This window comes from Oryx dammah, unplaced genomic scaffold (assembly GCF_014754425.2).
Source record: "Oryx dammah isolate SB20612 unplaced genomic scaffold, SCBI_Odam_1.1 HiC_scaffold_11032, whole genome shotgun sequence".
Classification (NCBI taxonomy): domain Eukaryota; kingdom Metazoa; phylum Chordata; class Mammalia; order Artiodactyla; family Bovidae; genus Oryx; species Oryx dammah.
In genome coordinates this window covers 724,521-792,311 of record NW_024080426.1, presented here as the reverse complement: position 1 = coordinate 792,311, position 67,791 = coordinate 724,521, and the positions used below count along the sequence as shown (strand labels likewise).

The window sequence follows — 67,791 nt, the reverse complement described above, 5'->3', positions numbered from 1 at the left end:
CTGGAGTAGGTAGCCAGTCCCTTCTCCAGGGGATCTTCCCAACCCAGAGATCAAACCTGGGTCTCTGCCATTGCAGGCGGATTCTTTACCACTGAGCCACGTGGGAAGCCCAAGATAATCTCTAGGTCCATCCACACTGCTGCGTTGTTTCATTCTATTTTTTATGGCTGGGTGGTATTCCATTAAATAGGCATCATGTCATGTTTGTCCATTCACCTCTCGCTGGACTTTAGGTTGTTTCCATGTCTTGGTTCTTGTGTACAGTACTGCTGGCTGCATGTATCTTTTTGAATTACAGTTTTGTTTGGGTGTGTTCCCAGGAGTGGAATGCTAGATCATATAGTAATTCTGCATTTAGTTTTTTGAGAAACCTCTTTACTGTTCTCCATAGTGGCTGCACAAATTTACATTTCCACCAACAGGGTTGGAGGATACGATTTTCTCCACATCCTCTCCAGCATTTTTAACTATGTCTTTTAGAAATCAGCTTTCTACTTAGCAATACTAGGAAGTTTTTTCTTCTTTATTCTTCCTAATGTGGAATTGTGTTATGTCCCATTGTAAGTTTATAGAATGGTTTACTGTACATATTCTCTGCCTTGGTTTTCTTCTTCCCATTTGTCCCCATTGTAAGTTCAGTTACAAAGCTCATTGGGTATGTGTGTTTCACTGACATGTTTATAATTTTATTGGGATAAATTTGTTACTGAAAAGTTGTACACAGGATTCCAGTGGCATTTAGACTTATATGTAGTCCTCACTACAATAAGTCATGGCTCATTGACATGATGTCTCATTTCTTACAGAAGTCCCATCTGAAGCTCTCCCCTATCTTAGCAGCTACCTTTTCTAGTCTGTATCGTCATACTCCCGTGGACCATCTGTGATCCAAGACTCAACAGGAAGGGCGTGTTTCCTGTGAACTAAGGGTATGTTTCCTAATGTGTTTCTTGTCGTTGGTCTGGCTTGACTCAGTCTCCCCGATGTGGGCACCACTGCTGCTAATACCTCCGTGTATAGGTTGCCATCGTTTTAAGAAAAAACGTCATTAACTCCAGGTGAGATGGGTTAGGTACCATGTCTGGGGGACAAGAGAAAGGGATGAGGGGACATGCCTGAAGCAGTCACACAGATCTTAAAATTGAACTGTTAGGGTCTTTGGAGGAAATGTACTCCCCTCTGGCAGAGGGCCGGGAGACACAGGGGAGACCAGGTGAAGAGGGCATGCCACCATCAGCAACAGAGATGCCGCCATGGTGTCCGTGACCTAGGAACTGAGAATGCTTGAGGTGTGTACGGTGGATGCAGAATGCGGTGACTGCAAGGCCTGGAGAGAGCCTTGGCCTTACAGGCCAGACTAACTCACAGGGGGGCCAAAAGCTCAGGAGCAGAGAGCAGAGTGTGTAAGTGGGGGACATCTGCCCATAGGGAGGGGCTGCCCTTTGAACTAGCCACCCTCCTCACCAAATGCTTATTCCCTTGGAGTCTGGTTAGTAGGTGCTCTGGCTTCATTATTGTGTATGTTTTGGTGTGGTAAAATAGACAAGAGATACATATTTTTAACATCTATAAGCATACTGTTCTATGGTGTTAAGGATATTAACACTTGTGCAACCATATCACCAGCAATCTTCAGAACTTTTTCATCTCCTCAGACTGAAACTCACCATTGAACGAGTTCCCACCCTACCCCCAGCCCTGGTCACTGCTCTTTTATTTTGTCTGTGAATTGGACTAGTCTCAGTCCTATGAAAGTGAAATCGTTCAGTATTTGTCTCTCTCTTACTGGCTTATTTCCCTCAGCATAATTAGTCCTCAAGGTTCATCCTTTTTTTAACATGTGTCCAAGTTTCCTTCCATTGGAAAACTGAGAAATGCCCTGTTATTTAGATCGACCACATGCTGTCTATCCATTCATCTGTGGGTGCAGAATTGGGTCACTTGCACATCTTAGCTATTGTGAATAATGCTATTAAAACATGAGTATACCACTATCTGAACCCCTCCTTTTACTTTGGGGTATGCTGTAAAGATTGGAGGCAAAAGGAAAAGGGGGTGACAGAGGATGAGATGGTTCAATAGCATCAATAACTCAATGCACATGAGTTTAAGTAAACTCAGGGAGGTAGAAAATGATAAAGGAGCCTGATGTGCTGCAGTCTGTGGAATCCCAAGGAGTCAGACTTGACTTACTGACTGAACAACAACAAATATGTCTATCCAGAAAGTAAACTCCTGAATCACCTAGTGGGACTCTGTTTTAAGGAATCAATGTGCTTTTTTTTTTTAATAGCAGTTGTACCAGCTTCTAGTCCTATCGGAAAAGCACAAAGGTTCTGGTTTCTCCACATTGTGGCCAACAGTTGCTGTTTTCTGTTTGTGTAACAGCAATTCTTTTGAGTGTGAAGAAGCATTTCATGGAATGTAAGACCTTTTAAGCAGGTTAAGTTAAGTAATAAGCAGGAGACTGTGATACAGGTATGGCAGATAGAAAGACACATGCAGTAGTTAGCATAACTAGAACCGAACTTGTAAAAAGCATACTTTGTGTCCCTCCTGTTTGACATTTCATTCTACAAATACTGATTAAGCAGCTTCTCTGGCTCAGGCTTGGACTTTGGGGGTGTCTCTTGTCTTTCTGCATCCTTGGATCAGCTTGTTTGAGAAAAACAGAGTCCTCAAAACATTTCTGGGAGCAGACAGATTTCAAGTTATTGATGTATTATTGGACTGAGGAGATTGTGAAGTTGTAATGATCAAAGGAAAAATACAAGTGGAATATTTGTATCCTGTAGATTGTGTGTGATGCATAAAGACTCCAACTTTCTGCTTACCTGCTCACAGTGTCATCCTTCAGTATTGTGCTAATAGCTGACTGATGTCTTGTGAATATGATAGGGACTCAAAGCTGAATCTATAACCAGAGATAAAAGCTTCCACTTCTGTAACTTTGCCACATTCCCATCATGTGACAGTCACCTTGAGAGCTGGCCTTGTTAGTCTCCCAAAAGGAGACACTCACAGCCTGATTACCACTAGTTCTGGTGGCCTTTCCCAGCATGAGCACATCCATCCTAAAGAGTGACCAGGCCATTCTCAGTTTGGCCAATGCCATAGTGAATGGCTCTTTGTCTCCCCATTGCACCCATTGCAAGAGTCTCTGAGAACATCCTTCGCTCCAGCAGAAGGCACCTGAGATCACATTTCTTTTACCGTCACTCTGTTTCTCAAAAGGTCTTTCTTTTGCCTTATTCAGTAGTTCTCACACCCTAGTTGCACACTGGAACCGTCCTGGAGCTTTCAAAATCTCTGCCCTTTTCACTTACCTTGAGCAATGGACTGAATCCATAGTTGGGCAGTGTTGCCCTGATTTCCTCCTCTTCCTGGATTCTTTTCCTTTCCAGGTAGCTCTTTGAGCGTCCTGCCATCTTGCTCCTAAAAGGTGAGGTAGGATGATGTTCTCGGAAGCCACTTCCCATGTAAGTTTAAGCAAGTTATTCAGCCTCTCTCCTGAGTGCTTCTACCTTTAAAATGAGAATAAGAATACTTAGCAGTTCTTTAGGAGGGTAAATGGAGTCAATAAATATAAACCCTACAGAAGTAAAACTTTTCAAGACTATCCAGTGTGTAGGTGGATTCCACAAGAGCAAAACTTTTTTTTTTTAACTAACCATGGTGATACTAAAACATCATTTACCTTGCTCACTCTTACTCTCTCACAAGTATGCAGTGGAGTCTTTCTCATTCTTTTGTTTTTCCTCTGCCTATTTGCACTGATCACTGAGGAAGGCTTTCTTATCTCTCCTTGCTATTCTTTGGAACTCTGCATTCAGATGAATATATCTTTCCTTTTCTCCTCTGCCTTTAGCTTCTCTTCTTTTCTCAGATATTTGTTAGGCCTTCTCAGACAGCCATTTTACCTTTTTGCATTTCTTTTTCTTGGGGATGCTCTTGATCACGACCTCCTGTATAAGAGGTTCCATGAAATTTGATGCTAAAACCAATGCCCTCTAAATTTTGTTTTGGAAAATTGTTAACTCTGTATAAAAATCCTTATGTTAACATGAGGTAGTGTATTATATGAATTAATAATTCTAAATTTGTCAATTTTAATCTCTAATAAATAATAAAAGATTCAACCTGCCTCAACAGAATCTCCTTGAGGTTCTCAATAATATCTTTTCTCTTACTGTGGTAAATATACATAAGCCAAAAAGCTGACCATTTTAACCATTTTTAAGTGTATAGTTCAGTGGCATTAACTACCTTTTTATTTTTTATTTATTTTTATTTATTTTTTATTTTTTTATTTTTTTTTATTTTTTTTATTTTTATTTTTTTATATTGCACAGGAACCTGGAATGTTAGGCCCATTAACTACCTTTTTAATACTGTGCAACCATTACAAAATCCCCCCGCTCTTCCAGCTTCTAATTTAATGGCTCCCTCTTCTTCTGTTTTGCCAGGAATTACCAGTTGACTGCTCAACTCAGAGACCTTGTAACTTTCTGCTGTTCTGTTTCTCTCCCTGTTTGCAATTAATTGATGGATTAGCTTTTCTGTAAGACTTGGAACTCAAACTGGGGTTCTATAATAACCTAGAAGGGTGGGACTGGGCAGTAGGGAGGGGACAAGGGAGGGAGGGGACATATGTACACCCATGGTTAATTCGTGTTAATTCATGTTGATGTATGACAGAAATCAAACATATTATAAACAAGTCATCAGCCAATTAAGAAAAGTAATGGATGTTTCAGAGAAAAATTTAAAATTGCTGAAAAGAAGATGTTCTGTACGATGGGAATATTGAAAACAGAGAGAGAAAAGTATGCACTTGTAAGGAAAGCTATTCAAAACACTTTGCTGAAAAACATATAAGTTGCAGATGTTAGTGTAGAAATGTTCATACTTCTGTGAAAATTAAGAAAGATATTTCCCTTTATATATTTGTAAACAGAATATATATCAAAACTCCAAAGATATTTGCATAGCAAACAGAAGCCCATGACTTACCTTTCATTAATATTCATGTCCTTCTAAGCATTATTCTCGTGAATGTACTGTGGGTGCCAGGTGGGCTTTGGTTGCCTTGGAACAGCAGTCTGAGCCAACTTCTAAGACTAGAAGCTGAGGTGGCATGCCATCTCCTTACCATACTTGAATGTTTTCTGTTTAAAATGTTCAATTACCTGAACATTCAAATCCTTCCTAGCAGCCTGCCTGCTAGGGCAACCAGTAGTGAGTTAAGTGCACCCAGCTCAATTGTCTCAGTTCTTTGGCCATATGCCTCGTGGACAAAATACCCAGAACAGAAGCAGTATTATATTTTAAAAAGGCTTTTGAAAGCAGCACACAATCAAAAAAAGAACAAATCTTAAGTAATTTAAATGGAACATTGGTAGAAATCAAGGGTGACTCAGGAGCAAGGATTCAATGGAGGGCATTGAGGAGGTCCTAGGTGGGAGAGAGGAACAGGGTGAGAAATTCTACCAGAGTGATACCAGCATTCCCATTTTGGGCGGAATGTTCCTCATGGATGTGCATTCATAAAGATCATTCTTTTTTTTTGGAAACCATCTATATATCAAATTGAAGAAACAACTTAAGGAGTTCTGTGGTGGTCCTGTGGTTAGGACTTTGCCTTCCAGTGCAGTACTCCGTGGGTGTGGGCCCCTTCATAACTCATTGAGTTCTACATTAGATTATGTGCCGGGGTCCAGCCCCAGCAGGATCCAGGGATTCCCTCAAGATGAACAGCGTCTGTGTCAGGAAACAGAGGGAAAGAGAGAAAGAAAGAAAAGAGGTCAATATTTCTTGGTTTACACAGAAAGCCAATAAAGCGCCTGCATGGGACTTGCTCCGTTCATGAAGCCCTCAGGCATCCCTTGATGTGGCGAAGGCGCAGAGCACCTTCTCAAGGAGGTCTCAGAAGCCCAGGCAGGAAAGTGAACTCAGAAGACCTCTGTGCTCCAGGGCATCAACCTGAAAAAGAGAGAAAGGGAGGGAGAGAGAGGGAAGAAAAGAATAACACGGGGAGACCAAGCTTCAGTGAACAAGGCCCTCAACTTTATTTTCATAGAGAGCTTTTTATACCTTAAGTTGTACATAGAGAATAATGGAAGATGCAGAGGATGCAGAAGATGTCCTGACCCTTATTGAGACCAGGCTTTCTTTCTGCATACCTATCTGTATACACAGATCTTAGGTGGTTTACATCATCTTCTGGCCAGGAGGCCTGTTAACATTTTATGACCCCATTTTTCTTTCTATTGATAAAGTATAGTCAATCAGAAAACTTCTTTTCCCTTAAAGTGTTTTTTCTGAAACCTGCTTTGTCCTAAGAAAATGATAAAGTTACATTTTTACATAGCAAAGTGAAAAGTGAAGTTGCACAGTCGTGTCCGACTTTTAGCGACCCCATGGACTGCAGCCTACGAGGCTCCTCCATCCATGGGATTTTCCAGGCAAGAGTATTGGAGTAGGGTGCCATTGCCTTCTCCATTACATAGCAAAGGTACAGTGATGTATAACAAAGAAAGAATTCATTAACTCAAACATCTAATATTACTAATATCAAGGGTACTATATTTCTTTTTCTACATACCAACTACATTGATTAATATACTCCCAGGCACCTAAAAAATAAAGGATATGGAGGCCTGGTGGCAATCATTAACTCAACAATAAAACCCTTCACGACTATAATTTTTTATCCTTAGAAAGCCCCTATGTTAACTAGGACTTTCAGAATGTTCTAAACTCTGTGCTTTTTATGGTTGAAAAGTTGTAAACAGTCATGTGTGCTAGTTCACAAGAATATGGACAAACCTGCCACGCAGGCTAGACTGCCAGCAAAGAGGTTTGAGTTGAGACACTTCTTTCATGCCCAGGAGACTTATTAACTAGAGCCCTAAGTTGATTTTCTTCAGAGAAGGGTGGTCGGGGATAGCCCCCCCATTAATGTCAGGAGAGTTGGTGAAAGGCATAAAATAGTAGGGCAGACAGATTTTGGTTTGGGGATAGAAGCTCAAGCAGGTCCAGGGGTCCCTCAAGTCCTGATCTGCCTTGCCCGTCAAGCATTCTCCGCATGACCTTGTCATGAGTGGGATCTCCCATGCTGGCTCCCAGCAATTATGTGCTCCTTCCTACATGTAACTGATTCTTCACAATTCGAATAGCTTTCAGAACGCCTGTCCCCTCTAACTCAGTTAAGGCAACTAAGTATTCGTACATCTTACAACATGGATAAACCTTGAGAAGAGCCAAAATACAAAATATTGCCCCTCATACAAGTCTTGTCTACTCTGAATGCTGCCATATAGGTCTCTTGTATGGAATGTGCATAAATTAATGAAGCCCTCTTGTAGCCTCTGAAATTTTTTCACACTTTTTCAATATTACAGAGAGGCTGTGTTGAGTATTTTTTGACTGAATGTTTGCGATCAATATTAAATTATATCTTTGGACAAATGCTCCAAAGTAGAACTGTTTGAAAGTTTGCACATTTTAAGTCTTTGAGTAAATATTCCCAGATGGCCCTTCAGAAAATTTGCTTGGCCTATGCTCCCCCATATAATGCGTGAGGGTCAAATGTCTCTGGAGAGAAATATTTGTATTTGCATCTCAAATACAGCACTGCTTATCCACAGCAATGTAAAAGTAGGGGAGGAGAATGGAGATAGCAGGTTGAGCATGTTGTTCTAAGCCAAAATTTCCAAACTCATGATGCCCTGTATTTGTTTGTAATTCCCTTGGGTACACATCTACATCCCTTCCTCATCAATAGCACCAATCGCCAAATAGTAGGTTTTGCAGTAGCCACCATTGGATGGATCCTCAGCACCACTGCCATGGGCTTCATGGAGTGACAAGTATAGTATCTAGACAATGCCTCACAATTCTCTGGTCTGGCCTGTTGGGGAATGTGGAGAGTCTATGTCTTCCATCATACCAACATCACCACAGCTACCTCATGCCACAGTTACAACTACCATGATACTTACCTACCTCTTGATATCCATGTTTCTCAAAATCTCCTACTGATGGCTGGCATTCTAGACTCTTGGGGAAAGCCTCTGTTACTTTTGCACTTAAAAATATGTACATGGGAATTCTGGAGAAGAATACTACCCAAAAAGCATTTGTCATTTCAGGAATTCTCAACATAGCTGCTGGTATCTATATCTTAGTTGCTGTCATCGTCACAGAATTACCACTTTATGATGACTGAAGAGGGTATTGTCTTCCCACCATCTTTCAATATACCCTTCAAGCCACATGCTCAGCAAATTTGCAACACTCTTATAGTGGCATGTCTAGCTGCCTTTGTGCTATTCTTAAGTGGGTGGTTTTTTCTCTGTTACAAATCACCCCTGGATAGCCTGGTGCATCCTGAAGTATCAGGAATGTAGATGCCTGTGTGCATTGACCTTACAAATCCAATATTACCAAAAGTTTGTGGGAAATCTTAGCATGATGCTTAATCAAATTTCCAAGGACTCAAGACCATGGCAGTCAAGTTTTTGGCAGAAAGTAGTAAGCTGTTTACTTCAGTTGTAATCTGTGTCTGATTTGATTCATTGATACAGTTAAGGAATTTCACTTAAAAACTCTTTCCAGCCTGCCAGTTCTTCTTTTAGTTATTGCCTAATAACAATACTATAAATCTAGTGTATGAAAATAACAGTTTCTGAGATTCTTACATTGCCTTCCTCAACTATTGCTAAAAATTGATTTATTTTCTATGCCATGGTATTATACATCTGTCATGTAAAAATTCACATTATATGGAGAAGTAGAGATGTTAAAGGACAGGGAAGCCTGGCATGCTGCGGTCCATAGTGTTGCAGCAGGACACAGATGAGCAACAACAACAATGAGAAAATGAGGAATTCATTCCACTATATTACTGGACACCAGAATTTGTGAAATTGTTCTGTGTAAAATTTATGTATCCTTTCTTTTCCCCATTTTAATCTTTTTAAATAGTTATAAAGGAACATCTTTCTCCTCATCCTAACAAAATAATTCCCTTGCTTAAAGAATATTAACAGTTATTCCTTGGTTATCACTGAATACTTAACAATTTTTAAATGCCTCAAAATAAATTCTTCAGATTTGTTTTTTCTATACAAAGTACTCACAATGACAAAAGTCTGAAACTAAAGCATCTCTCCTATCAACGTACCCCATCTGCCCTTTAAGAAAATTTTTAGATTTGTTAAATTTGTTGTTGATGTTGTTTAGTTGCTGAGTTGTGTCCAACTTTTTCTAACCCCATGGGCTGCAGCACACAAGGTTTCCCCGTCCTTCACCATCTCCCAGAGCTTGCTCAAACTCATGTCCATTGACTCGGTGATGCCATACAACCATCCTGTCCCCTGTCATCCCCTTCTCCCACTTTCAATCTTTCTCAGCATCGAGTCTTTTCTAATGAGTCAGCTGTTTGCATCAGGTAGCCAAATTATTGGAGCTTCAGCTTTAGCATCAGTCCTTCTGATGAATATTCAAGACTTGATTGCTTTAGGACTGACTGGTTTGATATCCTTGGAGTCCAAAAGACTCTCAAAGAGTCTTCTCCAACACCACAGTTCAAAAGCTTCAGTTCTTTGGCTTTCAGCTTTCTTTATAGCCCAATTCTCACATTCATTCACGACTATTGGAAGACATTGTTTTGCGAGATGGACCTTTGTCAGCAAAGTAATATCTCTGCTTTTTAATATGCTGTCTAGCTTGATCATAGCTTTTCTTCCAAGGAGCAAGTGTTTCACCATCTGCAGTGATTTAGGAGCCCAAGAAAATAGTCTCTCAATTTTTTCCATTGTTTCCACTTCTATTTGCCATGAAGTGAAGGGACCAGATGCCATAATCTTTATTTTTTGAATGTTGAGTTTTAAGCCAATTTTTCCACTCTTCTCTCTCAATTCTTCAAGAGGCTCTTTAGTTCTTCACTTTCTGCCATAAGGGTGATATCATCTGCATATCTGAGGTTATTGATATTTCTCTCAGCAGTCTTTATTCCAGCTTGTGCATCATCCAGCTTGGCATTTTGCATGATGTACTCTGCAAATAATAAATAAGCAGGGTGACAATATAGAGTTTTGATGTACTCCATTCCCAATTTGGAACCAGTCTGTTCTTCCACATTTGGTTCTAATTGCTGCTTCATGACCTGCATACAGATTTCTCAGGAAGCAGGTAAGGTACTCTGATAGTTCCATCTCTTTAAGAATTTTCCAGTTTGTTGTGATCCACACCGTCAAAGACTTTGGCTGTCCTATTGAAAGGCTGTTGCTGAGCCATGAAAGACTCTGGGATTCTTGGCCTCCAGAGAAGATTAATTCAATTTGGGGCCAGTGACAAGGCTTGATCACTAAGAGCTTTTGTGTAATAAAGTTTTATTAAAGTATAAAAGAGATACAGAAAGCTTCTGATACAGGCCTCAGAAGGGGGCAGAAAGAGTACTCCTCTGCCCGTCTTTAACTGGATGTTATATAGGACTTCCCTGGTGGCTCAGAGGTTAAAGCGTCTGCCTGCAATGCGGGAGACCTGGGTTTGATCAGGAAGATCCCCTAGAGAAGGAAATGGCAACCCACTCCAGTATTCTTGCCTGGAGAATCCCATGGACAGAGGAGCCTTGTGGGCTACAGCCCATGGGATGGCAAAGAGTTGGACACGACTGAGCAACTTAATTTGAACACTATAGAGCTACTCAATCAGTTCAGTCACTCAGTTGTCTCCAACTCTTTGCGACCCCATGAACTGCAATACACCAGGTCTCCCTGTCCATCACTAACTCCCAGAGTCCACCCACACCCATGTCCATTGAGTTGGTGATGCCATCCAACCATCTCATCCTCTGTCGTCCCCTTCTCTTCCTGCTCTCAATCTTTCCCAGCATCAGGGTCTTTTCGAATGATTCAGGTCTTCCCATCAGGTGGCCAGAGTATCGAGTTTCAGTTTCAACATCAGTCCTTCCAGTGAACACTCGGGGCTGATCTCCTTTAGGATGGACTGGTTGGATCTCCTTGTAGTCCAAGGGACTGTCAAGAGTCTTCTCCAGCACCACAGTTGAAAAGCATCAATTCTTCAGTGCTCAGCATTCTTCATAGTCCAACTCTCATATCCATGTATGACCACTGGAAAAACCATAGCCTTGGCTAGACAGACCTTCGCACTCAGGGTTCATGAACTAGTGCACCACACCAGTATCAGTGAGTCAGTTCAGTCGCTCAGTCGTATATGACTTTTTGCAACCCCATGAATCGCAGCACGCCAGGTCTCCCTGTCCATCACCAACTCCCCACAGTTCACTCAGACTCACGTCCATTGAGTCAGTGATACCATCCAGCCATCTCATCCCCTGTTCCTCCTGCCCCGACTCCCTCCCAGCATCAGAGTCTTTTCCAATGAGTCAGCTCTTCACATGAGATGGCCAAAGTACTGGAGCTTCCGCTTTAGCATCATTCCTTCCAAAAAACACCTAGGGCTGTTCTTGTTTACAATGGACTGGTTGGATCCCCTTGCAGTTGAAGGGACTCTCAAGAGTCTTCTCCAACACCACAGTTTAAAAGCATCAATTCTTCAGTGCTCAGCTTCCTTCATAGTCCATCTCTCACATCCATACATGACCACTGGAAAAACCATAGCCTTGACTAGACAGACCTTTGTTGGCAAAGTAATGTCTCTGCTTTTGAATATGCTATCTAGGTTGGTCGTAACTTTCCTTCCAAGGAGTAAGCGTCTTTTAATTTCATGGCTGCAGCCACCATCTGCAGTGATTTTGGAGCTCAAAAAAATAAAGTTTGACACTGTTTCCACTGTTTCCCCATCTATTTCCCATGAAGTGATGGGAACAGATGCCATGATCTTCATTTTCTGAATGTTGAGCTTTAAGCCAACTTTTCACTCTCCTCTTTCACTTTCATCAAGAGGCTTTTTAGTTCCTCTTCACTTTTCGGCACTTTCTGTCATCTGCATATCTGAGGTTATTTATATTTTTCCCGGGAATCTTGATTCCAGCTTGTGCTTCTTCCAGCCCAGCGTTTCTCATGATGTACTCTACATATAAGCTAAATAAGCAGGTGACAATATACAGCCTTGACGTACTCCTTTTCCTATTTGGAACCAGTCTGTTGTTCCATGTCCAGTTCTAACCGTTGCTTCCTGACCTGCAGACAGGTTTCTCAAGAGGCAGGTTAGGTGGTCTGGTATTCCCATCTCTTTCAGAATCTTCCACAGTTTATTGTGATCCACACAGTCAAAGGCTTTGGCATAGTCAATGAAGCAGAAATAGATGTTTTTCTGGACTCTCGTGCTTTTTCGATGATTCAGTTTGATCTCTGGTTCCTCTGCCTTTTCTAAAACCAGCTTGAACACCACTGGTTGGCAATTTGGTCTCTGGTTGCTCTGCCTTTTCTAAAACCAGCTTGAACACCACTAGACCATTCAGGTATGACCTAAATCAAATCCCTTATGATTATACAGTGGAAGTGAAAAATAGATTTAAGGGCCTAGATCTGATAGAGTGCCTGATGAACTATGGGCTGAGGTTCGTGACATTGTACAGGAGACAGGGATCAAGACCATCCCCATGGCAAAGAAATGCAAAAAAGCAAAATGGCTGTCTGGGGAGGCCTTACAAATAGCTGTGGAATGAAGAGAAGTAAAAAGCAAAGGAGAAAATGAAAGATATAAACATCTGAATGCAGATTTCCAAAGAATAGCAAGAAGAGATAAGAAAGCCTTCCTCAGTGATCAGTGCAATGAAATAGAGGAAAACAACAGAATGGGAAAAACTAGAGATCTCTTCAAGAAAATTAGAGATACCAAGGGAATGTTCCATGCTAAGATGGGCTCGATAAAGGACAGAAATGGTAGGGACCTAACGGTAGCAGAAGATATTAAGAAGAGGTGGCAAGAATACACGGAAGAACTGTACAAAAAAAGATCTTCATGACCAAGATAATCACGATGGTATGATCACTCACCTAAGCCAGGCATCATGGACTGTGAAGTCAAGTGGACCTTAGAAAGCATCACTACGAACAAAGCTAGTGGAGGTGATGGAATTCCAGTTGAGCTGTTTCAAATCCTGAAAGATGATGCTGTGAAAGTACTCCACTCAATATGCCAGCAAATTTGGAAACCTCAGCAGTGGCCACAGGACTGGAAAGGTCAGTTTTCATTCCAATCCCAAAGAAAGGCAATTCAAAAGAATGCTCAGATTACTGCATACCAATATAAGTGATAGCAAGAGAGATGGTAAAGGGCTTGCCAGTAAAGAGTGATTTTGTCCTTGAGTTATTAGGCCCAGCCCTTCCAGTTCATTCCCACAGATTCCACAGAAATAGTATCTAAGGAGTTAGGACAAAACCCAGTGGAGAGCCTCCTCTGGTCAACTAAGAGCTAGCATTACCAAAGGAAGAAGTCTGCTGTACTTCCTGAGTAACTTTCATCTGAGTGATGCTGTTGGATCTAGAGCTCCGTCTTGCTTCCAAACTTTTGACTCCTAGAAAGGCTAGGCACTTCCTGACTACCAATCCACGTTTGGCACCACAGTAACAAATCACTGGATAACAAGTCCCTTGAAAGTCTGTGATCAGACAGATTAGGTTATTAGTTCTAATTCCCGAGCAGTTGTGAAATGGTCAAAGGGACTGAAAAGCCTGACTGAGAAAGGAGAGTTCAGTCCACATGTTTTGTCCATTTCTGGCTGCACCCCTCGCAGGGAGTTGGGTCTTTCCTGGCATTGGCAGGTTGCTATAAACCCGTGACAAGACTCCCCTTTAGGGGGCTGCCTTCAGTCATTTTGAGGCACCTGAAAGCAGGGGTCCTCACTTGTTTCATGCAGAGTGTGTTATTCATTCACACAAACATACCATAGAGTACAACAGAAAACATGTTTTCTAGGAAAACAAAGAACTAGAGCTCCAAGTGTCCTTGCCTTGTTGTGAAGAATCCTGGATGTGCCCCCAAGATGAAAGGTTGTTGCTGAGCTGTGAAAGATGCTGGGACTCTTGGCCTCTTGAGGAGAAGAATTCAATCTGGGGCCAGTGATGAGGCTAGATCATTCAGAAGTTTTGTATAATAAAGTTTTACTAAAGTATAAATGAGATAGAGAACAGGGGCATTTGTCATCTGCCTTTGCGAAGATTGAAACCTGTGCTGCTGCAGCTGTTGACCTTTGACACACCTGAGGGAGTTCACTGTAAAGTTAGGCACTCTGTGCTCCAGGGAATCTAGTGGAACATGTCTTTAGATAGTAGGATATTTTCAGGAACTAATTTCACGATCTTGAATTAACAGCAAAAAGTTGTAGTTCAGTCTCTGGAAGCACCAATTTGTAGTTAACACATCCATTATTGCTTATGTGATCAAATTGTGCAGTCCTTGACACTGGAGCCCAGATTCACATTTTTTACATACATTTATTGGTTTTTTATGATTAAAACACTTCATTCAAGACAGTCATAACATACTATTTATATTTATCTCATTCTTCACTTTATCAATAAAATTCATTTCATGAAAACTATTTTCCTAAACAGCAAACAGAGGGTTTTCTTGGTGGCACACTGGTAAAAAATGCCTGCAGTGCAGGAGAATTAGGGTTCTTCACTGGATCAGGAAGATCCTTGGAATGCGAAATGGCAATGCACTCCAGTATTCTTGCCTGGGAAATTCCTTGGACAGAGGAGCCTGGAGGGTTGCAAAAAAGTGGAAATATGACATGGCATCTGGTCCCATCACTTCATGGCAAATAGATGAGGACACAGTGACTGACTTTATTTGGGGGCTCAAAAATCACTACAGATGGTGATTGCAGCCATGAAATTAAAAGACGCTTACTCCTTGGAAGAAAAGTTATGACCAACCTAGACAGCATGTTAAAAAGCAGAGACATTACTTTGTCAAAAAAGGTCTGTCTAGTCAAGGCTATGGTTTTTCCAGTGGTCATGTATGGGTGTGAGAGTTGCACTATAAAGAGGGCTGAGCTCCGAAGGGCTGATGTTTTTGAACTGTGGTGTTGGAGAAGACTCTTGAGAGTCCCTTGGATTGCAAGGAGATCCAACCAGTCCATCCTAAGGGAAATTGGTCCTGGGTATTCACTGGAAGAACTGATGTTAAAGATGAAACTCCAGTATTTTGGCCACCTGATGTGAAGAGTTGACTCATTTGAAAAGACCGTGATGTTGGCAGAGATTGAAGGCAGGAAGAGTAGGGGTCAACAGAGAATAAATGGTTAGATGGCATCACTGACTCAATAGACATGAGTTTTGGTAAACTCCAGGAGTTGGTGATGGACAGGGAGACCTGGCATGCTGTGGTTCATGGGGTTGCAAAGAGTCAGACACGATTGAGCAACTGAACTGAACTGATGACTTAGCCACAAAACAAATATGAAAACAGCCCTTACCAGCAATGTATTTAACACTGTATTTAAAAACATTAGAGAAACATTGCCATTTAAATATTTATTCGCTCTGTATCTACTTACCTTTTAAACAAGTAGTTCTAAAACTTATGGAAATTCTCTTCCAGAACAATCCCCCACTGCCCCTGCCACCAGCACAAACACACAAAATATTGCCTAGGTTTACAACTCTCTTGAAATGTATTCATTAATAAGTGAGTTCTGAAAATTGATGTATTCATTTTGGAAACTTTCCCTTCTAATTTTCAGCTTTTTTTTTTTTAATTCACAAATTTAAAACTTAACTAGACTATTAAGTACAGATGATATAGACAAGGTAAAGGGACAAAGTGGTGACTTCCCTGGTGATACAGTGGGTAAGAATTTGCCTTCCAGTGCAAGGAAAGCAGGTTTAATCCCTGGTCTTAATTTACATGCCACAAAGCAGCTAAGCCCATGAAGCTCTGAGGCTCATGAACCACAACTAGAAAAGAAGCCTGCATGGCTCAGCAAAGACCCAACTCGGCAAAATTTTAAAAATGTTTTTAAAGGGACAAAGTGGGTGACCTAATATTAATTGGGAATTAATTAGCAAATTATAAGTAGAAAAAAGTATAGAAAACCCCTGTAAGTCAATAATCACTCAAGAAAGCAGGTTTACTTAATCCAAACCAAACAGTCTTAGCAACAAACCTGATTATCTGGATCATGAAAATCTTTTTTGTACTCTTCTTCTGTGTATTATTGCCACCTCTTAATATCTTCTGCTTCTGTTAGGCCTATACCAATTCTGTCCTTTATTGTGTCCATGTTTGCATGAAATGTTCCCTTGTTATCTCTAATTTTCTTGAAAAATCTCTAGTCTTTCCCATTCTATTGTTCTCCTCTATTTCTTTCCATTGATCTCTTAGGAAAGCTTTCTTATCTCTCCTTGCTATTCTTTGGAACTCTGCATTCAGGTGTGTCTATCTTTCCTTTTCTTCTTTACCTTTAGCTTTTCTTCTTCAAGCCTGCCTCAGAAAACCATTTTTTCTTTTCTCATTTCTTTTTCTTGGGGCTGGTCTTAATCACTGCCTCCTGTACGATGTCATGAACCTCCTTGCATAGTTCTTCAGGCACTCTATCAGATCTAATCCCTTGAATTTATTTCTCACTGCCACTGAATAATTAATTGTAAGGGATTTGATTTAGGTCATACCTGAATGGTCTAGTGGTTTTCCCTACTTTCTTCAATTTAAGTCTGAGTTTGACAATAAAGGGTTCATGATCCAAGCCAGTCAGCTCCCAGTCTTGTTTTTGCTGCCTGTATAGAGCTTCCCCATATGATGAGGGCTTTGTATCTCTTATCTTCTAAAATAAACTTTGCCTGTCTGTTAGTAAATTTGCAGAATTCACCCTTAGCTCCATGAACAGAACTCCGATTCACATTTCATGTCCACGGAATTGGGTCATGCCCATTTTTTACCTTTTATGCTTGACCTTAGACCTGTCCTAATGCCCATTAAATATGTCATTTAAATGGTGATTATTACAGTGTGGTATAATGAGGCTGGAGGTCACTGGAAGTCCAGCCTTCTGCCATCTTGGACCTAATCAGTTCTAACCAGTTTATGTTGTGTCCTTGGTCTATGTCATTCTGTCCCTTGCCCCCTCCCTTCCTGTTTCATTTTATAATCATGTTTCTTGAAGAGAAGAAAAATGACTTAACGATTTCTTTTTAATGAAAAATGCCTTCTTGCTTAAGCTTTAGATGTAGGAACCCACACTCACAACTGTTCAATATTGATACTATTACTTTAAGCAGTATTTATCTGTGAAGTTGCAAGGTGGTACTTCAGGGGGTCCGAGGAAAGAGCAGAAAAATGATCTTGGTGCAGAAAGAATTCAGCCAGAGGCAAAATTATAGATAACAGGTGATTTAGGATGCTTTTGAGGCTTCAGTTAAGTTCAGTCGCACAGTCGTATCATACTCTGCAAACACATGGAGTGCAGCAAGCCAAGCTTCCTTGGTCATCATTTTGTCCTGTAGCTTGCACAAACACATGTCCATCAAGTTGGTGATGCCATCCAACCATCTCACCCTCTGTCAGCCCCTTCTCCCCCTGCCATCAGTCTTTCCCAGAATCAGTCTTTTCCACTGAGTCATTTGTTACCATCAGGTGGCCAAAGTATTGGAGCTTTAGCTTCAGCAGCAGTCCTTCCAATGAATATTCAGGACTGATTTCATTTAGGATTGACTGATTTGACCTCCCTGCAGTCCAAGGGACTCTGAAGAATCTTCTCCAACACTGCTGTTCAAAAGCATCAATTCTTCAGTGCTCAGCTTTCTTTATGGTCTGGCTCTCACATCCATACATGACTACTGGAAAAACCCTAGCCTTGACAGACTATTGTCAGCAGAGTGTCTCTGCTATTTAACATGCTGTCTGGTTGGTCACAGCTTTTCTTCCAAGGAGCTTTTCTTCTTTTGATTTCATGGCTTCAGTCACCATCTACAGTGATTTGGGAGCCCCAGAAAATAAAGTATGTCACTGTTTCCATTGTTCCCCCATCTATCTCCCATGAAGTGATGGGACCTGAGGCCATAATCTTAGTTTTTGAATATTTTGAATATTCCCTTTCATCAGGAGGCTTTTTAGTTCTTCCCTTTCTGCTATAAGGGTAGTGTTGAGATTATATTTGTCATTTAGTGTCATAGATTTGTCATATAGTGTCAATAGATTATATTAGTCATAATAGTGTCATATTTGAGATTATTGATATTTGTCCTAGCAACCTTGATTTCAGCTTGTGCTTCATCCAGCCCAGAATTTTTAATGATGTATTCTGTACTCCAGGATGTCTGGCTCTACGTGAGTGATCATACCATAGTAGTTATCTGGGTCATGAAGATGTTTTTTGTATAGTTCTTCTGTGTAGTCTTGCCACCTCTTCTTAATATCTTCTGCTTCTTTTAGGTCCATACGTTTTCTATCCTTTATTGTGCCCATCTTTGCATGAAGTATTCCCTTGGTATCTCTAATTTCTTGAATCGATCTCCAGACTTTGTTATTTCTACTTGTCCTGTTTTACAGAAATTTTGTGTATTTTATTAAAAAGTGTGTGACTGAGCCTGTGATAAAATGATAATATGTTGTTCCAAATAAGATCAATAGTGTAACTCTAGAGATGAGAAGAAACAATAGGACAGAATATTTTTCTGGACCATAAGAGGCTAGTGAGGCTAGTGAGGTCCAGAGCCTTTAGGCACTATTAAAGAGGCAATAGCCTACCATTGAAATCTTCCCCAGACCTGGGAATAAGCATTTTTAGCACTGTTGGACAAAATGGACATGAGTGCCCCCAAAGCATGGTCAAATGCATTGCTGTGAAGGGGCCCTGTCATCTGGAAACTGGCACTTGCCATCCACCTCTACAAAGATTAAATTATGGGCACTGCAGCAGCTGACCTTTATTATCTGCTGGGAGGTGTTCGAGGTGGAGATAAGGAATGAGGCAATCTGTACCCTAGAAAAAAATGGCAGAACAGGCCTTCAGAGAGTTAGATATTTTCAGGAGAAGACTTGAAGAATGTGTCCAATTCTTACATCTTCTCATACCTAGAGAAACGCTAACATCATTAATGGTGACATCTGCTTTGGCTATTAAAGAGAAAATTACAATTAAACGTCAAAACGTGGTAACTATAATTCAAACGTTTAAGGAAATACATAGGTGACACTATGTGCTCGACTTCAAACAAGTCCTTGTATTGCTATGAACCTGAGTTTTCTGAGCTATGTCAGAACTGCATGGCACTGGACATTCTCAAAACAATGTCTGATGGCAGCCTTACTTTTAAAATGTCTCCTCTTGTAACAATTGTCATGGCAGTTTTAGCACAGGTTGGAGAAAAGTTTCCAGACACCGAGCATTTCAGAAGGGAGTGAGTTTATTAATAATGAAGTGCAGAGATACTGTGGCTCTGCAAGCGCATTAGGTCAACCTCCTGACAGGCCAGGGAGAGCCAGCAGGACACTGTTAGAATAGCGGGCTGGCACATGGGAGCCAACATATTTCATGGGTTAGTAGCCAATTTTTATAGCCTAAGACAAAGAAAATGCCTGTTAGAAAGGTGGCATTAGCTGATTAGCTAGAGCAGTATAGGGTGAGTTCCAGAATGGGCATTTTTACCTAATATGAGGCCAAGGAGCTGACTAGTACTGATCACGGAGACTCCTGGCAACAGTTACTATAGGTCTGACAGGTCTAGAGAGACCTTAGTTCTGGGCTTTGTTCTGTGACCTCAGTACAAAGCCTTGCACCTGTGACCTTTATGGCACTCCACAATTAGTACATTTTTAGATGGAATTGCTTTAGATCATACTTTAACAAAAAGAAGAGACATGTATGATGACCAATAGCACCTGCTGTCCATATGTTAATACTACATTAAATGTGAAAAACTACTTAGGTAAAATTATACTACTGGCTACCTGGCTACAGATTTCCCCAAAGTGCAAGATCTAGACTGGGTTTCCAGCTTATTCTTCTGAAAATAAGTGATTTGTCTATTGAAAGTCTAATTGTCACTCATCCGACTCCTCCTAACTGGGTCTGTTACACCAAAATGGCAGAACAAGGGATTGAGGTTTTAATCATACAACTCAGTTCCAGGACTTGGAACTCAAATACTGCCAGTTCAGTGTCTATTCTGCAAATTGAGGCAGCACGCTGTCTCATTTTGACTGGAAGTGGCCAGTCAGAGTTGTCCATTTCCCTAAATTAAACTGAGCAGGAAACTTTAGGGTCTTGAGGTCTTTCTGTGTCCCCCTAGTTCTCCTTTGTAGGATACAGGGTTCATTCAGGCTCCTTGACTGTCCTTAATTCCAAATGTCAGAGTCAAAGAATTGCTAATCAGGGAACAGAGGGGATACAGAAACAGAGGAGGAGCATTCAAGTGGTGGTATAGATTTGGGGTAAGGTCCTGGTTCCTACTCGGTTCAGTTCAGTTCAGTTGCTCAGTCATGGCTGACTCTTTGTGACCCCATGAACTGCAGCATGCCAGGCTTCCCTGTCCATCACCAGCTCCCAGAGTCCACCCAAACCCATGTCCATCAAGTCGGTGATGCCATTCAACCATCTCATCCTCTGTCGTCCCCTTCTCCTCCTGCCTTCAACTTTCCCAGCATCAGGGGTTTTCCCAATGAGTCACCTCTTTGCATCAGGTGGCCAAAAGTATTGAAGCTTCAGCTTCAACATTGGTCCTTCCAGTAAGCACCTTGGACTGATCTCCTTTAGGATGGACTGGTTGGATATCTTTGCAGTCCAAGACTCTCAAGAATCTTGTCCAACACTACAGTTAAAAGGCATCAATTCTTTGGATGCTAAGGTTTCTTTATAGTCAAACTCTCACATCCATACCCATGACCACTGTAAAAACCATAGCCTTGACTAGATGGACCTTTGTTGGCAAAGTAATGTCTCTGCTTTTGAATATGCTGTCTAGGTTGTTCATAACTTTCCTTCCAAGGAGTCTTTTAATTTCATGGCCGCAATCACCATGTGCAGTGATTTTGGTACCAGAAAAATAAAGTCAGCCACTGTTTCCCCATCTATTTCCCATGAAGTGATGGGACCAGATGCCATGATCTTAATTTTCTGAATGTTGAGCTTTTAAGCCAACTTTTTCACTCTTTCACTTTCATCAAGAGGCTCTTTAGTTCTTCACTTTCTGTCATAAGGGTGGTGTCATCTGCATATCTGAGGTTATTGATATTTCTCCTGGCAGTCTTGATTCCAGCTTGTGTTTCTTCCAGCCCAACGTTTCTCATGATGTACTCTGCATATAAGTTAAATAAGCAGGGTGACAATAGACAGCCTTTACATACTCCTTTTCCTATTTGGAACCAGTCTGTTGTTCCATGTCCAGTTCTAACTGTTGCTTCCTGACCTGCAGATAAGTTTCTTAAGAGGCAGGTCAGGTGGTCTGGTATTCCCATCTCTTTCAGAATCTTCCACAGTTTATTGTGATCCACACAGTCAAAGGCTTTGGCATAGTCAATGAAGCAGAAATAGATGTTTTTCTGGAACTCTCATGCTTTTTCAATGATCCAGCGGATGTTGGCCAGTTGATCTCTGGTTCCTCTGCCTTTTCTAAAACCAGCTTGAACATCTGGAACTAACACCCAAAAGAGATGTCTTTTTCATCTGGGGACTGGAATGCAAAAGTAGGAAGTCAAGAAATACCTGGAGTAACAGGCAAATTTGGCCTTGGAGTACAGAATGAATCAGGGCAAAGGCTAATAGAATTCTGCCAAGAGAATGCACTGGTCATAGCAAACACCTTCTTCCAACAACACAAGAGAAGCCTCTACACATAGACATCACTAGATGGTCGACACCAAAATCAGATTAATTATATTCTTTGCAGCCCAAGATGGAGAAGCTCTATGCAGTCAGCATAAAAAAGACTGGGAGCTGACTGTGGCTCAGATCATGAACTCCTTATTGCCAAATTCAGACTGAAATTGAAAAAAGTGGAGAAAACCACTAGACCATTCAGTTATGACCTAAATCAAATCCCTTATGACTATACAGTGGAAGTGAGAAATAGATTTAAGGGACTAGATCTGTGCCTGATGATCTATGGATGGAGGTCCGTGACATTGTACATGAGACAGGAATCAAGACCATCCCCAAGAAAAAGAAATGCAAGAAAGCAAAATGGCTGTCTGTGGAGGCCTTACAAATAGCTGTTAAAAGAAGGGAAGTGAAAAGCAAAGGGGAAAAGAAAAGATATACCCATTTGAATGCAAAGTTCCAACGAACAGCAAGGAGAGATAAGAAATCCTTCCTCAGAGATCAATGCAGAAAAATAGAGGAAAACAATAGAATGAAAAACTAGAGATCTCTTCAAGAAAATTAGAGATACCAAGGGAACATTTTATGCAAAGATGGGCTCGATAAAGGACAGAAATGGTAGGGACCTAACAGAAGCAGAAGATATTAAGAAGAGGTGGCAAGAATACACAAAAGAACTACAAAAAAGATCTTCAGGACCCAGATAATCACAATGGTGTGATCACTCATCTAAAGGCAATCATCCTGTAATATGAAGTCATATGGGCGTTAACAAGCATCACTGTGAACAAAGCTAGTGGAGGTGATAGAATTCCAGTTGAGCTATTTCAAATCCTGAAAGATGACGCTGTGAAAGTGCTGCATTCAATATGCCAGCAAATTTGGAAAACTCAGAAGGGGCCACAGGACTGGAAAAGGTCAGTTTTCACTGCAATCCCAAAGAAAGTAAATGCCAAAGAATGCTCAAACTACCGCTAGTACTCATCTCACGCTAGTAAAGTTATGTGTAAACTTCTCCAAGCCAGGTTCCTACTCAAGGAATATGCATATCAATATCTTTGTGTTCTGCAAAATTGGGGTTCTCTTCCAGGTGAAAGATAATAACTTCAGGCGGAGCAGAAGATTTCTGGAGCACCACACTGTCATCTCAACCTCACCACCAGCCAATCACAAGAAAGTCATACATCCTACCTAATTCATCACAAATTTTGTCTTCCTTTTCTGGACCTGGTGAACACCATCTTGTTTGGCTTCCTTGTTGGTCCCTGTCCATTTTGTTTGTGACAGGGTCCAACAGTTTCAGGCCAAAATCCTTGTTATAGGTTTCAGATTTGCTGGTTTCAGGCACAGAATAACTTGACTGATGTCAGGTAGAGGGAGATTTCTGTTCAGTTAGCCAGGACTATGCCTACACTCAACAGGAAGAGACCTCTGTCCCAGTTCCCAAGAAGTGTCTTGAGTATGAAGTCCTTCAGGGTTTAGCTGTCAGGGGTGACACACTAAAACTGCCCACCCTGGCCGGGCACCATTGTATCCATTTGCGTGAGTTATTTTAAAACAGGAGGTCCTTGTAAGGACCATGGAACTAATAAGCCACCACCAAGTAGAAGAATTCAGGAAAGGTCAAGAGGAGATACCCTGTGTCCTGCCACCTCCTGGAATCCTTCTCACTATACTCCATTTTGATGGGTGATGCACATACCAGTAGGAAGGCCCCGAAGTCTCAGTGATTGGCCAGAGAAAACCCAGAAACTAACCCATCACCATAAAACCCAAGATTGTATGCCACTCATTAGAGCAATTCTCCTGGATTCCCTTACCTTGCTAACTCATTACTGGGGCGCCTCTTATCACTAAAGCATGTTGCCTTGTCATGACATGTGTCTCCTCAACTCATAATGGAGTGTTACACAAGAACCCAGGCTTGAGTCCTGAAAGGGATCCCCCTTCTTGCAACACTGTCACAAAACACTTGCTAGAAAGAAGGCTGATTTAGCTTATACCTACAGATTGACAAAGCAATAAAGCAAATTGTTTCAACAACCTTGAATATTTCCATTTTGAAACAGAAAATCCAGAAAAGTGTTTTTTGTGGCAAATATTTTGTCTACCTAGTTTTTTGAACACTACTAGTAGGAGACCTACCAAATGTTTAACTTTTTGTCTCACAGAGGAATGGAAAATTGTTTTTAGGAAGGAGGTGAGTTGGACTGTGAAGAAAGCTGAGCGCTGAAGAATTGATGCTTTTGAACTGTGGTGTTGGAGAAGACCCTTGAAAGTGTCTTGGACTGCAAGGAGATCCAACTAGTCCATTCTAAACGAGATCAACCCTGGGATTTCTTTGGAAGGAATGATGCTAAAGCTGAAACTCTGGTACTTTGGCCACCTCATGCGAAGAGTTTCATTGGAAAAGACTCTGATGCTGGGAGGGACTGGGGGCAGGAGAAGAAGGGGACGACAGAGGATGAGATGGCTGGATGGCATCATTGACTCGATGGACGTGAATCTGAGTGAACTATGGGAGTTGGTGATGGACAGGGAGGCCTGGCGTGCTGCGGTTCATGGGGTCGCAAAGAGTTGGACACGACTGAGGGACTGAATTGAACTGAACTAAACTGAAAGGTATCCTGAACTCATTCAACATGTTTTCTTCCATATAAAGGCCCTATAGCCCTGCAACTTCTAGGAAACTGGAAGAGGGCCGCAAGAAGCGTTTCCTCCCATGGCAGGAGCACATTTCTTTACGTTTCACACCCATTGCAGAAGCCTGACGGTCACAGCGAGCCTAGATCCAACCACTTAGCTGTTCAGCAGGCTGATTTGGTGCCGCAAACAGACCTAAGTCCGCTGGGTCTGCACAGTATAGAAATCAACCCCCCAGGGCCCTGTGGTTTTGGAGTAGTGCACTACTAGTTGGCACCAGGCCTAGATCCAGTGAAACCTAGACTAGTAAAATAAAATACTTAAAATCAGAATCTGCGCGGTGAGGCAGGGGGTAAACCAGCAATCCGCAAAGATGCGTTATCAACAGGTCATTCAACGTATAATTGTTCAATTGTTACGTCACTGCATGACACGTGAACATTAGAAACTTGAAGGGCTCAGTCGTTGCCAGTAAACTGGACGGGCCTTGGGTTTCTGGCCAAGCCCCCGCAGCCTGGCAGTCTGGACCCTAACACGTGCTGCGGTCTCCCTATCCCTTTCCCTCTTCTCCCCACCCCTGCTTTCCCCCAGTATCTATCCACCCTCCTTTGAGGCCGTCTGCCCGCCTCCTATTTTTTTCGCCTGTTCGTTATCGTTGACCGGTGTATGAAATGACCAACACGCTGGACACCTGCGGTCAAGTGTTCCTCAACCTTCTTGGATTCAGGGATTTTTGATTGTTTCGACATTGTGAAGCTTCCTAAAGGTGGGCGAGGGTATTTGAAACAGAGACATTTTACAGAAATTCAGATTCGTGGAACTAAAAGAAAAGGGCATCGCAGAACTTTAGAAGGAGCTGGGAAACTACGAGGGCGGGGCGAGGGTAAGGAGGATTGAGGTGTACTCGAGTTATGTAAACATCCAACTCCAAGTGGTTGAAAGAGGGAGACTGCCAGTTCTGCAAAATTCCAACACCCGGAAGGCGGGGCGGAAAAGAAGCTCTCGCGAGTTTTGAGAGCGTTTGACGGACGGGATTGACTAAAAGATCCCGCGAGATTATGACTTAGATAACGCGACTTGGCCAGAAAGAAATAACGGTAGATTTAAAGGAATTGGAGCGGGGGTTGGGGTAGAGGGGGTTCCTTCGATCGGAGAGGCAGACGGTTACGTATTGGCGTAAAGCCGTTCAGGAGAGTTTATTTCCGGCAGGCCAAGCTGTGAGCCGATTCCCGCGGGAGTCGTTTCAAATACGGATTAGACAAGACGTTTGAGACAGAGTTCGCGCTTTTCTTCAGGCATGAGTCACGAGGCGGTGAAAAACGTGCAGGAGGTGGATCAGCAGGTGAGTCAAAATGTTCCTATCTTGGCCTTTTTTCGTGGGCGTTTTTCTCAGGATTAATTTGACTTGTGGAGCAGTGTTGACTTGCCACCTTCCTCTTCCCTTTGCTGTTTCCTTTATCTGGCTGTGGTTGGACAGTGAGCAAACCATGGGAAAAACCGACTTAAGGCATTGGTGAGGGGCGGGTGAGGCGGCGTGGAGAAAGAAACTAGTTGGTAGCGTTCTGACTTCGTTTACGTAGTGTATCATGGCCACACACAATGGCGGATTTTGTTTGCGTTTGCGCGATCTGGGAGCGGCGTGTTTGTGCTAGTACCGACTGATTAGTCATGACTGGAGGTACGCGGTATTGGCCCACTTTTTTTCTGTTGAGATTCTTGGCTTTGGCTGTACGGCACTAATTTCAGGCACAGAGGTGTCTGTCGTTTGTATACAGGCGTGCGGAACTAAGTGGGAAGGGGGTTGGGCACTGGGCCTTATTCCGGAGCAATGGCGGCGGCCTTCGTTGTTTTACAGGGCTGCGCTACGCTCACTGAAGCCTTACGCTTGCATGGTCTGTGGTTGTGGGACCCTGGGAGACGATGGTATTTTTAGAAAATAAAACGGCAGTTTTGTTCTTATTGCCCTCCCGGATTTCTTTCCGCTGTACTTTGACTGAGTACCCCAGGTGCTGAGGTACTGTTTGCGGAATGGAAAGCTTTGTGACGCAGAGGACGCGGAAGGGGAATAGTGGGAAGGGGCGGAGGAAACGGTCGCCGCTTGCTTACGTACACTAGTGGATTGGGAAGCTGATGGGAGGTTAGAGATTTACGGTATTCCCTTTACTTAAAAAGTTATTGAATGGCCGTTAACCAGAGGGTGTTAACTTTTGAGTCGTACTGTGTTGAACGTATCCTAAGGTTAAGCGTTTGTCTTTGAGTTTCATCTGAGAGAAAATAACTAGAAAAGAGGCGATTAGCTGGAAAACTACATGTTATTGCTTTCCTGTTCCTAACGTGGAAGACATTTTAATGTCAGTCAAGACGTATTCTCAGTCTGTTGCTTTCCTTTGAGATGTTCGGAATTCGGAAGAGAATAGGTATCTAAGAAGAGTGATTTTACAGACTTGTTTTGCATTTCTGAGAAATCTGTTTCATCCTCGCGTTGTTGCCTTCAGAAAAACTCCAGGGTTTTTAACTCTTAAGTGTGCAGCTTATCTGAACTTTTGTTTTGCTCGTTTAGTGATGGATAGGACATAAACCTTTCACAAGGTATCTGTCTTGTAAGTCGTTAAACAGAGCCTCGTGACACTATTTGCTCCCAAATTGTATTTCTGAGTAGTATATAATTGGTGGGATTTGATTGGTGCTTCTTTGAGGGTATTTTCTCTCTAATGTTACGATTGTATCCATTCATGCAGTATGCTGAGCTGTAATTTAATGGGTTAAAGAGACTGTAGAGGTTGAAAATCTGATACACAAACGTTTGTAGTGTTTCCTGTGTACATGGGAAACTTTTACATTTAACTTTAACTTTTAAAATAAACGATTAACTGTTCATAAACTATCCCTTGGGTTATTATAATTTAGTGGTAACGAAGATTCGGTGTGGAAAAGTAATGTCTTTGTTGATGATTCGTGTTATTTGGTAATATTATTATTAAACTTTTAATGTGTGTATGTATAAACATTATATAGCCCATTTCCTTTAGCAGATAGGTGTTAGTATTGCTCCTTGATTGTTTGTGCTTTTTAAATTTTATTCTGACATGTATGATTTTCCATTATTTTTACTTCTTGGTTAGTTTTTATGAAACTCAGTAAAGTGAAACTTTTCTACACTATTGAAATCCATCAGTATAAAGGGAAAGGTAATGAGATCCAACCAGTCCATTCTGAAGGAGAGAGCTCTGGGTGTTCTTTGGAAGGAATGATGCTAAAGCTGAAACTCCACTACTTTGGCTACCTCATGCGAAGAGTTGACTCATTGGAAAAGACTGATGCTGGGAGGGATTAGGGGCAGGAGGAGAAAGGGACAACAGAGGATGAGATGGCTGGATGGCATCACCGACTCGATGGACGTGAGTGTGTGTGAACTCTGGGAGATGGTGATGGACAGGGAGGCCTGGTGTGCTGCGATTCATGGGGTTGCAAAGAGTCATACACGACTGAGTAACTGAACTGAACTGAATGAAGTGAAATTAAAGGTGCCTCTCTTGTATAAACTTTTAATGTTATTTAGCCAGTCTCTTTGCATTTATCATAAAATGGCAGATGATACTGCAATAAATGTCACATTGCACACCAAGTGATAGGTGATGCTGCTGCTACTTATGAATTTATTTGAATTAAAAAGTTGCACACTGCTGCAATATAAACTTTAAAACATTTTTTAAGGTGCTGTTGCTGATTACAGATTTCTTTGAATTGAAAACTTATACACCATACTCCAATATAAATTTTTCTTTAATTGTTTTTAAGTGATATAGTATTTAGGGAATAAAGAAGTTAAGGAATCTTCAGCTTGCCCAGAAAACAAGTGACTTTGAGACTATAACTTTTAGTGACTGAGGAGATTTTACTGTGAGAATTACTTGGGAAAACATGTTTTGGATGAATGTATTTGAACTATCTGTACTTGTGTATTATTGGCATGCAAGTCCTACTTTTTGTCTTTGGCATAATTTGTAGACTTCTACATGGTGTTAAAAATAAGAGCTTGTAATGATACTGTGTATGACTGGAATTTAGGACTTCTAATTTGTCTTTTATAATGCTGTTTGTGCTTGATTTTCCTTTTTTCAGCATGTGAACTATTAATATCTCTGTTCTTCTAGTTGGCTGATCTAAACCTGAACTCTGATAATAATCAGAGTGGAGGAGGAAGTACAGCTAGCAGTAAGTAAAATTTTTGTTTGTTTAGAATCTGTTAATATCTCATTATACTTACTAATTTTAAATTTAAAAACCATTCTGGGACCATATAAGTTTATAAAGTAATTTGGCATGTTTGGATAATAAAAGACTAATTGGTTCTTTTCCACTGTAAACTCTTAATCATTCCAAAGAAAGTTAATATACACACTTATAGAAAACCTCTTATACCCAGTATGAATCCTTATCAGACATGGAGGTGAGGATATGTTGATCTCTTTTGAATTGACTTGAACTTGAACTGTGTTAAACCTAATAATGGGAACCTGTGCAGTTGTGTGTTATGGCTGTTGCTCATTTCCCGTGAAGAAACTGAACCTTTGTGATGGAACCTAGATTTACTAATTCTTAGGTGGTAATTCGGAGAAGGTAATGGCAACCCACTCCAGTACTCTTGCCTGGAAAACCCCATGGACGGAGGAGCCTGGTAGGCTGCAGTCCGTGGGGTCCTGAAGAGTTGGATACGACTGAGTGACTTCACTTTCACTTTTTACTTTCATGCATTGGGGAAGGAAATGGCAACCCACTCCAGTGCTCTTGCCTGGAGAATCCCAGTGACAGTGGAGCCTGGTAGGCTGCTCTCTATGCGGTCACAGAGTCGGACATGACTGAAGGGACTAAGCAGCAGCAGGTGGTAATTAGAACTTGAAATATTAACCGTATTAAAAGTTTATTTGAAAAGTTAAATCTTGGGAAAAGAGTAGTGTTTCTGCTATGTTTTTATTTGCTATTGGTTAAGTTAAGTTAATGTCACTGCTAAGTGGATAGGGACAGGAATAAGTAGATAGCGACAAAGTTTGTGACAGCATATCTCAGCTTGTACCTTGATTTCCAAGAGAGCAGTTGGTGCACTCTGAAAAGCCTCTTCAAGTCTGGTTAGTTGATATGTTGTTTGTCACTATATGAATTTTAAAAAGATTTAATTATATCACCAGTTTTGAAGTACTTAATCTCAGTTAAAGTTAGAGATTTAGTTTTAATTTGAATTTCCTATCAGTTCCTCCTTAAAATCATCTTTTTTTTTTTTTTTTCCAGTTTTCATTGTTTAAATTGTTTAATGTTTGTTTTGCCAAAATAGAAAACAGCTGAGTTGAAATTGGTTAACAGACTTAGGGCATATATACCATCTTTCCTAGTAGCCTGTTTTATTGTATATAGTAATGGTTATATTTGTTAAAGCTTCCGTTTCATGGGACAATTTTCTGAAAGACTAGTGTCTTTCAAAATAATTATGTACTAGTAGCTGTTAAGGAGAAGGCAATGGCACCCCACTCCAGTACTCTTGCCTGGAAAATCCCATGGATGGAGGAGTCTGGTGGGCTACAGTCAATGGGGTCGCTAAGACTGAGTGACATCACTTTCCCTTTTCACTCTCTTGCATTGGAGAAGGAAATGGCAACCCACTCCAATGTTCTTGCCTTGAGAATCCCAGGGAGAGAGGAGCCTGGTGGGCTGCAGTCTATGGGGTCGCACAGAGTTGGACATGACTGAAGTGACTTAGCAAGTAGCTGGTAAAATATGTTTTGTTTTAGGAGGTTTTTCCTTAATTAAATTCAAAGAATAACTGTTTTAAAAGTGTTTTCTAGGATGAGTTGTTTTTTGTTTTGTTTTTTGTTTGATTTGGGATGCCACAAGGCATGTGAGATCTTGGTTTCCTGACCAGGAAGCTAACCTATGTACAATCTACAGTGGAAACACAGAATCTTGCTTGATCAACAGGAAAATCCCTAGGACCAGCTATATCTGGGGGATCTGATCAATGTTTAATTTTACATTTTCTCTTATAGAAGGGCGCTATATACCTCCTCACTTAAGGAATAGGGAAGCATCTAAAGGTAAGTGGTTATTCAACTTTTTCTGCTTTGAAAATTAAAGCTGCAAGAATGAGGTCACTTTGGGAATGTGTACACATTTTTCTTCTGTGCTTTCTGTTTTCAAAAATTAGTACTTCTTAATTTCAGAAACATTCATGTAATTTTATATCATGTGAATTTCTTATTCCTATTAACCAGCTTTGAGCCCAAACTTTCACTGGCATACTTTCACAGCTGTTATCTTCTCAGAGGTGGTATTCATTCAGTGATTGTTGTTCTTCTGTGAGGTTTTTTTGCTTATTACGGTAGATTTCAGATAGGAAAATTCTGTTTGCTAGTGAAAACACTTCTCAACCTTGATTTTCTTTTCCAGTGTTTTGATAGTAATTTCAGTGCCCTTTGGTGTAAGTCACAAGGATAAGACAAAGAAAAACTCTGTCTTTTAAAAGATAGGAAACTTGTAAAAGTCACCTTTTCTAACTCTTACCTTTTTTGGAAGGATTTTATGGTAAAGACAGTTCAGGGTGGAGCTGTAGTAAAGAAAAGGATGCCTACAGCAGTTTTGGATCTCGAGGTTCAAGAGGAAAACACAGTTACTTCAGTGATCGAGGAAGTGGATCAAGGGGAAGGTAAATTATTGTCATCTTGTAAGTGTGTATAACATAGCATTTCAGGAATCAACTCTTAGTTTGATGTGTTCTCATTCTTTGTACTTTCCATGACATTTAATTATGTTTTTTTTCATTAGCAGACTATTCTTCCATTATAGATTAGTAGGTTTCCCTCCCCTCTGTGCTTTGCCATGCTGCATATTGAGATCTTATCAGGGATGAAACGCATGTCCCCTGCAATGGAAATACAGAATATTAATCTCTGAACCACTAGGGAGGTCACCCTATAGATTAGATTTTAAGCAAAATATTGGTTATTCATTTTTAACTCTGAAAGGTCTTTACTAAAAGGTTTTAGTCTGTTTAACAGGAATTAAAATTAGTAAGAGTATGCTGCTTGATGTATATATATCCAAATATTTCTTAACATTAATGTTATGCCTTTGTTTTTCAATTAAATATGTATAAATTAGATAACCACAGCTAAATTAGATCTTATTTCACAAATGAGTCACCCAGTATTGAGTTACTGGCATCTTTGAAGGTTACTTGGAGAAGGAAATGGCAACCCACTCCAATACTCTTGCCTGGAGAATCCCATGGAGGGAGGAGCCTGGTAGGTTGCAGTCCATGGGGTCGCAAAGAGTCGGACACGACTGAGTGACTTCACTTTCACTCACTTGAAGGTTACTTGTGATGAATAATTGAATTACTAATATACAGCTGTGTTTTTGGAGAGGTGATAATATGATACGGGCTAAATGACATACTCTGTAATCTGTTTGCTTGTGCTGTTTAGGTTTGATGATCGTGGGCGGAATGACTGTGAAGGTATTGGCAGTCGTGACAGAACTGGCTTTGGCAGATACGAGCGTAGTGGACACAGTCGTTGGTATGACAAGTCAGATGATGATGACTGGTCAAAACCACTTCCACCAAGTGAACGCTTGGAGCAGTAAGTTTTTGATATTTATGTTGATAGGAAACTTGCCATGTAGTGTCGTACATATAACATCATTTCATTTCAGGGAGCTCTTTTCTGGAGGAAACACTGGGATTAACTTTGAGAAATATGATGATATACCAGTAGAGGTAACCGGCAATAATTGTCCTCCACACATTGAAAGTGTAAGTATTTTATTTGACTTTTTAACTGTTGTTTACAATTACTGCTGAAAACTTCATTGGTTATGAGAAAGGAGAGACTGGTGACTAATGTCACCATTTTGAGGAATGCTAAAATAGGAAACATGTCAAATATACAGAAAAGCTCAGAACTACTTTGTTGTAGATTAGACTTTCAGAAGTCTATTTTCTTAGAAATAACTGGATACTTTCACCTAAAATCCAAAGCAGCGTACATTTAATCACAAACAGACATTTAGCTAGTTATTCCCATTCTAACATTAATATAAAGCAAATTGCAGCAGAACATTAAGACATTTCTATCTAGTTTGTATATTTATTTGATCGATCTGGTTAAATTTTATTAACAGTTCAGCGATATTGCAATGGGAGAAATTATTATGGGAAACATTGAGCTTACTCGTTACACACGTCCTACTCCAGTGCAAAAACATGCCATTCCCATTATTAAAGAAAAAAGAGACCTGATGGCTTGTGCCCAAACAGGTAAGTTCATTAATGAATACCTGAACTAGCTTTGTAAAAACAGTACATTATATAGAGAGGCCTATGTCCTATATTTAAGTTGATTTTATAGTTAGGTAAATATTAGCTGAGCATATATCTTAAGTCTTTCAATATTTTTGATAAAACTAGTGTTTTCATCAGGGCAAGAGAAGGCTGTAGCAATATTGTCAGCTAGTTGATATTGCTGACTTTCCACTGAGTATACAGCATGGGAAAATTATGGAGTCAGTGAGAGAAAGTTAGCAATATAATTGGGATAGGAAATGTATAGTCAGGGAAGAGCCTGTGATCTTGAGAAAGGAAAAGGTGCTTGTCATCCTTCAGTGTTTTATGAGTTGGGGACTGAGAGGGTTGTAGTACTGTTTTGTCCTGTATTAGAATTTGGCATAGGTAAAAAAGTGCAAATCTTAACTTTGGTTATGTATTGAACTTTTTGTATGGGTATGTGTATGTAAATATTATAAATTTAAATCATTTGTCATTTTTTATACTTTTTTTTAAAGTAGTAGATTACTTCTTTTATGTGTAACTGGCCTTTGGGACAAGACCAACACTTGTTTTTTAAAATAACGCTTTCTTGCAGCAGTTAGTACCCATGGCTTTTGTTTTGCAAAGTGAGAGAATGATCTACAGTGTACTTTGCTAGTAGAGTCTTCATCTTCAGAAAGTTTGCTGACATTCTACCAATTATGGAATAACAAAAAAATTTTGAAGTAGAAGTTGATGCCAGCTTAAAAGAAAAAATAGTTGTGTACTTCTATATATTATTGCAAAGAAGTATATGTTGATCTGTTAAAAATGGATCACAAATCATCCAGCATAATTCACTTAGTTGTATAAATACATTTGTCACATAATTAGGCATTAAATAAAAAAAATTTTTTCTCACTAAATGGGCATTTAGAGTACTTTTTTTTTATTATTCAAACTTAATAAGCCATTATTCTTTTAACAGGGTCTGGGAAAACTGCAGCATTTCTTTTGCCCATCTTGAGTCAGATTTATACAGATGGTCCAGGCGAGGCTTTGAAAGCTGTGAAGGTAGAGATTCACATATAAAACAAAAAGCTTTTGCTTAGAACAATTTTTGCAATCATCTGTTGGAACTTTTCTTTAAGTAAATATACTTTCTTTTTTTAGTCTGTTAACTCAATAAAAGTTCATTTTCAAAGGTAGTTCTTAAATTACAGAGGGGATTTTGTTTTCACAAACTTTAGAAATGAATAGAAAAAGATTTTAATCTTAGAGCTTAATTTATAAATTTTACTTAATTCTTAGGAAATTGGAAGGTATGGACGCCGTAAACAGTATCCAATCTCCTTGGTTTTAGCCCCAACAAGAGAGCTGGCTGTACAGATCTATGAGGAAGCCAGGAAAGTAAGTATGCAATTTGCTGATAATTGACTTTTTAATTGATTCTAGTGTAATTTTTATGACCATCTGATAAATTATTGCTTGTAGTTTTCATACCGGTCTCGAGTTCTTCCTTGTGTGGTATACGGTGGTGCTGATATTGGTCAACAGATTCGAGACTTAGAACGTGGATGTCACTTGTTAGTTGCTACTCCAGGACGCCTGGTGGATATGATGGAAAGAGGAAGGATTGGGTTAGATTTCTGCAAGTAAGTTGATTTTTATATGTGAGGTGTAATTACTTTGTATATTAGTAGTCATCAGTTTTGTAGTATTTTGTAAAGTATAGCTAATTTGCTTGGTTCATTGTCACAAATAACAGCTAATTTGGCTGTGTGATCTGTGTGTGGTTTACATAGTGAAATTTGAAACTCAAATATTATGAATATATTAGCATAATTCAGTATAGATACAACAGTAATTAAGTTTCTCATCAAATTCTACACTGTCTTTTTAATAACAGATACTTGGTGTTGGATGAAGCTGATAGAATGCTGGATATGGGATTTGAACCTCAAATACGTCGTATAGTTGAACAAGACACTATGCCGCCAAAGGGTGTTCGCCATACCATGATGTTTAGTGCTACTTTTCCTAAGGAAATTCAGGTAGTTCCTTTAAAAAAAAAAAAAAAAATTTGTATAAATGTTATCTTCAGTTAATGTTAGTTAAAAGTAGGAAAAAAAACAGACTTTCTTCCCTCTTTCAGATGCTTGCTCGTGACTTCTTGGATGAATATATCTTTCTGGCCGTAGGTAGAGTTGGCTCTACCTCTGAGAACATCACACAAAAAGTAGTTTGGGTGGAAGAGGCAGACAAACGGTCATTTCTGCTTGATATCTTAAATGCAACAGGTAAAATTTTGAGTAATTACATTGCTAGGAAGAAAGAGACTATTAAAATACCTCCAGTCTATACCCTGTGTTCACTCACCCTTCTGACCATGGAAGTAATACAGCTGCTTTTTTCATTAACTCCATGTGCATTCTTTCTGAGTGCAAAGAGAAGTAAGAAACTAATATTTAGATCAAGCAATGATGCAAAGTTACTATTAGTAAAAAAAACCTTTTATCAATAATTTTTCAGGGACGGATTCGTTGACTTTAGTTTTTGTGGAGACCAAAAAAGGAGCTGATTCTTTGGAGGATTTCTTATACCATGAAGGATATGCTTGTACAAGTATCCATGGAGACCGATCACAGAGAGATAGAGAGGAAGCTCTTCATCAATTCCGCTCAGGAAAAAGCCCAATTCTAGTGGCTACTGCTGTGTGTATATTTTCTGCTCTGTTTTTTTGTTTGTTTGTTTTTTGTTTTTCTTTTTTCAGTTACACATCTTTGAATATTGCCTTATTTTAACAAAAATTACTTTTTTAGGTGGCAGCAAGAGGACTAGACATTTCAAATGTGAAACATGTCATCAATTTTGATTTGCCAAGTGATATTGAGGAATATGTACATCGGATTGGCCGTACAGGACGTGTAGGAAACCTTGGTAAAGTGTTTGGTTTAAAGTGATGGTTTGACACAGAATTTTAAATCCTAGAATCTATTTTCAAGGGAAAGTTGACATCGGATGTCAGACAGTTTAATATTGCATATTGTTTACATTTTTGTTTTCTGCTTAATGTTCTAGACCTCATTTACTGTTTTTGGATTCTTATAGGTCTTGCCACCTCATTTTTCAATGAAAGAAATATAAATATCACAAAAGATTTGTTGGATCTTCTTGTTGAAGCCAAACAAGAAGTGCCATCTTGGTTGGAAAACATGGCTTATGAACACCACTATAAGAGTAGCAGTCGTGGCCGTTCTAAGAGGTATGGATTGTTTTAAACCTTTGTTGTTAATATCATTTGGCAAAGAAATTTTGTCCAGGGTTAACTAAAAACTGCTACTGCTGTACAAGTGACATTTCAGAAAGGATAATGTGGAGTAAATGTTAATGTGAAAGTATAATGTAAGTAAATGTTAAAGGATAATGTGGAGGAAGAAGCCACATGAAAATGAGTTGAAGTTGAGGATTGGGAAGTTCACGCATGGAAATTGTTTTTTTTAACTTATGTTCTTAAAAAACCATCATAACTTTTTCCTTGTAATATAGATTCAGTGGAGGCTTTGGTGCCCGTGATTATCGACAAAGTAGCAGTTCTGGCAGCTCCAGCTATAGTAGTGGTCGTGCAAGCAGCAGCCGCAGTGGTGGAGGTGGTCATGGCAGCAGCAGAGGATTTGGTGGAGGTAACAGTATAATTTTCCCCCTTTTATATTTTTGCAAGGGCTTCCTGCCTTTTTCAAAGCATAATTTGAGAAATTTTATTTGTGAAGAACACAACCTAATATAATGTTTCTTATTAGGATTATTAGGCTTTTTTATTAGGCTTTATACTAGAAAAGCCAGAAAAAGAAAATATGGCTGACCTAATTTTTTTTTTTTTAACATTTCTTGATAGGTGGCTATGGAGGCTTCTACAGTAGTGAAGGATATGGAGGAAATTACAGCTCTCAGGGGGTTGACTGGTGGGGCAACTGAATCTGCTTTGCAGCCAAGTCACTTAAAAAAAAGCTACAATGGAAACCACATGTAACTTTGCCAGATTGTTTTTTGTATAAAGATCTTGTAGTGCATTACCCACAGTGCTTCTCCTGAAAATTCAGGGGAGCTTAAAGCCAAAAGAAGGAAAAAGAACAATCAACAACTCCATTGGTTTGAAAACTTAATTGCGCTAGTTTGGATTAACTCTTCTGCTTGTTTCCACCCCAAACTGCATTTATAATTTTGTGATTGAGGACCATTTGTTTGTTAATGTACTATGACTTTTAAGTTTATAGACAGCTTATTATTTTGATGTCCTGTTGGCTCAGTAATGCTCAAGTTTTCAATTGTGTTCATGGAATAAATTCACTAAATTTGGGCTAAGATCACACCTTGGCACACAGGTGTGATACAACTTCTTTAACAATAATTGTTAATTCATAAGTATTACAAAGTAAGAAAACTTGAGCAGTAACTTGCATTGGACTTAATGTTTGGAGATTGGGGAGAAAAATATCTTACAGCCTAATTACCTTATGATGTGGCAAACCATACTAATTTAAATTAGTACTTGCTCATTCTATCTGGATAGGCATTTATAGTCTATAATAAGCCATTCTGGTCATGATAAGATTGCATGTATGAATACATGCATAAGAAGGCATTTTATATTTATATTTTCAAAGCACTCTTGAAGGTTAATGCAAGTAAATATAACAGTTCCTCAGTTCTAAGCTAGGCAAGTCTTGGGTAATATGTTACTGCAGGAAAAGTTTGAAAGTATGATTTTAAAAAAATGTTCAGTGGAAGTTTCATCTAATTAGATTTTTTCATTCCTGCCATAAGTAAAATTGAAATAGAAGGATGGCTGACCATGCCAGTAACCAGTCCTTTTATGAATCTGCTTGGATTTTGGTCTTAAATACATGCTAGTGTTGACATTTTTTGGTCAAGAGGATATGAGCAGGAGGGATTATGCAGCAGGCTTTTATTTGATTGCAGATTTTCTTTACTCTCTTTATGCAGGATTGAAATGTTAAAATGACTTACATTTGTGGACTTTGTCAGTTGGTATAACAACAAACAGAAATCCTTGAGATTGCACCGGTTAGAAATATGTATTAAGTTGCTCATAGTGGTTTTTCTGTATGATACAGTTATATTTTAGTTACATAGGTTTCCATTGTACTTTACAGTTGTTTTCTGCTAAATTTGGCCAAAGATGATTATTCACCAACTGAAATTGTCTCCTCCACATGGAATTGGTACTGATTCTCTGGTTGGAAAATGGTGATCTTCATAATCTTAACAATGGCATAAGAAGGCAAAAATTTCTTAGAAGTGCAATAATAGATTTTCAGGTGTATTGTGCCTTGTTCTAAAACTATTAAGTAGGTGCACTTGACAGTATTAAGGTCATTTGTTACGGTGCTATTTCAATTAGTATAGGTTTAGACTCTTGTACATTTTTCTCATAAATTTTTTACAAAGTACTTATTTTATTTAACATTAAGATAATTTTATATATATATATATATATATATATATATGTTTTGTGTGCATGTTCTTAAACTTCAGATCTTATTTTGTCTCTTGGAGATTGTTGAACACATTTTTTTAGAAGTAGATTCTAAAATTCTATTTGGGACCATAGGATGATAGTTGGGAAGAAAACTCTTTGCACATGACAGATTTTATATACTTTGCTGCTACTGCTTGTCTGCATAGTATTTATTGAAAGATTTTGACAAATATTTATTTTTGTAAGCCTTAAAGTTATTCTTTGAAAGTTTAAAGAAACTTGACCAAAAGACAGTACAAAAACACTGGCACTTGAATGTTGAACATCATCGTATATTACATAATAAATTTCAGGTTAGTGTGAGCTTTAATGTTAAGTCTTACTACACTTTTAGTCAAACTAAGCAGACCCAGCATTGACATTGTAGGTAGCTTTAACTTTATAACAAAATGTAAGACAAAATTCGAAACTTGAAACTATAACATGCCAAGGTTTTGATATGTTATCTTAAAACACTTCTAAACACTTATGAAGTGTCCACATTTTCAGAAATTCTATAGCATTCTATTTAGTTTCATATGTTGTTTGTTTTTCAGAGTTTGGCCTATTTCTCAAACATGTGGTTATCTTTGTATATTGCCAAAATCACTGACTTACCTTAAGTTTTGTCAGCCAGCAATGTTTTCAGTAAATAAGAATGGATTTTAATTTGCCAAATATAGACATTGAATCTCAAGTCACTTTAAGTTTGGTAATTGCTTAAAGTATTAGTTTTATATTCTAGCACTGCATGTGCTGTATTTATTCTGATTTTACTAAAATAAAGAGTTGAACACAATCTTTGCTGTCACTTGTGGTTTAATGAGGGGTAGAAATGAATTTGTGCTCTCCCTATGAAGAGTTTGAAAGTGAGATTTCTTGATTATCTGGAGAACTAATTTGTGAAAGACGTCTTTTGGTTTTAAGTATTTGAATAAATGACAAAGATGGTGTAAGGTAGGTATATGGAGAAACAGAATTTTTATTTTAAATCACAGAAATCTAAATGATCTATATAGCATATATTTGCTTTTATCTATTTAAGAATCAAGAATTGGAATAGGTAACCTATGGCAGAAGTGCCCAGTTTCCAACTTGGTCCTTTCTGATGTCTGATAAATCAGTATTATCTCTCTTATCACACACTGATGCTAGCAGCTGCACCAAATAATGCATTTTGTTAAAAGAACCAAATCAATTTAACATGTTAACATTACAATAGTTCTTTGACACATGGTTGTGGTTTTATTTTTAGAGTCAACTTCAATGTCTTTGTGTCCCCTTGTTAGAATTAATCTCCCTTGTTTCCTAACATTTTACCGTAGACTGGCGTTCATCTGTAAATCAGTTTGTGTTCTTGTACAGTTTCTTGCAGTCAGCATTCTGTCTGTGAGATAAAATATCATCTATAGTTCCAGTCTAACTGCTATGTTGAATTCTGTTGTATGTATGCCGAACTTACCTGAGTTGTTTCCAGGTTGTGGTTATTTTAAATTATTTATGACATCTATTAAAGAGAAGGAAGAAAATGACTTTATTCAAGATGGTCTATATGGGCTCTTGCGGTATGGGAGAAAGACTAGATTCAGCTGCTCTGAATGCATCATGGGCAAATTGAAATTTATAGCCAAGAAGCAAGGTGGAAAGTGGGTGTGAGTGGTTAGAACAATAGAGGAGAAAACCAAGGTGGGAGGGCGGGGTGTATTTTGCTTAACCAGTATAGCAAGTCTCTTTGCTGAAGGTAGATTAGGGTAATAGGTAGCACCTGGTGGGTGGTGGGGAGCTGAGAACTCTTACTGCCATTGAGAATACTAAAATATTGAATGTAGCTTAACTGACCTAGGATTCTTATTAAAATTAGTACAAACAGTGGATGTCAAAAATTTGAGTCCTAGTTGGAAAATACTCAGAGGAGCACAAGTTTGCTCTAGGATAGAACCTCAGCTTTTCTGAAAGATATGTTCATATCTAGTGGATACATTCTAAAGCATTTATTTATTGTTTTATAAAGCATTTATTTATTGTTTTACACTTCCTTCCACAATTTATCCTCACCATTTTTTGACTTATTTTAAAATTTCAGATATTCAAGTACTTGTATATTGAAAATTATTTTAATTGGTGTTTTCTTCTTGACTATTGATTTACATTTGAGCCATTTTGTTGAGGTTAATATAGGAAAAAGTAACATGACCATACCAGTTTAAGAACATACTAACAGGAAAAATAAAATCTGGAATTTGTTTTTCCCACGAAAAGATAAGTGAAGTTGGATTAGCAAGATATTGATAATTGTTAAGATTGGGTAATTGGGAACATAGACGTTCAATTATACATTTGTGTTTTGATGTAAAGAAAGATTATTTTTCATGTTAAAAATTAGTAAATAAACTATGGGGAGATGGGTAAAATACATAAGTAGTCTTTTTTTTTCATGTTAAAATTAGTAATAAGTTGTAGAGAGATGGGTAAAATACATACATGGTCTTAACCCTAACCATCACATTAATGCATATTGTGGGCCAAGGAATAAAAAAACTCCAGGAAGCAAGCAAGAAAGCCTAACATGTTAAGAACTATGTAATGATTCTTGTATATAAATAGCTATTCTCAATTTTTCACATAGATCCAGCCCAAAAAGCAAAAATTGAAATTATTGTACACTGACACCTTTCTTAGATTTTGTCTATCAGGGTGTATATGTTCATGGTGGCCCTGCTTCCTCAATGAAAGGGGATTTAGTAACAAGGCCAGAAAAAGGAAAAGCTGTATGTCTGACCCACCTTGCAAGTAATCCAAAGGAGTAAATAGCCATACCGTAAATATTGTATAGGTTGGTATACACAAAGCTGAAGGAAATAGGATACAACACTGATCAGGAAAAACAGAACCAAAAACACCTTTGTTTTTTTTTTAATTGGAGGCTAATTACTTTACAATATTGTACTGTTTTTTGCCATACATTGACATGAATCAGTCATGGGTCTACATGTGTTCCCCATCTTGAACCCCCTTCCCACCTCCCTCCCCATCCTATCCCTCAGGGTTATCCCATTGCACCAACCCTGAGCACCCTGTCTCGTGCGTTGAACCTGTACTGGCAATGTGTTTCACATATGATACACATATTTAAATGCTATTCTCTCAGATCGTCCCACCTCGCCTTTTCCCACAGAGTTAATAGGTTGTTCTTTACATCTGTGTCTCTTTTGCTGTCTCACATACAAAGTTATCGTTACCATCTTTCTAAATTACATATATATGCGTTAGTATACTGTATTGGTGTTTTTCTTTTTGGCCTACTTCACTCTGTTATAATAGACTCCAGTTTTATCCAGCTTATTAGAACTGATTCAAATTTATTGTTTAATGGCTGAGTAGTATTCATTGTGTACATGTACCACAGCTTCCTTATTCATTCATCTGATGGACATCTAGGTTGCTTCCATGTCCTGGGCAGTATAAAAGTGCTGTGATGAACACTGGGGTATACGTGTCTCTTTCAGTTCTGGTTTCCTTGGTGTGTATGCCCAGCAGTGGGATTGCTGGGTCATATGGCAGTTCTCTTTCCAGTTTTATAAGGAATCTCCACACTGTTCTCCATAGTGGTGTCCTAGGTTGCATTCCCACCAACAATGTAAGAAGGTTCCCTTTTTTCCACACCCTTTCCAGTATACATTGTTTGTAGAATTTTGGATAGCAGCCATTCTGACCAACATGAGATGGTACCTCATTGTAGTTTTGTTACACATTTCTCTGATAATGAGTGATGTTCAGCATCTTTTCATGTGTTTGTTAGCCATCTGTATGTCTTTGCAGGAATGTCTGTTTTGTTCTTTGGCCCATATTTCGACTGGGTTGTTTATTTTTCCAGAATTGAGCTGCAGGAGTTCCTTGTATATTTCTGAATCTCTTTGTCGGTTGTTTCATTTGCTATTCTCTCTGTGCTGCTAAGTCACTTCAGTTGTGTCTGACTCTGCGACCCCATAGACGGCAGCCCACCAGGCTCCCCCGTCCCTGGGGTTCTCCAGGCAAGAACACTGGAGTGGGCTGCTATTTCCTTCTCCAATGCATGAAAGTGAAAAGTGAAAGTGAAGTCGCTCAGTTGTGTCCAATCCTCAGCGACCGCATGGACTGCAGCCTTCCAGGCTCCTCTGTCCATGGGATTTTCCAGGCAAGAGTACTGGAGTGGGGTGCCATAGCCTTCTCTATTTCCTCCCATTCTGAAGACTGTCTTTTCACCTTGCTTATAGTTTCCTTCATTGTGCAAAAGCTTTTAAGTTTAATTAGGTCCCATTTGTTTGTTTTTGTTTTTATTTCCATTACTCTGGGAGGTGAGTCATAGAGGATCCTGCTGTGATTCATGTCGGAGAGTATTTTGCCTGTTTTCCTCTAGGAGTTTTATAGGTTCTGGTCTTAGTTTAGATCTTTAATCCATTTTGAGTTTATTTTTGTGTATGGTCTTAGAATGTGTTCTAGTTTCGTTCTTTCACAAATTGTTGACCAGTTTTCCCAGCACCACTTACTGAAGAGTTTGTCTTTTCACCATTGTATATTCTTGCCTCCTTTGTCAAAGATAAGGTGTCCATAGGTGCATGGATTTACCTCTGGGCTTTCTATTTTGTTCCATTGATATATATTTCCATCTTTGTGCCAGTACCATACTGTCTTGATGACTAGCTTTGTAGGATCACCTTTAGTCAGGCAGGTTGATTCCTCCAGTTCCAGTCTTCTTTCTCAAGATTGCTTTGGCTGTTCAAGGTTTTCTGTATTACACATTGTGAAATTATTTGTTCTAGTCTTGTGAAAAATACTGTTGGTAGCTTGATAGGGATTGCATTGAATCTATAGATTGCTTTGGGTAGTATACTCATTTTCACTATATGAACATGATATATTTCTCCATCTGTGTATTCTCTGATTTCTTTCCTCAGTGTTTTATAATTTTCTATATATAGGTCTTCTGTTTGTTTAGGTAGATTTATGCCTATTTTATTCTTTTTGTTAACAATGGTGAATGGGATTTTTTCCTTAATTTCTCTTTCAATTTTCTCGGTGTATAGGAATGCAAGGGATTTCTGCGTGTTACTTTTATATCCGGCAACTTTACTATATTCACTGATTAGCTCTAGTAATTTTCTGGTGGAGTCTTAAGGGTTTTCTATGCAGAGGACCATGTCATCTGCAAACAGTGAGAGTTTTCCTTCTTTTCCAAACTGGATTGCTTTTATTTCTTTTTCTGCTCTGATTACTGTGGCCAAAACTTACAAAACTATGCTTAATAGTAGTAGTTGCAGTGGGCATCCTTGTTTTGTTCCCATTCACCATTGGAAATGCTTTCAGTTTTTCACCATTGAAAATAATGCTTGCTGTGGGTTTGTCATATATAGTTTTTATTATCTTGAGGTATCTTCCTTCTTTACTGCTTTCTGAAGGGTTTTTATCATAAATGGATGTTAAATTTTATCAAAGGCTTTCTTTGCATCTCTTGAGATAATCATATTGTTTTACCTTTAATTTGTTAATGTGGTGTATTATATTGATTGATTTGCGGATATTGAATCCTTGCATTCCTGGGATAAAGCCCACTTGGTCATGATGTATGATCTTTTAATATGTTGTTGGATACTGTTTGCTAGAATTTTGTTAAGGATTTCTGCATTTATGTTAATCAGTGATACTCACTTCAGTTCATTCGCTCAGTCGTATCCAACTCTTTGCAACCTGATGAATTGCAGCACCCAGGCCTCCCTGTCCATCACCAACTTCCGGAGTTCGCTAAAACTCACGTCCATCGAGTCAGTGATGCCATCCACCATCTCGTTCTCTGTCGTCCCCTTCTCCTGCCCCCAATCCCTCCCAGCATCAGAGTCTTTTCCAGTGAGTCAACTGTTTGCATAAGGTGGCCAAAGTACTGGAATTTCAGCTTTAGCATCATTCCTTCCAAAGAACACCCAGGACTGATCTCTAGAATGGACTGGTTGGCTCTCCTTGCAGTCCAAGGGACTCTTAAGAGTCTTCTCCAACACCACAGTTCAGAAGCATCCATTCTTTGGCACTCAGCTTTCTTCACAGTCCCAACTCTCACATCTGTACGTGGCTACTGGAAAAACATAGCCTTGACTAGACAGACCTTTGTTGGCAAAGTAACGTCTCTGCTTTTGAATATGCTACCTATGTTGGTCATAACTTTCCTTCCAAGGAGTAAAAGCGTCTTAATTTCATGGCTGCAATCACCATGTGCAGTGATTTTGGAATCCAGAAAAATAAACTCTGACACTGTTTCCACTGTATCCCCGTGTATTTCCCATGAAGTGATGGGACCAGATGCCATGATACTCATTTTCTGAATGTTGAGCTTTAAGCCAACTTTTTCATTCTCCTCTTTGGCTTTCATCAAGAGGCTTTTTAGTTCCTCTTCACTTCTGCCATAAGGGTAGTGTCATCTGCATATCTGAGGTTATTGATATTTCTCCTGGCAGTCTTGATTCCAACTTTTGTGTTTTCCAGCCCAGCATTTCTCATGATGTACTCTGCATATAAGTTAAATAAGCAGGGTGACAGTATACAGCCTTGACATACTCCTTTTCCTATTTAGAACCAGTCTCTTGTTTCATGTCCGGTTCTAACTGTTGCTTCCTGACCTGCAGATAGGTTTCTCAAGAGGCAGGTCAGGTGGTCTGATATTCCCATCTCTTGCAGAATTTTCCAGTTTATTGTGATCCACACAGTCAAAGGCTGTGGTATAGTTAATAAAGCAGAAATAGATGTTTTTCTGGAACTCTCTTGCTTTTTCGATGATCCAGCAGATGTTGGCAATTTGATCTCTGGTTCTTCAGGCTTTTCTAAAACCAGCTTGAACGTCTGGAAATTCATGGTTCATGTATTGCTGAATCCTGGCTTGGAGAATTTTGAGCATTATTTTACTAGCATGTGAGATGAGTGCAATTGTGCAGTAGTTTGAGCATTCTTTGGCATTGCCTGCCTTTAGGATTGGAATGAAAACTGATCTTTTCCAGTCCTGTGGCCACTGCTGAGTTTTCCAAATTTGCTGGCATATTGAGTGCAACACTTTCACAGCATCATCTTTCAGGATTTGAAACAGCTCAACTGGAATTCCACTCCACTAGCGTTGTTTGTAGTGATGCTTTCTAAGGCCCACTTGACTTCACATTCCAGGATGTCTGGCTCTAGATGAGGGATCACACCATGGTGTTTTTGTTTTTGTACAGTTCTGTGTATTCTGGCCACCTCTTCTTAATATCTTATGCTTCTGTTAGGTCCATATTATTTCTGTCCTTTATCGAGCCCATCTTTGCATGAAATGTTCCCTTGGTATCTCTAATTTAATTGAAGAGATCTCTAGCCTTTCCCATTCTGTTGTTTTCCTCTATTTCTTTGCATTGATCACTGAGGAAGGTTTTCTTGTCTTTTCTTGCTGTTCTTTGGAACTCTGCATTCACATACTTATATCTTTCCTTTTCTCCTTTCCTTGTCACTTCTCTTCTTTTCACAGCTATTTGTAAGGCCTCCCCAGACAGCCGTTTTGCTTTTTTGCATTTCTTTGTCTTGGATATGGTTGATCCCTCTCTCCTGTACAATGTTATCAACCTCTGCCCATAGTTCATCAGGCGCTCTTATCTATCAGATCTAGTCCCTTAAATCTACTTCTCACTTCCACTGTATAATCATAAAGGATTTGATTTAGGTCGTATCTGAATGGTCTAGTGGTTTTCCGTACTTTCTTCAGTTTAAGTCTGAATTAGGCAATAAGGATTTCATGATCTGAGCCACAGTCACCTCCCAGTCTTGTTTTTGCTAACTGTATAGAACTCCATCTTTGGCTGTAAACAATATAATCAATCTGATTTCAGTGTTGACCATCTGGTGGTGTCCATGTGTAGAGTCTTCTCTTGTGTTGTTGGAAGAGGATGTTTGCTATGAACAGTGCGTTCTCTTGGCAAAGCTCTATTACCGTTTGCCCTTCTTTATTCTGTATTCCAAGGCTGAATTTGCCTGTTACTCCAGGTGTTTCTTGACTTCCTATTTTTGCATTCCAGTCCCCTTTTTTTGGGTGTTAGTTCTAAAAGGTCTTATAGGTCTTCATAGAATCATTCAACTTCAGCTTCTTCAGTGTTACTGGTTGTGGCATAGACTCAGATTACTGTGATACTGAATGGGTTGCCTTGGAAAGGAACAGAGATGATTCTGTCGTTTTTGAGATTGCATCCAAGTACTGCATTTTGGACTCTTGTTGACCATGATGGCTACTCCATTTCTTCTAAGAGATTCCTGCCCGGAGTAGTAGATATAATGGTCGTCTGAGTTAAATTCACCCATTCCAGTCCATTTTCATTTGCTGATTCTTAGAATGTCTACATTCACTCTTTCCATCTCCTGTTTGACCGCTTCCAATTTGCCTTGATTCATGGACCTAACATTCCAGGTTCCTATGCAATATTGCTCTTTACAACATCAGACCTTGCTTCTGTCACCAGTCATGTCCACAGTTGGGTATTGTTTTTGCTTTGGATCCATCCCTTCATTCTTTCTGGACCACTGATCTCCAGTAGCATATTGGGCACCTAATGACCTGGGGAGTTCCTCTTTTGGTATCTTATCATTTTGCCTTTTCATACTGTTCATTGGGTTCTCAAGGCAAAAATACTGAAGTGGTTTGCCATTCCCTTCTCCAGTGGACCACATTTTGTCAGACCTCTCCACCATGACCCGGCCGTCTTGGGTGGTCCCACACAGCATGGCTTAGTTTCATAGAGTTGGACAAGGTTGTGGTCCTTGTGATTAGACTGACTAGTTTTCTGTGATTATAGTTTCAGTGTGTCTGCCCTCCGATGTACTCTTGCAACACCTACTGTCTTACTTGGGTTTCTCTATATTGGCCTGTAGTTTTCTTTCTTTGTGGCATTTTTGTCTGGTTTTGGTATTAGGGTGATGGTGGCCTCATAGAAGTTTGGAAGTTTACCTTCCTCTGCAATTTTCTGGAAGAGTTTTAGTAAGGTTTAGTAAGAGTTTAAGTTAGTTTTAGTAAGGTTTAGTAAGAGTTTAAGTTAGTGCTTCTCTAAGTTTTGTAGAATTCAGCTGTGAAGGCATCTGGTCCTGGGGTTTTGTTTGCTGAAAGATTTCTGATTATAGTTTCAATTTCCATGCTTGTGATGGGTCTGTTAAGACTTTCTATTTCTTCCTGGTACAGTTTTGAAAAGTTACACTTTTCTAAGAATTTGTCCATTTCTTCCCAGTTGTCCATTTTATTGGCACACAGTTACTGATAGTAGTCCCTTATGAGCCTTTGTATTTCTGTGTTGTCTATTGTGATCTCTCCATTTTCATTTCTAATTTTGTTGATTTGATTCTTCACCCTTTGTTTCTTGATGAATCTGGCTAATGGTTTGTCAGTTTTACCTTCTCAAAGAACCAGCTGTGGGCTTTGTTGATTTTTGCTATGGTCTCTTTTGTTTCTTTTACATTTATTTCTACCCTAATTTTTAAGATTTACTTCCTTCTCCTAACCCTGGGGTGCTTCATTTCTTTCTTTTCTAGTTGCTTTAGGTGTAGAGTTAGGTTTTAACTTTTTTCTTGTTTCTTGAGGTAAGCCTGTATTGCTATGAACCCTCCCCTTAGCACTGCTTTTACAGTGTCCCATAGGTTTTGGGTTGTTGTGTTTTCATTTTCATTCATTTCTATACATATTTTGATTTCTTGTTTTATTTCTTCTGTGACTTTCGGTTATTCAAAAGTGTGTTGTTCAGCCTCCATATGCTGGAATTTTTATTAGTTTTTTTTTTTTTTTTTTCCTGTAATTGACATCTAATCTTATTGCACTGTGGTCAGAAAAGATGCTTGGTTTGATTTCAATTTTTTTGAATTTACCAAGCTAGATTTATGGCCCAGGATGTGATCTATCCTGGGGAATGTTCCGTGTGCGCTTGAGAAAAAGGTGAAATTCATTGTTTTGGGGTGGAATGTCCTATGGATATCAGTTAAGTCGTTTTAACTGATCTGTTATATAATCTTTGTGTTTCCTTGTTAATTTTTTGCTTAGTTGATCTATCCATAGGTGTGAATGGGGTATTAAAATCTCCCACTATTATTGTGTTATTGTTAATTTCCCCTTTCATACTTGTTAGCATTTGTCTTACCTATTGCAGTGCTTCTATTTTGGGTGCATATATATTTATAATTGTTAGACCTTCTTGAATTGCTCCTTTGATCATTATGTAGTGTCCTTCTTTGTCTCTTTACACAGCCTTTATTTTAAAATCTATTTTATCTGATATGAATATTGCTGTTTCTGCTTGCTTTTGATCTCTATTTGCGTGGAATATCTTTTTCCAGTCTGTATGTGGAATATCTTCATTTTCAGTCTGTAGGTGTCCTTTGTTTCAAGGTGGGTCTCTTATAGACAGCATATTATAGGGGACTTGTTTTTGTATCCATTCAGCCAGTCTTTGTCTTTTGGTTGGGGCATTCAACCCATTACATTTAAGCTAATTATTGTTAAGTATGAGCCCGTTGCCATTTACTTTGTTGTTTTGGGTTCGAGTTTATACAGCCTTTCTGTGTTTCCTGTCTAAAGAAAATCCTTTAGCATTTGTTGGAGAGCTGGTGTGGTGGTGCTGAAATCTCTCAGCTTTTGCTTGTCTGTAAAGCTTTTAAATTCTCCTTCATATTTGAATGAGATCCTTGCTGGGTACAGTAATCTGGGCTGTAGGTTTTTCTCTTTCATCACTTTAAGTATGTTTTGCTATTCCCGTCTGGCCTGAAGAGTTTCTATTGAAAGATCAGCTGTTAACCTTATGGGAATCCCCTTGTGTGTTATTTGTTGTTTTTCCCTTGTTGCTTTTAATATTTGTTCTTTGTGCTTGATCTTTGTTCATTTGATTAATATGTGTCTTGGGGTCTTTCTTAAAGAGATCTCTAATCTTTCCCATTCTGTTGTTTTCCTCTATTTCTTTGCATTGATCACTGAAGAAGGCTTTCTTATCTCGTCTTGCTATTCTTTGGAACTCTGCATTCAGATGCTTATATCTTTCCTTTTCTCCTTTGCTTTTCTCCTCTCTTCTTTTCACAGCTATTTGTAAGGCCTCCTCAGACAGCCATTTTGCTTTTTTGCATTCCTTTTCCATGGGGATTGTCTTGATCCCTGTCTCCTGTAAGAAGATTAGAGATACCAAGGGAACATTTCATGCAAAGATGGGCTCGATAAAGGACAGAAATGGTATGGACCTAACAGAAGCAGAAGATACTAAGAAGAGGTGGCAAGAATACACAGAAGAACTGCACAAAAAAAGATCTTCATGATACAGATAATCATGATGATGTGCTCACTCATCTCGAGCCAGACATCTTGGAATGTGAAGTCAAGTGGGTCTTAGAAAGCATCACTATGAACAAAGCTAGTGGAGGTGATGGCATTCCAGTTGAGCTGTTTCAAATCCTGAAAGATGATGCTGTGAAAGTGCTACACTCAATATGCCAGCAAATTTGGAAACCTCAGCAGTCGCCACAGGACTGGAAAAGGTCAGTTTTCATTCCAACTCCAAAGAAACGTAATGCCAAAGAATGCTCAAACTACTGCACAATGACACTCATCTCACATGCTAGTAAAGTAATACTCAAAATTCTCCAAGCCAGGCTTCAGCAATACATGAACCGTGAACTCCGTTATCTTCAAGCTGGTTTTAGAAAAGGCAGAGGAACCAGAGATCAAATTGCCAACATCCCTGGGATCATTGAAAAAGCAAGAGAGTTCCAGAAAAACATCTTATTTCTGCTTTATTGACTATGCCAAAGCCTTTGACTGTGTGGATCACAATAAACTGTGGAAGATTCTGAAAGAGATGGAAATACCAGACCACCTAACCTGCCTCTTGAGAAATCTCTATGCAGGTCAGGAAGCAACAGTTAAAATTGGACATGGAACAACAGACTGGTTCCAAATAGGAAAAGGAGTACGTCAAGGCTGTATATTGTCATCCTGCTTATTTAACTATATGCAGAGTACATCATGAGAAACACTGGACTGGAAGAAACACAGCTGGAATCAAGATTGCCGGGAGAAATATCCATAAACTCAGATATGCAGATGACACCACCCTATGGCAGAAAGTGAAGAGGCGCTAAAAAGCCTCGATGAAAGTGGAAGAGGAGAGCGAACAAGTTGGCTTAAAGCTCAACATTCAGAAAACGAAGATCATGGCATATGGCCCCATCACTTCATGGGAAATAGTTGGGGAAACAGTGGAAACTGTCAGACTTTATTTTTGGGGGCTCTAAAATCACTGAAGATGGTGACTGCAGCCGTGAAATTAAAAGACGCTTACTCCTTGAAAGAAAAGTTATGACCAACCTAGATAGTATATTCAAAACCAGAGACATTACTTTGCCAGCAAAGGTCCATCTAGTCAAGGCTATGGTTTTTCCTGTGGTCACGTATGGATGTGGGAGTTGGACTGTGAAGAAGGCTGAGTACCGAAGAATTGATGCTTTTAAACTGTGGTGTTGGAGAAGACTCTTGAGAGTCCCTTAGACTGCCAGGAGATCCAACCAGTCCGTTCTGAAGGAGATGAACCCTGGGATTTCTTTGGAAGGAATGATGCTAAAGCTGAAGCTCCAGTACTTTGGCCACCTCATGCGAAGAGTTGACTCATTGGAAAAGACTGATGCTGGGAGAGATTGGGGGCCGGAGGAGAAGGGGACGACAAATGATGAGATGGCTGGATGGCATCAATGACTCGATGGACACGAGTCTGAGTGAACTCTGGGAGATGGTGATGGACAGGGAGGCCTGGCATGCTGCGATTCATGGGGTCGCAAAGAGTCGGACACGAGTGAGCAACTGAACTGAACTGAACTGGGGTGTTTCACATTGGATTTATCCTGTTTGGGACTCTCTGGGTTTCTTGGACTTGGGTGATTATTTCTGTCCCCATTTTAGGGAAGCTTTCAATTATTATCTCTTCAAGTATTTTCTCATGGCCTTTCTTTTTGTCTTCTTCTGGGACTCCTGTGATTCGAATGTTGGGGCATTGAATATTGTTCCTGAGGTCCCTGAGGTTGTCCTTATTTCATCTAATTCTTTTTTCCTCTCCATTTCATTTATTCCTACCGTTCTATCTTCTAACTCACTTATCCTATCTTCTGCCTCTGTTACTCTATTTTTGGTTCCCTCCAGAGTGCTTTTGATCTCATTTATTGCATTATTCATTATTGATTGACTCTTTTTTATTTCTTCTAGGTCCTTGTTAAACATTTCTCACATCTTCTCAATCCTTGTCTGCAGGCTATTTATCTATAACTGCATTTTGTTTTCAACATTTTTGATCATTTTTACTGTCATTATTCTGAATTCTTTTTCAGGCAGACTCCCTATTGCCTCCTCTTTGGTTTGATGGACATTTATCATTTTCCTTTACCTGCTGAGTATTTCTCTGCTTTTTCATCTTGTTTAGATTGCTGTGTTTGGGGTGGCCTTTCTGTAGGGTAGTAGTTTGTGGTTCCTCTTTATTGTGGAGGTTCCTCGCTGTGGGTGGGGTTGGACCAGCGGCTTGTCAAAATTTCTAGTTAGGGAAGCTTGTGTCAGTGTTCTGGTGGGTGGAGCTTGATTTCTTCCATCTGCAGTGCAGTGAAGTGTCCAGTAATGAGTTTTGAGATGTCTGTGGGTTTCGTGTGACTTTGGGCAGCCTCTATATTTAAGCTCAGGGCTATGTTCCTGCATTGGTGAAGACTTTGCATGGTATGTCTTTCTCTGGAACTTGTTGGCTCTTGGGTGGAGCTTGGTTTCAGTGTACACAAGGATGCTTTTGGATGATCTCTTATTAATGTTCCTCTTTGGTGTTCTCAGGTTTTGGGCTTAAGCCTCCTGCCTCTGGTTTTCAGTCTTAGTCTTACAGTAGCCTCAAGACTTCTCCATCCATACAGCACCAATTCTAAAATATCTAGGTTAATGCTGATAAGATTCTCCACAGTGAGGGACACCCACAGAGATTCACAGTTACATGGAGAAGAAAAGAGGGAGGAGGGAGATAATGGTGACCAGGAGGAGAAGAGGAATCAAGAGGGGAGTGAGCAAGTTAGGCAGTAATCAATTCTCTGTGTGCTCTCCACAGTCTGGATCCCTCAGAGATGTGCATGGAGTTACACAGAGAAGAGAAAATGGAGGAAGGAGACAGGTGACCAGGAGGAGAAAAGGGGGAATCAAAAGGAGAGAGAGAGAGCTAGGCAGTGATCAGTTTCCTAAGTGTCCTCCACAGCCTGGAACACACACAGAGATTCACAGAGTTGGGTAGAGAAGAGAAGGGGAAGGGAGGAGATAAAGTGACCTGGGTGAGAAAAAGGAGAGTCAAAACGGAGAGAGAGTAATTAAGCCAGTAATCACACTCCCAAGTAAAAATGGGTACTGAAGACTGGATTCTTAAAGGTACAAAATTGGTAACAAATACCAAAAAGCAAACATTAAAAATCTAGAGTAGAGGTTAGACTCTCAAAAATAAAATACTAAACAAAAGTCACAAAAATTATATATATATGAAGTTTTCTTTAAAAATAGAGTCTTTTTTGTTTGGAAGGTAATAGGTTAAAAATGAAAATTAAAGGAGTAATAGAGGGCTTAAAAGTTTTTTAAAAAGTTCTTAAAAAAAACGAAGGGACTGACTCAGTTGGACCTGCATTTTGCCCCCTTTCCCAATCCAAGCAGCTCAGGTGACCAGGTGCTTGGCAAGTGCACTCTCCCCAGGTGGCGGGTGCATCTTATCGCCTCCCGGGTCCCAGCTGGTGTTTTCCTAGGTGGCAGTGTGCGCTCTGTCTCAGGGGTACCGTGTGTCTCTTCTGGGGAGATGATCTCTGGCTGCGACCCTCCTGGTGGATGACAGCCATCCAGGATCTCAGGAAGTCTTGGTTAGCAATGAAGCCTGCTTGCAGTTTGGTAGAGGATGCCTCTCTGGGGCCAAGTTGGCCCCTTTCTGGCTCTTGTTGCCGCCCGCCTCCCACCCACCACCCCCACCTGCTTGTCTCCAGCAGGGGATGGGCTGGTCCACAGCCTGCTAGCTCTTTGGTATTTGCTCTGTCCTTTGTTCTGTGAGTGGGCCTGGCAGTGCCTTAGGTTAGGGCTTTGCTGGGGATAGTTCTCTCTCTCTCTTTTTTTCCACCTCACTCTCTCTGGCTATCTCCTTGGGCGGCTATCTCATGTTAGCTCCCTCAGATTGCCCTTGGGGCATTCGGACCCGGTCCTTAACCTAAACAATGCAGCCCTCCCTATTCAGCCCCAACTTACTGGTGTTGGATGTGAGCGTCTGGGCTAGTTCTCTGCTGGTAGTTGCCGTTAGTCACATAATCTGTGGGTTTTATTTACTTTTCCTCCTGGTTATGTTGCCCTCTGAGATTCCAAAAGTCCCCACAGACCTGCCAGTGAGAGGGTTTCCTGGTGTTTGGAAGCTTCTCCTCTTTTAAGACTCCCTTCCTGGGACAGGTATCTGTCCCTAACACTTTTGTCTCTCTTTTTATCTTTTATATTTTGCCCTACCTCCTTTCAAAGACAACGGGCTGCCTTTCTGAGTGTCTGATGTCCTCTGCCAGCGTTTAGAAGTTGTTTTGTAGAATTTACTCAGCGGTCAATGTTCTTTTGATGAATTTGTAGGGGAGAAAGTGGTCTCCCCATCCTGTTCCTACGCCATCTTAGGACCGCCTCACATCTTTGTTTCTTGAACCTGAGCCTCTGAGTAGCAACTGTTAGCCTATAATTGTTGTTAATATGCTGCAGAATTCTGGACAGGAATACCATTACTTGGACAGTAATACAGTTCCTAATTTTTGTTTTTAGCACATTTTAGTACTTTTTCTAGAACAGGAAGTTTAGAAGTTAGGAATAGTATTTCTGGGAAAGAGGTTCTTTTCCTCTATATAAAGATTGAGTTTTTCTGGGCCAGAAAATGAGTTTTCCTACTGTTCCTTATAATAGATTTGGGTTTCCTGAGCTCAGGTTTCTCAGGTTTGATGCACAACCGAGAGTAAGATTGTCTGCAGCCCCTACTTTAACTGGGGACTGAATTGAAAGTAAGGCAAAATCTTGATAATAAGGAAACTGAAGTTTGTAGAGTTTATCAGTGCTGGTACAGTGGGTAAAAATTACATCTTTCAATGCAGGGGACACAGGTTCCATTCCTGGTCTGAGAACTAAGATTTCATATCTCAGGGATACACAGTCTTTGCACCACAGCTGGAGAAGCCTGTGTGCCACCACCACCGCTGCTGCTGCTGCTAAGTCACTTCAGTTGTGTCCGACTCTGTGCGACCCCAGAGACGGCAGCCCACCAGGCTCCCCCGTCCCTGGGGTTCTCCAGGCAGGAACACTGGTGTGGGTTGCCGTTTCCTTCTCCGATGTATGAAAGTGAAAAGTGAAATTGAAGTCACTCAGTCATGTCTGACTCCTAGTGACCCCATGGACTGCAGCCTACCAGGCTCCTCCATCCTTGGGATTTGCCAGGCAAGAGTACTGGAGTGGGTTGCCATTGCTAAGACCCAACAAAGCCATGTAAATAAATACTTAAAACCAGCGTAAGTGATGCATTTGGACATGCTATATTAGTCATGTTCCAGGTCATAGGAACGCTGTAAGTGTGCATCCCTTTTACTCAGCATATTTTATTTCTTGATGACTAATGTGTTCCAGTTGAACTATGCAGACCTTTAAGCTTAAGGGAGATCTACTAGATACACCACCAGTACAAAAGATAAAGCATGTGTATGTAAGATACTGGGCTTCAAGACAGATAATTTAAGAAAGAAACTAACACTTTGTCACATAATTCTTTAGCCCTCTTGAAAACTTGTCCACTTAAGCCTTTCAAGATCACAGGCAGAATGACATTGCACATTGAAACTTCTGTTTTCTACCCTATGCTTTGGCTGGCTCATCTAGAGTCTACTTTTTCCATTCTTGGCCACTACAGTCTAGGCACTAGAAATGAAAACATGGCAAAGGAGGTATTGCTATGGATTCAGTTTCCGATTTTGTCTGTGGGAAAATAGGTTGATTGAGAACTCCAAGGCCATTTGCCTTCAGCCTCGAAGCACTCTTTATGAGATGAACTAACACAGAAAACTACATTTGCCATCAATATGCCCATACCTTTCCTGTATATCACTGAACTTTACTCCTTATTTTTTTCTAACCTTAGTTTGTACACTGATGTTTGTTTACCAACATAGATTTGAAATGTTCTTTAACCAGACTCATTGGTATACCAGCAACTGCATAGGTTTGATTAGGTTGGAACGCAAATATGCTAGTCCTACAGTTATCAAGGCAATGGACATCACTAGAAGAAAGTGTTTCACAAATATTTGCTGTTGTTCTCCCCTTATTCTTGTTCTCTTAAATATAGTCATCCTGTGTAGAAATGCACTACATACACATTCTTCTAAGGCAAACAGAAATAGTTTGTTCAATACCTTGCTTACAAATCTGAATTTTTTTTTTTTTTTGCCACTAACCAATAACATCAGAAAAAAATTGTCATTATTTGTAATTTACTCTGAAGATCTGGAAAAATACTTCATTTTTTATGTTACATGTTTAGGTAGTGACTTGTACTGATGAAAGTTTTAGTCTTATGGAGCCCTGAATGAAGGATCAGCTAAACTGATCATGAGATTTTGACAAAATTACAGTGGCTGAAACAGGCCTAGCCATTCAGGGCAAGAGGCCACTAGTGGATGACTACAGAGCTTATTTCTGAGTTTAAGGAGGGAGCAGCAGTATTTTGTGTGTTTTCTTCACTCACTAACACTGCAGTGGTCCAGATAAAGAATGTGTCCAAATCTTAGTTTTGGGTAGTTTTTTCTGAAAGTTCAAGATGGAGACAAAATGTGAGTTCAGAATTTCTTCCCTTGCCAGAATCATATGTCACTGAGAATTTCACTTTGAATCTACTACATTGCTCACCTTGCCTTTCGGGGGCATTTTCTACTGTGCTCTTCTTATTAGGGCTGGTCACAAGTTTACCCAGTTACCTTTGTTAGGGGAAGCACACTGATTGAAACTGACCACTCTGGCCAGGCACCATAGTAAATATTTGCATGAGTTATTTTATGACAGGAGATCCTGGTAAGGAACACAGAACTAATAAGCCTCCACTGACTGGAAGAGTTCAGGAAAGGTCCAAAGGAGACACCACATGTGTGACCACCTCCCAGAATCCTTCTCTCTGTCATCCATCTTCACTGAACCAGGAAGGACTCCGAGTCAGAATGATTGGCTAAAGACAACCTGGAAACTAATCCCATCTCCATAAAACCTGAAACTTCGAACCACATGGCAGAGCTGTTCTCCTGGGTTCCCTTACCCTGCTGCTCTCTGCCTCCGTGCCCTTTCCCAATAAAATCTCTTGCTTGTCAGCACATGTGTCTCCTTGGATGATTCATTTCCAAGTGTTAGACGAGCCCAGTTTTGGGCCCTGGAAGGGGACCCCTTCCCACAACACCTTAAGAATCCAAACTTTTAAGATCACTGCCTACTACTCTAAACCAGTCTCATTTATTTTGCTGTCTATTGGTCTCTACTGCAGTTATGAAAGAAAATAGGTAACATTTACCTTATATGCTAAAAGAAATACACAAAGGAAAACAAAAATTTTAAATCATGTTTATATTTCTAACGTACTATTGATACTGAAAGTTTTGAATCTCTAGAGTTCAAAAGTAGTCTATATGCTAATACAAAACTCAAAAGAAATGGCCTTCACACTACAGAACTTAAGTCAATTTAGACTTAATTTCTCTAATGTAGCATGCCCTGAGGATTTTCTCTAGTGGTAAATAACAATTCTAATAGCTCCTAGGCTATAGTCTATAATAGCCAAATCTGCAGACAAGACAGTTTCAGGATTGGTACCAGGAAACTAAAAGGTACTGCTCTAGGATAAAGGGGTTTTCCTTCTGCTGGCCAGCACTTTGTGGAATACTCAGGTTTTTTTGTTTTTTGTTTTTTTAAGAATGGATTTAATGTCTGTTTATACTTCTTTCCTAACTTTTGGGGAGTTTACACCCAAGCTATTTGGCATTCAAGCCAAGGAAACTATTGACTTTCCACGTTTTAATCATTTTATTCATATATTTTACAAGTTTAAATGACAGATGAATTCTATGGTTTTCCACTATGCCACATCCCATGGGTATGTATATTCTAAAAAGAATACTATACAATAATTAATCCTATATATTATAAAATATTATAAACTTATTTTTTCCCCTTTAACACAAAAGGTAACCAACTAAGAATTTTAATTGTAGCACGCAAGTTGTGTGCTAAGGTCAATAGAAATATTTCATTCAATACCCTGCTTACAAATATTTTGGGGGGGAGCACTAACAAATGATAACAGGAAAAAATAAGTAGAAGGAGAGCTTTTCAGCATAGAATATATTGTGTATGTAGCCTATTAAGGCACAAAGTAAGTGAAGCCTCTAGTTTTACAGAAAGAAAAAATGGTGTTGTCTTTTAAAGAATTATAGGTAAATGTAAGACTATCACACTTTCAGCTACAAACAAGATTTTACCAATCTCTGCAGACTTTGAGAACGTGAAGCTCTAATCTTAGGGAAGGTAAAAAGAGGGGATGAGATAATGTTTCTAAATCAACATGAAAAGATTTTTCTCCCTGTCATGAGAGGATACAAGAATTGGGTGCATAGAATCTTTTGAAAATATCTAAGTGTCTGAAGACCTGTGCTGTCAGTCACTTCACCCCTGCCCCCTCAGCATGTTTGCTCTTCACCCTGAACGTTCAGTGGGTGTTGAAAGTCAGTGACTGCAATGGGTAGTGATGTAGTCCTTACAGAAGCAGGTTGCCAGTGACATTCTTCAGCTGTCAACTAAAACGTTAATTTTTTTTTTACTGCATGAACTTTGCACTAGTAAGAAATTTTAGTTAGCAGATCACTTGAAGTTATCCCTTAGATATGGAACTTAACTGCATAGGGTACATGAGATGCACCATGAGGGCATCTGCAGTGGCCACTGGTTCGATGGTGAACAACACTCATTGTTTACTGGAATGGCATGTAACATTTACTGGAATGGCACATAACATTCTTAAATTTGAGACTCTGGAGTTGAGTTTTTAGTTGCTGTGTGAGAGAGACATGAATGCGGGAGCAGAATAGGGGAGCCACTGATGAAATGTTATGGTCTAATGTTTCTGTAGTCCAAAAAAGATCTTCATGACCAAGATAATCAGGATGGTGTGATCACTCACCTAGAGCCAGATATCCTGGAATGTGAAGTCAAGTGGGCCTTAGGATCACTATGAGCAAAGCTAGTAGAGGTGATGGAATTCCAGTTGAGCTGTTTCAAATCCTTAAAGATGATGCTGTGAAAGTGCTACACTCAATATGCCAGCGAACTTGGAAAACTCAGCAGTGGCCACAGAACTGGAAAAGGTCAGATTTCATTCCAATTCCAAAGGAAGGCAATGCCAAAGAATGCTCAAACTACTGCACAATTGCACTCATCTCACACACTGATAAAGTAATGCTCAAAATTCCCCAAGCCAGGGTTCAGCAATGCATAAACTGTGAACTTCCAGATGTTAAAGCTGGTTTTAGAAAAGGCAGAGGAACCAGAGATCAACTGGCCAACAACCGCTGGATCATGGAAAAAGCAAGAGGGTTCCAGAAAAACATCTATTTCTGCTTTATTAACTATGCCACAGCCTTTGACTGTATGGATCACAATAAACTGTGGAAACTTCTGAAAGAGATGGAAATAGCAGACCACCCTGACCTGCCTCTTGAGAAACCTATATGCAGGTCAGGAAGCAACGGTTAGAACTGGACATGGAACAACAGACTGGTTCCAAATAGGAAAAGGAGTGTCAAGGCTGTATATTGTCACCCTACTTGTTTAACTTATATGCAGAGTATATCATGAGAAATGCTGGGCTGGAAGAGGCACAAGCTGGAATCAAGATTGCTGGGAGAAATGTCAGTAACCTCAGATATGCAAATGACACCACCCTTATGACAGAAAGTGAAGAGGAACTAAAAAGCTTCTTGATGAAAGTGAAAGAGAACAGTGAAAAAGTTGGCTTAAAGTTCAACATTCAGAAAACAAAGATCATGGCATCCGGTCCCATTACTTCATGGGAAATAGATGGGGAAACAGTGGAAACAGTGTCAGATTTTATTTTTCTGGGCTCCAAAATCATTGCAGATGGTGACTGCAGCCATGAAATTAAAAGACGCTTGCTTACTCCTTGAAAGAAAAGTTATGAGCAACCTAGATAGCATATTCAAAAGCAGAGATATTATTTTGCCAACAAAAGTCTGTCTAGTCAAGGCTATGGTTTTTCTAGTGGTCATATATGGATGTGAGTTGGACTGTGAAGAAAACTCAGCGCTGAAGAATTGATGCTTTTGAACCGTGGTGCTGGAGAAGACTCTTGAGAGTCCCTTGGACTGCAAGGAGATCCAACCAGTCCATCCTAAAGGAGACCAGTCCTAGGTGTTCATTGGAAGGACTGATGCTGAGGCTGAAACTCCAATACTTTGGCCATCTGATGCAAAGAGTTGACTCACTGGAAAAGACTCTGATGCTGGGAGGGATTGGGGCAGGGGGAGAAGGGGATGACAGAGGGTGAGATGGCTGATGGCATCACCAACTCGATGCGCATGAGTTTGAGTGAACTCCGGAAGTTGGTGATGGACAGGGACAGACACGACTGAGTGACTGAACTGAACTGAGCTGAATGGCCTTCAGTGAACAAATCATCCCATCTGGTCTTTAAATTGGGGAAGCTTGCTAGAAGGTGAGGATTAGGCTCTGACAGTTGGGGCTTTCTCACCAACCAGAAGTATGAGTACTTGTATTATAATATTTTGAAGCAAGACAAGTAAGTTTTCCTACTAGAACACTGAATAATGGGCCCCACTGTGCTGGACAGTTTTTGCTGATTATGGAAGTCTTTAAATGCCAGGCTCCCCTGAGTTGTTGAAGGGTCTCTAGGGATCTAATTCTTTAGCTTCCAGGGCCACTGGTCTCATATTAGTTCCCCCACACCCACTGCAAAAAGTAACCATTAATCTCTGGGCTATGGTCTCTGCCAGGGCTATGAAGAGACTTAGTTTTGGCTAGAATAGGAAGGGGATCGCTTTCCATCTCTTCATAAACAGAATGGAAGCGCCTGTGTGTGGAAACCCAGAGTGGGACAGAAATGCTCTGGAATATTGATACAGTTACAGGGTCAAGACCTCTTTCATTAATATAGATGCCAATCTGGTGACCCTTTTCCCATCTTGAGTCTCCGGGGTTGAAGATAGTGAAACTGAGTGGTTTACACATCCCCAGCTAACATTTGGGATCAGTAGTTCCATTTTGAAGTAGTGCTACTTTCTCCTTATTCTCCTAGGTTGCCTCTGTTTTCCCAGGTAGCCCATCTGACACAGCCCCAGGTCTAGCAGCAAAGATGAAAGGTTGTTGCTGAACCATGAAAAGATGAAAAGTTGCTGAGCTTGATCACTCAGAGCTTTTGTGTAATAAAGTTTTATTAAAATATAAAGGAGATAGAGAAAGCTTCTGACATAGGCATCAGAAGGGGGCAGAAAGAGTACCCCCTTGCTAGTGTTAGCAATGGAGTTATATACTCTCTAATTAGTTATTACAGTGAATCAAAGAATCTCTGGAGGTTGTAAAGACCTCACTGGACCTACTCCCATTTTAAGATAACAGGATTAGCCAAAAGGTTTTTTCCAGAGACTGTCCTCAAGCAGGATACATGATTGGTATATAATCCTAAGGAGTGTAGAGGGGGGAAAGGTTTGTCCTTTCTTCCTCCTTGAGAATTCCAGATCCCTCTCTCCTTGGGAACCCCTAGACTTCTTATCAACCTGCCTAGGAAATGACTCTCTCAAAGAAAGGGCCCTTCATAACACCCAATGTTTTGGGATCCTGGTTACACATGTATTTGTCATCAAATGCGTATTCCTATTCACATGATAAGCCCCCACAACTCAAAATACAGGGGTTACTGAGGTGTCAGCAGCAGCACACATATCAAAGAACACCAATGAAAGGCTGTGGTTGAATCACACAAAAATGCAAGGATTTTTGGCCCCCAGAAGAGAAGAATTTCATCCGGGGCCAGAGACAAGGCTTGATCGCTCAGAGCTTTTGTGGAATAACGTTTTATTAAAGTATAAAGGAGATAGAGAAAGCTTTCGACATAGGCATCAGAAGGGGTCAAAAAGAGTATCCCCTGTTACTCTTCAGTTCAGTCGCTCAGTCGTGTCTGACTCTTTGCCACCCTATGAATCGCAGTATGCCAGGCCTCCCTGTCCATCACAATCTCCCGGAGTTCACTCAGACTCAGGCCCATCGAGTCCGTGATGCCATCCAGCCATCTCATCCTCTGTCGTCCCCTTCTCCTCCTGCCCCCAATCCCTCCCAGCATCAGAGCCCCTTCCAATGAGTCAGGTCTTCTTGTGAGGTGGCCAAAGTACTGGAGCTTCAGCTTTAGCATCATTCCTTCCAAAGAAATCCTAGGGTTGATCTCCTTCAGAATGGACTGGTTGGATATCCTTGCAGTCCAAGGGACTCTCAAGAGTCTTCTCCAACACCACAGTTCAAAAGCATTAATTCCTCTGTGCTCAGCCTTCTTCACAGTCCAACTCTCACATCCATACATGACCACAGGAAAAACCATGGCCTTGACTAGACGGACCTTAGTCAGAAAAGTAACGTCACTGCTTTCGAATATACTATCTAGGTTGGTCACTGGATGTTATATAGTCACTGGTGCTGCTGCTGCTAAGTCACTTCAGTCGTGTACAACTCTGTGCGACCCCATAGACCACCCCACCAGGCTCCCCCATCCCTGGGATTCTCCAGGCAAGAACACTGGAGTGGGTTGCCATTTCCTTCTCCAATATACGAAAGTGAAAAGCGAGAGTGAAGTCGCTCAGTCCTGTCCAACCCTCAGCGATCCCATGGACTGCAGCCCTCCAGGCTCCTCCGTCCATGGGATTCTCCAGGCAAGAGTACTGGTGTGGGGTGCCATTGCCCAGTCTGTTAAAGGAAAGGAATGTCTTAAAACTCAGAATGGCACCAGGCACCTCACCCATAACATGTATTTTGGGATAATCTTGGCACCAAATGGTTCATCCTTTGCCATAAATTGATTAACTTGAATCTTGAAGAAGGGCAGATCACCATGCAAATAGTTTTATTTACATATATTAGGGGCAACCCAAGACGGGCGGGTCATGGTGGAGAGGCCTGACAGAATGCGGTCCACAGGAGAAGGGAATGGCAAGCCACTTCAGTATTCTTGCCTTGAGAACCCCATGAACAGTAGGAAAAGGCAAAATGATAGCATACCAAAAGAGGAACTCCACAGGCCATTAGGTGCCCAATATGCTACTGGAGATTAGTTGAGAAATAACTCCAGAAAGAATGAAGGGATGGAGCCAAAGCAAAAACAATACCCAGTTGTGGATGTGACTGGTGATAGAAGCAAGATCCGATGCTGTTAAGAGCCATATTGCATAGGAACCTGGAATGTCAGGTCCATGAATCAAGGCAAATTGGAAGTGGTCAAATGAGAGATGGCAAGGGTGAACGTCAACATTCTAGGAATCACTCTGGGGACTGGAATGGGTGAATTTAACTCAGATGACCATTACATCTACTACTGCGGGAGGAATCCCTCAGAAGAAATGGAGTAGCCATCATGGTCAACAAAAGAGTCTGAAATGCAGTACTTGGATTCAATCTCAAAAACGACAGAATGATCTCTGTTCATCTCCAAGGCAAAACATTCAATATCACAGTTATCAAAGTCTATGCCCCAACCACTAACACTGAAGAAACTGAAGTTGAACAGTTTTATGAAGACCTACAAGATCTTTTAGAACTGACACCCAAAAAAGATGTCCTTTTCATTATAGGGGACTGGAATGCAAAAGTAGGAAGTCAAGAAACACCTGGAGTAACAGGCAGATTTGGCCTTGGAATGTGGAATGAAGCAGGGCAAAGACTAATAGAGTTTTGCCAAGAAAATACACTGGTCATAGCAAACACCCTCATCCAGCAACACAAGAGAAGATGTCTACACATGGACATCACCAGATGGTCAACGCTGAAATCAGATTGAATATATTCTTTGCAGCCAAAGATGGAGAAGCTCTATACAGTCAAAAAAAAAACAAGACCAGGAGCTGACTGTGGCTCAGATCATGAACTCCTTATTGTCAAATTCAAGCTTAAATTGAAGAAAGTAGGGACAACCGCTAGACCATTCAGGTATGACCTAAATCAAATCCCTAATGATTATACAGTGGAAGTGAGAAATAGATTTAAGGGTCTAGATCTGATAGACAGAGTGCCTGATGAACTATGGACAGAGGTTCGTGACATTGTACAGGAGACAGGGATCAAGACCATCCCCATGGAAAAGAAATGCAAAAAAGCAAAATGGCTGTCTGGGGAGGACTTATAAGTAGCTGTGAAAAGAAGAGAGGTGAAAAGCAAAGGAGAAAAGGAAAGATAAAGCATCTGAATGCAGAGTTCCAAAGAAGAGCAAGAAGAGATTAGAAAGCCTTCTTCAGCGAACAATGCAAAGAAAGAGAGGAAAACAACAGAATGGGAAAGACTAGAGATCTCTTCAATTAAATTAGGGATAACAAGGGAACATTTCATGCAAAGATGGGCTCGATAAAGGACAAAAATGGTCTGGAGCTAACAGAAGCAGAAGATATTAAGAAGAGGTGGCAAGAATACACAGAAGAACTGTACAAAAAAGGTCTTCATGACCCAGATAATCATGATGACGTGATCACTCATCTAGAGCCAGACATCTTGGAATGTGAAGTCAAGTGGGTCTTAGAAAGCATCATACAAACAAAGCTAGTGGAGGTGATGGCATTCCAGGTGAGCTGTTTCAAATCCTTAAAGATGATGCTGTGAAAGTGCTGCACTCAATATGCCAGCAAATTTGGAAAACTCAGCAGTGGCCACAGGACTGGAAAAGGTTAGTTTTCATTCCAATTCCAAAGAAAGACAATGCCAAAGAATGCTCAAACTACCGCACAATTACACTCATCTCACATGCTAGTAAAGTAATGCTCAAAATTCTCCAAGCCAGACTTCAGCAATACATGAACCGTGAACTCCCTGATGTTCAAGCTGGTTTTAGAAAAGGCAGAGGAACCAGAGATCAACTTACCAACATCTGCTGGATCATCGAAAAAGCAAGAGAGTTCCAAAAAACACATCTATTTCTGCTTTATTAACTATACCAAAGCCTTTGACTGTGTGGATCACAATAAACTGTGGAAAATTCTGAAAGAGATGGAAATACCAGATCACCTAACCTGCCTCTTGAGAAATCTCTATGCAGGTCAGGAAGCAACGGTTAGAACTGGACATGGAACAACAGACTGGTTCCAAATAGGAAAAGGAGTACGTCAAGGCTGTCTATTGTCACCCTGCTTATTTAACTTATATGCAGACTACATCATGAGAAACACTGGGCTAGAAGAAGCACAAGCTGGAATCAAGACTGCCAGGAGAAATATCAATAACCTCAGATATGCAGATGACACCACCCTTATGGCAGAAAGTGAAGAGGAGCTAAAAAGGCTCTTGATGAAAGAGGAGAGCGAACAAGTTGGCTTAAAGCTCAATATTCAGAAAACGAAGATCATGGCATCCAGTCCCATCACTTGATGGCAAATAGATGGGGAAACAGTGGAAACAGTGTCAGACTTAATTTCTTGGGACTCCAAAATCACTGCAGATGGTGAATGCAGCCATGAAATTAAAAGACGCTTAGTCCTTGGAAGAAAAGTTATGACCAACCTAGATAGTGTTCAAAAGCAGAGACATTACTTTGCCAACTAAGTTCCGTCTAATGAAGGCTATGGTTTTTCCTGTGGTCATGTATGGATGTGAGATTTGGACTGTGAAGAAGGCTGAGCGCTGGAGAATTGATGCTTTTGAACTGTGGTGTTGGAGAAGACTCGAGAGTCCCTTGGACTGCCAGGAGATCCAACCAGTCCATTCTGAAGGAGATGAACCCTGGGATTTCTTTGGAAGGAATGATGCTAAAGCTGAAGCTCCAGTACTTTGGCCACCTCATGTGAAGAGTTGACTCATTGGAAAATACTGTGATGCTGGGAGAGATTGGGGGCAGGAGGAGAAGGGGACGACAAAGGATGAGATGGCTGGATGGCATCACGGACTTGATGGACGTGAGTCTGAGTGAACTCCAGGAGATGGTGATGGACAGGGAGGCCTGGCGTGCTGCGATTCATGGGGTTGCAGAGTCCAACACGACTGAGCGACTGAACTGAACTGTAGTGAAGGGGAACAATAAGTGAGTATAACACTGGTTTGTCAAGTAGGTTGTGAGCCAATGGGTTGAACTGACTTCAAGACAAGAGTTTTGGGTAAATACATAGTACATTAGCATAGCTTCAGATAAACATTTCCATAAAAAACGCATTGGTTATGTCTAGGTTTAAGAATAGTTAACTTTAGGCGAAACCAGGTGTCACTATGGCAACACAGTATATTAAGAGAAACCTCCTTTTAAATTTGTGTAGAGAAGGAAAAAGTATGGCTAGTTTGTTTCCTCCTGCAGCTTAAGGCAGATAAAAATGTCCCACACTTGCAGGCTGTTTTCTCTGTTGGAGACCTCTGGCCTTCCTGCCTGTTACCGTCTCATTTCCCGCCCCCCCCCCCCCCCCCCCCCCCCCTTTTTTTTTTAAGGAGAATTATGTTGTCTAGGGAAAAGGGGCATCATTTTTGTTCTATAACTGTTTTTGAGCTGACAAGGGGTGTTGTCCCTAAATTGGCAAGAAAACATATTTTCTTAATCCTCATATTGAGGATATCTGATCCAGGGGCCCCAAATAGTAGTTAGAGGAAGTTGCAGGAGTAGCAGGAGTTTGAGCAACCATTTGTAACTTTAAAGCTTTTATGCCTCTAGAAACGAATCTAGTTACACAGTTACAGATTCAGGGAGCAAACAGCAAAAGCAAAACAATCAGAATTATTGTAATTAAGATAGTTGTCCACCATGGGGAACTAGTTAACGTCTCCCAAAGTGAGGCAATTGAGGCTTCAGGAGTATCCATGGCTTCAATCATCTTGTTCATGTGCTTCATAAAATGAGTAACATTTGTTTTCAAAAATGAGTAACATTTGTGTTCATATCAGGTATATATGTACAGCATTGGGTATGAATAATAGCACATGTTACTCCTTGTGCAGCTAGAGGAAAGCCAATCTGTTTTGTGAAACCACCTTTCTAATTTGTGCTTGTTCAGCATTAAGAGCTGAAATAGCCTTTTGAGAATCTTGTAATGCCTGTTGAGTAAAATTAGTCAAAGTATCCACTCATAGCGTAACATCCGCAGTTCTCAAAGAGGGAACAAACACTGAAGTCAAATAATCATGCCAGTGAAACACAGACCTTGCCCACTGAGTTTTCACTTCAGCTCAGTCACTCAGTCGTGTCTGACTCTTTGTGACCCCATGAATAGCAGCACGCCAGGCCTCCCTGTCCATCACCAACTCCCGGAGTTCACTCAGACTCACATCCATCGATTCCATGATGCCATCCAACTATCTCATCCTTTGTCGTCCCCTTCTCCTCCTGCCCCCAGTCTCTCCCAGCATCACAGTGTTTTCCAATGAGTCAGCTCTTCCAATGAGGTGGCCAAAGTACTGGAGCTTCAACTTTAGCATCATTCCTTCCAAACAAATCCAAGGACTGATCTCCTTCAGAATGGGCTGGTTGGATATCCTTGCAGTCCAAGGGACTCAAGAGTCTTCTCCAACACCACAGTTCAAAACCATCAATTCTCCGGCGCTCAGCCTTCTTCACAGTCAACTCTCACATCCATACATGACCACTGGGAAAACCGTAGCCTTGGCTAGACGGACCTTAGTTGGCAAAGTAATGTCTCTGCTTTTGAATATACTATCTGTGAGAACCTCACCAGAGCCATGACAGGCTTAGACAGGTGCACTAGGCCAAAAATAATCCCTGAGTTATGCTTCTGGGGCTTCAGAAAGATGATAACTCTGGCCAATCAGAGGGATGATAAGTGGCCAATCAGTAAATACCAGGAAATTCCTGCAGCCAGTCAACCCTTGCCAACTCCCTGTCTTTGTTCTAAACTTATAAATACTGCTGAAACTCCACTGTGTTGGATGTGACAGGAGCCCTGGCTCGAGCTAGCAATAAACCCCTTTATGCTTTTGCATTGCTGTGGATGTCTTATTCTCTCAGTTTGGGGGACTCGGACTCTGAGCAAAACATTTCGGGACTCATCTGGGATCCCTTTAACTGGGAAGAATAACATTCTCCCGGTAGAAGGGGTTTCCTCACTAGGAGGGGAGCTATCTGAGCACCGGTGTTAGTCCTGATTAAGTCCAGCGTAAGGCCGAGGCCCGGTATCGTGCCACGGAGGCAGCTGGCTCTGGTTGCTGAATTAAGTCCAGCGTAAGGCCGAGGCCCGGTATCGTGCCACGGAGGC

At 40.3% G+C, this 67,791-nt stretch overlaps 1 protein-coding gene across 1 annotated transcript; it reads left to right on the top strand.

The window, feature by feature from the left end:
* Nucleotides 1-25,566: 25,566 nt before the first annotated feature.
* LOC120860171 (ATP-dependent RNA helicase DDX3X-like) lies at nucleotides 25,567-39,036 on the top strand. Its single transcript, XM_040235965.1, has 17 exons — nucleotides 25,567-25,742; nucleotides 28,555-28,615; nucleotides 30,439-30,486; nucleotides 30,965-31,094; nucleotides 31,876-32,031; nucleotides 32,105-32,204; nucleotides 32,573-32,708; nucleotides 33,685-33,770; nucleotides 34,008-34,106; nucleotides 34,191-34,351; nucleotides 34,606-34,750; nucleotides 34,852-34,996; nucleotides 35,229-35,410; nucleotides 35,519-35,636; nucleotides 35,808-35,961; nucleotides 36,246-36,379; nucleotides 36,592-39,036. Exons 1-17 carry the CDS (start codon nucleotides 25,698-25,700, stop codon nucleotides 36,669-36,671), a joined length of 1,980 nt encoding a protein of 659 aa, XP_040091899.1. The 5' UTR covers nucleotides 25,567-25,697; the 3' UTR covers nucleotides 36,672-39,036.
* Nucleotides 39,037-67,791: the final 28,755 nt, after the last annotated feature.

Excerpts from the sequence above, each read along its gene's own strand:
- LOC120860171 (XM_040235965.1), top strand. The coding sequence starts at position 25,698 with ATGAGTCACGAGGCGGTGAAAAACGTGCAGGAGGTGGATCAGCAG. Across the intron at positions 30,487-30,964 it reads GAATAGGGAAGCATCTAAAG|GATTTTATGGTAAAGACAGT; the intron begins GTAAGTGGTTAT and ends CTTTTTTGGAAG. Across the intron at positions 34,107-34,190 it reads TCTATGAGGAAGCCAGGAAA|TTTTCATACCGGTCTCGAGT; the intron begins GTAAGTATGCAA and ends TATTGCTTGTAG.